Source organism: Hemicordylus capensis, chromosome 4, assembly GCF_027244095.1.
Source record: "Hemicordylus capensis ecotype Gifberg chromosome 4, rHemCap1.1.pri, whole genome shotgun sequence".
Classification (NCBI taxonomy): domain Eukaryota; kingdom Metazoa; phylum Chordata; class Lepidosauria; order Squamata; family Cordylidae; genus Hemicordylus; species Hemicordylus capensis.
This window is the reverse complement of record NC_069660.1, coordinates 184,311,790-184,382,381: the sequence shown is the minus strand read 5'-3', so window position 1 is coordinate 184,382,381 and position 70,592 is coordinate 184,311,790. Positions and strand designations below refer to the sequence as shown.

The 70,592-nt window shown below is 43.2% G+C and overlaps 2 protein-coding genes across 9 annotated transcripts; one reads left to right on the top strand and one right to left on the bottom strand.

Moving 5' to 3' along the window:
• The first annotated feature begins 31,693 nt into the window (after window positions 1-31,693).
• Window positions 31,694-45,434, top strand: SNRNP48 (small nuclear ribonucleoprotein U11/U12 subunit 48). 3 transcript variants are annotated; one of them, XM_053249161.1, is made up of 9 exons: window positions 31,694-32,035; window positions 33,977-34,090; window positions 35,771-35,831; window positions 36,921-36,986; window positions 38,894-39,082; window positions 39,680-39,801; window positions 40,744-40,865; window positions 43,581-43,739; window positions 45,246-45,434. In XM_053249161.1, exons 1-9 carry the CDS (start codon window positions 31,961-31,963, stop codon window positions 45,283-45,285), a joined length of 948 nt encoding a protein of 315 aa, XP_053105136.1. In that variant the 5' UTR covers window positions 31,694-31,960; the 3' UTR covers window positions 45,286-45,434. The 3 variants fall into 3 exon arrangements, with proteins under 3 accessions (XP_053105136.1, XP_053105137.1, XP_053105134.1); XM_053249162.1 differs by lacking the exon at window positions 31,694-32,035 and adding an exon at window positions 32,145-32,297; XM_053249159.1 differs by lacking the exon at window positions 31,694-32,035 and adding an exon at window positions 32,346-32,411.
• A 9,128-nt stretch (window positions 45,435-54,562) lies between these two features.
• On the bottom strand, window positions 54,563-65,403 carry ROPN1L (rhophilin associated tail protein 1 like). 6 transcript variants are annotated; one of them, XM_053250489.1, is made up of 6 exons: window positions 65,283-65,403; window positions 63,760-63,926; window positions 61,881-62,004; window positions 61,550-61,711; window positions 56,095-56,270; window positions 54,563-54,783 (listed from the first exon to the last, which is right to left on the bottom strand). In XM_053250489.1, exons 2-6 carry the CDS (start codon window positions 63,888-63,890, stop codon window positions 54,726-54,728), a joined length of 651 nt encoding a protein of 216 aa, XP_053106464.1. In that variant the 5' UTR covers window positions 63,891-63,926; window positions 65,283-65,403; the 3' UTR covers window positions 54,563-54,725. The 6 variants fall into 6 exon arrangements, with proteins under 6 accessions (XP_053106464.1, XP_053106462.1, XP_053106463.1 ...); XM_053250487.1 differs by lacking the exon at window positions 65,283-65,403 and adding an exon at window positions 64,565-64,719; XM_053250488.1 differs by lacking the exon at window positions 65,283-65,403 and adding an exon at window positions 64,490-64,588.
• Window positions 65,404-70,592: the final 5,189 nt, after the last annotated feature.

Sequence of the window (70,592 nt, the reverse complement as noted above, 5' to 3'; positions counted from 1 at the left end):
GGGGCTTCACGTCCTTTCACGGAGCAGGGTTGGGGTTAGTAATTGTAATAGATAGTAATAGATGTCAGAATGAACACTGACTTTGTCTGGGTACCAGTTTAAATAATAGCTTTAATAGGATTATTATATAGTTTTAAATTCCTATGATCTATTCCATTCATCCTGCATCTGAGTGGTCTATTGTCAGAAATCTCTATGCTTTGCTTATTGGATGTTTGTGTTGCCAGTGTGTCAAAGGGATGCATGGATTCCCCTTACTTAATTTTTGCTCTGCCCTGTGTTTCACTCCTAAATTCAAGTTTAACCAGAAGAACTTTTTTAAATTAAGTCCAGAATTGGAACATGCACAATTTACTGCATCTTTGAGTTCCTTTGTGTTCCTCATCCCCCCTACACACATTATTAATGTATCTTTTCACATTGACAAAACAATCAGCAGTCTTGATGAGATCATATGTTTGAGTCCATCAAGAATACTTTTGCCTAGCATGAATTGATTGCTCAGTTAGCCCCTGCTTACTGAGCAAAGAGGCAAAGAGGCACCTTTTTAAAGTGGTGATTTTTTATTTAGTAGGGGGAGAGCCCCTATCCATCCCCAGCAAAGCATCCCTCCAGTGGCTGTTGCTGGTATCTATCTTATTATTTCTTTTTTAGATTGTGAGCCCTTTGGGGACAGGGAACCTGCCTATATCTATATCTATATCTATATCTATATCTATATATTTAATCTGTAAGGCATACCCATGGCTAATCCCGTGTGTGGCAGCTCTCATGAGATTTCGCAAGCAGAAGCACCTGATTGGGCAGTGGGGATTCCATATGCAGATAGGGAGAAGGAGCCTGTGAGAGCAGAAACACAGTGGTGATTGGGCAGTGGGGATTCCATATGCAGATAGGAAGGAGGAGCCTGTGGCACTGTGGTGATTGGGCAGTGGGGATTCCATGTGCAGATAAGGAGGAGGAGCCTGTGATGGTTACGGTCAGTTGGAATGCAACTGTTACTGGTCAGAAGATGTTCTTGATTGTAGAGGAAAGGAATATATAAGGATAGCAGGCAGGGGTCTGCGAAGAGAGGAGTCGTGAGGGAGGAAAAAGCCCCTTCAGGAGAAGGAGGCTGCCGTTGTGTGAATTAGATGAGGGAACAAGATCTGTTAACTCAGGGAGGGAGGGAGGGAGAGAGAAAAATGAAGGGAGGGGGAAGAAGAGTGGGGGAAAGTGAGTGGAGAAGAGAGAAAAAGAGGGAGGGGAAGAGAGACAGAAGGAAGGGCGAGGGACAGGCCCGAGCCTGTCAGCAGCCTGAGGGGAATGAGCTGCCATGGCAGCACTGGCAGCAAGGAAGGGTCCAGTCAACCGCTGCTGCTGTTTGGAGCTACCAAGGCCATTGTCAGAGGGAGGGAGGCAGGCAAGGGATGGGCCCAGGCCTGTCAGTGGCCTGAGGGGGGGAAGCGGCCATGGCGGTGGCAGCAGCAAGGAAGGGTCCGGTCAACCGCTGCTGCTGCTGCTCCTGTGGGGAAGAGCAGGAGTGGCACTCAGGTGGCGAGGTCTTTGGGGATAGGGGTCTGCAGCTTGGCCAATAGGCCCTAGCAATGCTGCAGCTGCAACCAAGAGGGGTGAGGGGGATGGAGTAAAGGGATGGAGGAGTGACCAAGAGGGCTGAGGGAGATGGAAGCAACCGGATGGAGGAGGATCAGGAGTGCGGCTCAGGTGAGGGTGGAGAGATCTCTGAGGTGAGGGGGCTGTGTCAGGGGGTGAGGGGAGCAATCATATACTAGCGCACAGATGCTCTGCGCAGGTTAAGCTAGTATCTATGTAAACCTCTTTGGGGACTTTTGATGGAAAACGGTATATAAATATTCAACATATTCATATAAATATCCATCTTATTTCAAAGACCTAATGTGGAATGAGGAAATAAATACTAAGTTTATAAGCATATCAAAATACTCTATGGTAGATACATGGGAAGTTTAGATCAGTCCTTGTTTAGGACACATAACAATTTCTTTGGGGCAAATAGCTTACCAGGCCAATTGCTGAAGTACCACTATCCCATCACTGGGTGATCCTGGTTCAATCACTTAGTTCTTCTCAGCCTAAGCTACCTCAGAGGGTTGTTGTGGGGATAAACAACCATTTAGAGACCACTCTGGGCTCCTTGGAAGAAGAATAGGATATAAATGTAAAAACAAATAAATAAAAATATAGGTGCAAACTGTTGGTAAACTTTTTTGTGAGCTGGTAAATGTGTACTTATTCTTAAGACTGGTTTAGCTGTTGGCATAACTGGAAGCAGGTGGTGATGCTGCAAAGAGCCTTGGATCTCTGAGGTTGCAGTCCTACTAGAGAGAAAGTTCCACTGAAGTCTTTCTTTTTCAACAAGCTTCCTCTTGTTGCTTTTGCTACTGTTTCGCTCTTATTGGGATGATACTACAGCAATTTAATAAGTTAATTGTTTTATTGCATTTTTAAAAAATGTTTTTAACTTGTACATTGCTTTGAATAAGTGAAAAGAAAAACAGTCTAGAAACTGAATGAATGACTGAAATTGAACATAGTGAGACTCACTTCTGAGTAAGCATATAGGATTGCTCTGTATCAAAGGAGTCTGAGCATTGTACAAAACTACAGTTCCCATGGTTCTTTGCAGGAAGCTGTAATAGCCAATCAGTTTGTACTACATGTGTGTATTGATAAAGTTAGTAAGAGAATAGATGAAAAAGTGCCTCTGTGCTACTAACCAATGGAATGTTCTATCAGATGTATCTTTATTGCTTTAATTGCCGTTTTAATTATAACAGTTTATCTTAAAATAATATTAACATTGTATTCTCAGTAGTTATTTTGAAAGAATTCAGTGCATCCTAGTCTTCAGGATGTAGGTGGAATGGTCTGGACAGTTCTTCACATGTAGCTATTGGGACTTTTCTGTATGTCGCACCTTACTTTTCTGCAGCCACCATTGCTTCTGTTAATACCATCAGCTCCACCATGACTAGTTTGGTGGGTCTGAGGGGAGAAATTGTGTGTGGTTCTCCTCTTTACTCCACAACCAGATGAAGCTGTCAAGCTGGATAAAAGCATAAACTTTTAAAAGCATAAAATTGTATGCTTTTTATTGAAGCATCATTAAATAAATTTAAAAGTGTAATTATTCCTACATTCCGTGAAGATCCACATACCGTCTCACTGATACATTATTTGGAGCTCAAGATAAAAAGGTAAAATGACTATAACTGTAGCTTCCAGCTAATCTGTTATTACTAGTCTGAAGGTACCTGTAATGATGAGCCTTCCCCTCCCCTAAAGAGTGAACCGGAAGTGAACCCTGTCCTGACTGACAGGCAGTGACCTCTAAGGATCAGCCACTCAGCACATGGTGGATGGGACCTAGAGGGCCTTGTGGCAGGAAGAGAAGGGGTTCTTTGTTCTCATTTGGAGCCAGGCTCAGCTTGCAACAAGATGGGTAGCCATGGAGTTGGCTACTGGAAAGGACTGCAGATCCTTGGAAGACAGGATTGCAGGATACTTGAAGCTAATAAGGTGAGGTGTGAGTTTTCAAGGAAAAGGGGATTTAGTCTAGGGAACAGTTTGTTAGTCAGCTGCATCAGAAACTTATCTTTCTTTTTGTGTGCTCTGCTCATCCCTGCTATTGCTCTAAGTTTATTTATCTGTAACGTAAGAAACGTTAAGCCTGTGCCTAAGTCCATCCAGGGTACTGCAAAAGTCTCTGTAACCTAAAGGGGCTTTTAAATATTCCTATATCCCTGTTCCTTGCAACTGGGGTGCTTTTTGAAGTATTCTTGCGACTACTGAATGTTTCTCTTACCTATAACTAAAAGCTGAGAAAGCCTCAGATGGAAGCAGTCTGTAGTATTTTGAGTAAAGTTTTTCTCTTTTTGTTCTTTGGATTTTACCTGCCTCTGAGTGGATTTTTAACTCAGGAAAAGGGGTTTTACTCTGGTGCAACACATGTCTCAATTTTAATTGCTCAGCAACTATACCAAGTGTTCTCATCATGTGTAGGCTTGCATGTGGAGGTTTTTGTGTAATTTTCCAATAGTAAAGAGAAGGAGAATTCCCTGGAATTTCGCCCACACCAGGGGAGGATTAAACTCTGTTAAAAAGTGAGCATGGTGGCAGCAATTGATCTACTAAAGGAAAATTCTGAGTTTAAAGGAACAGCCTTTGTGGGTGAAAACAAGAGAGAGGATGATTCGGCATTTTTCTTCCCCTCACGTGAGCTTGTTTTGAGACAAAGGCTGGGTTAAATCCATTACAGTACCTGATGCAGAACCTAAGGAAGTTTCATCCTGGCAAGTATTTGGATATGAGAGTGCCTAGAGCCCTAAAAATGGTTCTTGAGTGTCTTTGAGGTACAGACAAATGTAATGATTACGTGGACTATTATGCAGTATTACTCATATCTGCCTGACCTCAGGGTGGATCAAAATTGATGATTTTAAAAATAAACAAAAATAAATAGATTTTTAAAATTTAAGTCAGATTTTTAATAATTAAATTGGGGTTTTAACTTATTTTTTAAAAGGTGTAAATAAAATACTAAATTTCTGATTTAAAAAATAGCATTGTTAAAGTTAAATCTCATCACCTACACTTAAAATCCTGTCTAACAAATTGCCAGTGCTGTGTGCCATCTGAAAATATGTTGTTGAAGGCTGTGAACCCACTGGGACATATTTTTGGGTGGTAAAGAGTATTTCTCGGGGAAGGGAGGTGGTTGAAATTCCCACACACCCCACGCAAATGCTGGTGCTGCGTTAGTCTATCCCACCAGTACCAGCAGATCTCGGTTAGCACCAGTACGTTATTAGTCAGAATGTCAACTGTTGTTTCCTAAAAATGAATTAATGGTTTTCTCTCACACACATCTATCTATCTATCATATTTTTATACTGCCTGATATGTAAATCTCTAGGTGGTGTACAAATCCCAACATTAAAATCACAGATTAAAATACATAAAACACAAAAACCAATATAAAACAAATTTTTAAAATTATTAAAATTCAAATTAAACACTTGCGAGAACAGGAAAGTCTTGAGGGCCTTCCTGAAAACAAACAGAGAAGGAGATGCTCTTAGTTCAGCAGGGAGCATATTTCCAAAGCCCTGGGGCAGCCACAGACGAAGCCTAGTCCTGAGTCATCACCAGACGACCTGGTGGCAACCGCAACTGGACTTCTCCAGAAGATAGCAAAAGGCGGGTGGGAGCATGACAGAGGAAGCACTCTCTTAAATAGCCTGGTCCCAAGCCGTTAAGGGCTTTATAGGTAATAGCGAGCACTTTGTATTTCACCCAGAAACATATCGGCAACCAGTGCAGATCTTTCAAAAATGGTCTTATATGGTCTCTCCAGGTTGTCCCAGAGGCCAATCTGACTGCCAAATTCTGTACCAATTGTAGTTTCCGGACTACATACAAAGGCAGCCACACGTAGAGCACATTACAGTAGTCAAGTCTGGAGGTTACCAGCATATGTACCACTGTTTTAAGGTCATTCACCTCTAGAAATGGACGTAGCTGACGAATCAACCAAAGCCGGCCACCGCTGTGGCCAATTCTACAACCCTTTTCGGCCCATTCAGGCCTCCGTAGCATAGCGTGGCAGCAATTTTGGCCACTGCCACTCATGTGCAAATGGCTTCTGCAAGGCCCAGGCTCATGCCCAGCCTCACAGAGGCCATTTGTGCATGCGCAGCAGCAGCCAAAATGGCTGCCACACTGCGCTACAGAGGCCCGAATGGGCTGAAAAGGGCTATAGAACCAGCCATGGCGGTGATTATTAAGGTCTGCAGGGGGAGGGGGAACCTCCGTGGACACCCACACACACACCGCCTTCAGCAACCCCCCAAAGGGGGTTTAAGGTAAATTTTAAAAAAAAAATTAATAAAAGGTCAGGTTTGAGGCAGGCCTGGCCTCGAACCAAACTGGGCCAGCCAATTCCATGCACACCCCTACCTTGCCCAACTGTGGAAGGTTAGAAACAGGTCTGTAATTAGCCAACTTTGAAGGATCCAGTACAGGTTTCTTCAAAAGGGTTGGGATAATAGCCTCCTTAAGACAAAGAGGCATCCTGCACTCCCTCAGAGAAGCATTTATAATATTTACCAGACCCTCTCTGATAATATAATTATCAGATGAGATAAGCCAAGTTGGGCAAGGGTCAAGAGAACAGGTTGTAGGGCGCACAGTCCAAAGCAGTTTGTCCACTTCCTCAGGAGTCACAAACTGGAAATGATCCAATCTAATCCCATTAGAGGTGTTGCTGGGCACCTCCCCAGTAGACTCTGCAGTCTGCAATAACCATGGAATCTAGCTCGGCCGGACGCAAAAAGGTCGTTAAAAATGTCACAGCGATTAACTGATTAAAGTTTAAATTCAAGGGGGAGGGGGTACATACTAGCCCCCTCACAACCCTAAACAACTCAGCTGGACATGAGTTTGCGGAAGCAATGAGGACAGAGAAGAACTGCTTTTTGCTACCCGCACTGCCAAAGCATCTATTATATTAATTCTCCTGGATGTGCCTTGGAATGTGCGTCCCAGAGCCCAGCTGATTGGCTGGGTGGCGGATGTGCCTGACTGGCTGAGGCATACCCAGGAGGATTGGTTGCTGCCACGGCAACCCAGCTGTGGAGGTCAGAGGTGGTGGGCCCAGGCGCAGAGGCAAGGCCCAGGAGGGGGGAAAGAAGGGGGGCAGAAGTGGCAGTGGGGAGGAGAGGTGGCTGGGCCCAGAAGCAGAGACTGGGGCAGAACGGGAGTGGGGCGAGAGGAAACCGCCGGCTCCAAAGAGCGCACAGATGCTCTGTGTGGGGTCGGCAAGTAGATCTTTAAATGTGTTGTGTTGTACCCGATCAAACTTGCACCAAGTCTTCCTTCACTTGCATTCTAGTCGTCTACCTCGCCGCTTCAGCTCCCATAATTCATCCGAATACCACAGGGCTGTCCTTAAAGCAGGTCAGAGAGGACACTTAGGAGTGATTGTGTCTACTGCTCTAGTGAGTTCATTATTCCATGTTTGCACCAGAGTGTCAAAAGAATCACTAGCAGAGCCAGGGGCGGAGCCACCATTGGGTGAAAGGGTTCAAAAAACCCAAGCCGCCAATGGCGAAAAGCTGCTGAGAGAGCTCCGCCCTGTGTGGCTCAGGCTCCATAGGAGCCCAGAGCGAACTCCCCCCTCCCATGCCCGGGCCGCCGAGAGCCAGGGCAAACTCTCTGCCAAGTATTTCAGGCAGCGCCGACTGCCTAATAGAACGTTTTCCCCTTCCTCTCCCTCTCTGGAGGGAGAGAAAGGGGAAAACGTCCTATTAGGCAGCCGACCCTGCCTGAAATGGTGCGCCAAGAGCTCGTTCGGGCTCTCGGCAGCCCAGGCCATGCCCCCTTGCACATGACAAAGTCACATGACAAGGGGGCGTGGCCTGGGCTGCCGAGAGCCCGAACGAGCTCTCGGCGCATCATTTCAGGCAGGGTCGGCTGCCTAATAGGACGTTTTCCCCTTTCTCTCCCTCCAGAGAGGGAGAGGAAGGGGAAAACGTTCTATTAGGCAGTCGGAGCTGCCTGAAATCCTTAGCAGAGAGTTTGCCCGGGCTCAGCGGCCCGGGCGTGGGAGGGGGGAGTTTGCTCTGGGCTCCTATGGAGCCCAAGCCACGCCCCATGCCCGTGACGTCACGCGCATGGGCATATCGGAAGGGGCCGCCGAGCGGGGCTGGACACAGGCCGCCGCTCGGCTGGCTCCACGCCTAAGCAGAGCCAACCCTAAACCCTTCCAAGGCTTCTTGGAATCCTATTGGATCCAATAACCTCCTCGGACAGACCAATCTAATAGGTTCTTCACCCCTGCAGAGGTGGGCCGAGGCTATAAGTTCTACCTTAACCAGATGGTGATCCATCCATGACAAAGCGGAGGTGACAGGAGTCCCCACCCACGGAACACCACCCTGATCAGAGCAAAAGAATCCTGTGGTTTTCTTTTGGTAGAATACAGGAGTGGTTTACTATTGTCTCCTCCCATGCAGTATGAGACGATGCCTTTCAGCATCTTCCTATATCACTGCTATGGGAAACACGATATAGGCGTTTCCCATAGTCTGGGAAACTGACTAGTGGAGATTTGAACTGGCAACCTTCTGCTTGTTAGTCAAGCATTTCCCCACTGCTCCATTTAAGGAGACAGTCTACCTAGTACTGTCCAGTAACTATGAGCTCTTGCTTCTGGAATTTCTGGGTTTTTAGTTTCTGTTTCAATCAGTCAGTCAGTCAGTCAGTTAATCAATGCCTTTATTACAGTCACAGACCAGCACAGTTTACAAACAGAAGCCCAACCAAAAAAAAAAAAACCCCACATAACCTACAGGGTTATGATATAGTAGTTAAGCACACAGTTAAGCATAAAGATCACTTAACAATGATTCTTAATGAACTCCTGGTGAATTTTACTGGCTATTAACAGAACCTAGCCACCTTATAAGATCTCAATTCATTCTGGTCAGTTAAAAGATAATCAAGATAAAAAGAATCTGTACAACCTGGATGGCAGCTAATAAAAGGGGTTCTATTTTTATGTCATATATCTCGGTAAAATTGACAATAAAGGAGCACATGAGCCGTTGTTTCAATATCTCCCGATCTGCAGAGACAAGTACGTTCTTTGTAGGGGATTTTTTGATAACTCCCTTCCAGGACTGCTGTTTGCTAGGCATTGCATTGTGCCTGTGTCAAAGCTCTGTGGTATTCTGGCACAGTTATCTAGTTTAGGTATCTGGCAGGGTTGAAACTCAGAACTTGGTTGCCCAAATGGACACCAACAGGAATAGAGCCCTGATCAATCTGATGTTCCAAATCATATATTCTTTGTCTGAGTTTGACCCTGGCATTAGGGGAGAAACCATAATGATGCAGCCTCTCCTCCAGTTCTCTTTTCTACCTGGAGTGATAGATATCCTTGAGCACAAGTGGAGCTAGACTTACAAGGTGGAAAACCAGCTTCAGCCAGAATTTGAAGATGTTAATCCATTCTCTGGCCTCTACTTTAAGCAGTCCTGCTTCCAGACCAAGGACAGCACTGGGCACACATTGGGGTACCTGGAAAACGTTCCTCAGGAACTTAGATTGCATGGCTTCCACCTTAGAGAAGTTAGAGTACATGCCAAGTTGAGCTCCATATAGGAGCTGTGCTCATACTTTAGCCAAAAAGAGTTTTATTGCAGAGGGGATAAATTGTGCACCCCTGGAGCAATGGAAAGATTGAATTGCTTATGCACTCCTGTGTGCATTCTGCCTCACATATTCTCTATGTGCACCCCTTCTGCCTGAAGACTGGAATATTACGCAAAGGTATTTGAAATACTTAACTTGTTCTAGCCTGTGCCTATTCAGTGACCAGTGTCATGCCTTCATTCGAGGACTCGGAAGAGGAGTGGGGGCAGTGAATTTACCTGAGCGCCCGCTCTGTGATCGGACACTTGGGATGGGCCAGTAGGAGGACCCAGCAGAGCAGAGTGATGAATCCCAGGAGGAACTCTCTCCATCGGTGTTATCTCCCAGGGCACACAGGCGCAAGAAGTGGTGTGACCAGGTCAGGGAGTTGAGACACAGCAGCCGCTTGCAGCATGCCTACGACTGATGAAGGGCAGCCAACTGGGCAGAGGGCCGATTGATTCCAGCTGGCAATCTGCTATAAATTCTGCAGCTTCACTCTGGACGGGCTGCTGGAGACAACTCGTCAACAGCCTCGATACCTCTTTGTGTGATGGCTGTGGTGTATGCCTTGGAACCTCGGACTCTGAACCCTTGGGATCATCTGACGCTGGACAGAGCCTCTTACCTGCCTGGAAGAAGTGTGGAACCAGAGACATCTCTTTGCCTGCTACTGCACCATAAATTACAGATGGCTCATTGAGTTTGGAGGTTTTACAACAACCTGTTCCAAATATTTGGTCTCTTTTCAAACACCAGAATCTTAGTTCTATTATAATTAATTTCTAAAAGTTGTTCTTCGCAATCGGTAGCAAGAGAGCGCAAAGCTCTTCTTAGACCTATTGGAGTTTGCGAGAGAATGACAGCATCATCTGCATATAGAAGTATAGTTAATTTTGCAAATTTTGGTGGATGATGGTCTAGATCAGGGATTCTCAACGTGTGGGTCCCTAGATGTAATTGGATTTCAACTCCCATAACCCCCAGCCCTTTGGTTGGGAATTGGTTGGCCTTTGGTTGGGAATTATGGGAGTTGAAGTCCAATTACATCTGGGGACCCACATGTTGAGAATCCCTGGTATAGATTATCTAAATGGAAGACAAGAGAGTTAATATAAAAGTTAAATAGAAGCAGAGCCAGGATACAGCCCTGTCTGATTCCCCTGAATGTTGGTATTTCCTTGGTGCAGTGTCCCTGAGCACTGCAACACACCCTTACACAACAGTTTTCATATAATTTGAACATCAAAAGAAGTAAACAGCAGTCTACTGATGATCTCAATAGCTTACACCACAGTTTCTCTCTAGGTATCAGGTCAAAAGCAGATCTAAAGTCAACAAATCCTGCATATAAAACAGAGTTGGATTTGTAAGTATATTTTTCTACTATATGTTGTAGTATTAAAGCAGGGTCCATAACAGAAGAACAGCCTGTGTAGGGAAGCCAGTTTGCTCCTCCACCAGGATATTTTCAGAGTCCATCCAGTCCAGTAAACGCTCATATACAGGGGCTCACTAAGATAATTTGGGTGCCCGGACCACCCAACCAAGAGGGGGCCCTCCAAGTGAAGCCTCCCAAAGCTCCACTTTTAAAAAAAATTATTACCAAGGGGTGGCTGCAGCGGGGGGGGGGGGAGAGAGTGGAGCAGTCCTTTTCCCCGCCAGTGGCAGTGGGGTGGGAGCAGGAGCGATGCTGCACCCATCTGTTCAGGCCAGTGTCTTTAAGCAACTGTCAGGCACACCTGTGCAGTTGAAAAATCATCGCAAGCCCATGACATCATGGGTTTGCGACAATCTCTTCACAGGCGCACCTCGCATTTGCTTAAAGACACTGGCCTGAATGGATGGGCCCAACATCGCTCCTGCTCCCACCCCACTGCCACTGGGGAAGGGAGGAGAAGGGAGAAGGACTTTTTACCCAGGCTTTTATATGATTGTCTCCTCTGCTACTTCTTGTATTTTGTACTGGTTTTATGCTTGTGTTTTAATTTTTTTTAATCAGATTTGTTTTTATATTTTAATGTGTCTTTTTTATAATCTTGTTTTTAAATTTTATTGTGAGCTGCCTTGGGATTTTCTTAATGAAAGGTGAGGTATAAATGTAACAATTAATTGATTGATTAATTAATTAATTTAATTAAAGGACTGCTCCGCTTCCCCCCCTCTACCGCAGCTACCTCTCGGCTTCAATAAGAGGTTTCTTTTTTTAAAAAAGTGGAGTTTTGGCGGGGCAGGTGCAGGGTGGCTGCTGGAGGCCCCTGGCTATTTGGAGGCTCCCTCGGACCCTGGAGGACCAGACCGGGTCCCCAAGGTCCGGGGTTTAGTGTGCCTCTGCTCATATAGGTGCTAGCATACATCTTACTCATATACTGAGAAGACTAATAGGTTAGTAATTTCCAGGTAGCTTCCTTTCATCCTTTTTATAGATTGGGATTATTATTGCTATTCCCCAGTCCATAGGGACACGTGCAGTCCTACCTATAAAAGAAAAGAGAGGCCAGGACCGGGAGTTTCTGTTTCTAAGAAGATTAAAGTCACATGCAGAAAGACCACGGTGTTGATATAGGATTGTTGGTTATGGTGGGGCTGGGCCAAGGCAGAGGAGTTAGTTAAGACAGAGAGATAATTTAGGAAAGAAGCCAGGGTTGAAGGAAACATTAAAACAAATTGAGAGTTTTAAGGATTGCCTAGACAACTCATGACTCAGGAAACTGTTGCAGTTGCAAATGTGAAACATTTCTGTAACATTTAAATTATTTAGTTTAACAAAATATGTGCTATTTTGTTTGTGTGTGTGTGATTTACTTCTTACCATTCCTAATGTTCTGCTGCTGCAGTTGCAGCTTGATACAGGTAATGAGTTGCCACAGCTTGTCTGGTGGCGATTCAGGGCTGGGTCTTTTCTATAGCCGCTCTGAGGTTTTCGAATGAACTCCCTGTTGATGCAAGAGCTTCCCCATCTCTAGCAGGTTTTAGAAGAGTACTCAAGACACATTTATTTCAATAAGCCTGTGATTAATTGTAAGTTGGTTTTGATTGTTGTCCTGCTGTTTTAAATTGTTTTTAAAGAATTATAACTGTTTTAATTTGATTTTAATTCTGGTTTTATTGTTTACTTTGTAAACCACCATGAGATATTGGTATGTGATGGTACAAAATGCAATAAATAAATGAATGGATGAATGAAAGAATGAGTAAAAGTATCCATTACATTAAAAACCAGAGATTATGTACTATTTCCTAAATTAGTAAAAATCAAGTTATCTAAAACATTACACAAAGTACACGCCTCCAGATGTTGTAAATGTGCTATTGAGTTTTAAATTAATATGTTTTAGTGATCAGATCTGCATCATTGTTTAATAAATCTGTGAAAAATGATCAGTGGGGAACCTGATTTAAATTAATGATTTGAATCAGGTTTTTCTCTTGGTAATTTAAATTGCCTTGATTTAAATCAATCCACCCTGCATGTCCTAACTCAGACAAATGATATTACTATAATCAAAGAATGATCACATTTAATAACATTAAATGTTATTAGAAGAGGCCCAGAAGACCTTCTTCGTTTCCATCAAGAAGCCAGCATGAGAGCATGAGTCCTGGGCCTCGTTTTTATCAAACAGAGGAGCTGTGGTTGGTCAGGCTGAGGGGATGTGTCTGGGAGAGCAGAAAAGTGGGGATGGAGTGGGGAAGCTATATCACAGGTAGCGGACAGAAGGAGGTATGGCAGTGGGAGATGGGCAGACCATTACAGGGCAAAATGGTCCCGGCAACTGAGGCCTGTTCCTTTTCCCAGCTCTTCTCCCAACCCTCTGACCCCAGGGAGCTCTGCGAACACTCCCTCGAGGATTAGGGTGCTGCTGCTGAATCCCAGGTCAGTCAACGCTAAAACAGTTCTCATTCACTATTTGATTGTGGATGAGCATGCTGACCTGGTATGTGTGACGGAGACCTGGTTGGATGAGCTGGGTGGGGTTGGTCTCTCTCTCAGCTCTGTCCTCCAGGTTTCCTGATCATACAGGAGCCCTGCCTGGAGGGTCAGGGAGGGGGCGTTGCAGTCATATATCGAGAGACCTTTCCCATTTCCAGGTGCCCGGTCAGGCAATCTCAGAATTTCGAGTGTTTGTCCTTGAGGGTGGGCCTCCAAGATAGGCTGGGGGTTCTACTGGTGTAGTACCCCGCTGCACTTCAGTCTCCCTATCTGAGCTGGGGGAGGTCTTGGGGGTGGCCTTCGATTCCTCCAAGCTTATTGTTTTGGGGGGTTTCAATGTCCACGCTGAGTCCCGCCCCCGCCCCCCAGTAGATGCAGCTCAGGATTTCTTGGCCTCCATGACAACCATGGGCCTGTCTCTGTTGGTATTGGGCCCTACCCACATGGCAGGACATACTCTGGATCTGGTTTTTGCTGACCAGATAATGATCTGAATAAATGATCTGGAGGTGGGGGACTTGGAGACAACTCCCTTGTCATGGACAGATCATCATCTGGTGGGGTTTAGTTTGACTGCTCCGTCTGCCCTCTGCAGGGGTGGTGGACCGATTAGAATGGTCCGCCCCCAGAGACTTATGGATCCGCTCGTATTCCAGATGGCCATCGGGGAGTTTCCAGTGTCCAGAGCTGGTGACCCTGTCGAGGCCCTGGTTGATCTCTGGAATGGAGAGATGGCCCAGGTGGTTGACATGGTTGCTCCTAAACACCCTCTCCGGCTTGGTGAAGCCTGTTCGGCTCCTTGGTTTTCCTCAGAGCTTAGGGCGATGAAGCAACTTGGGCGATGGCTGGAATGACACTGGAGGAAGAGTCATGACGAATCCGACCAAACACGGGCTAGAGCCCATTTTAGGGACTACTCCATGGAGGTGCGGGCAGTGAAGAAATGCTTTTTCTCTGCCTCCATTGCATCTGCTCAGTGCAGACCAGGGGAGCTGTTTTGTGTAGCAAAGACATTGCTGCACACATCCCCCCAGGTAATGGGGGAGGAATTATCTACAGCCTACTGTGATCAGTTTGCAGATAAAGTTGCTCACATCCATGCTGATTTGGACTCAAGAGTTTTGGCAGTTCCGGCAGACGTGCCTCTGGTACCATCTGGCCCTATTGTGTTGGAATCTTTTCAGTTGGTGCAGCCTGAGGATGTGGACAAGATCCTGGGCAGTGTGCAAACAACATTGTGTGCTCTTGACCTTTGCCCCTCATGGCTAATAAAGGCTGCCAGGGAGAGGACAGGTAGATGGTTGGAGGTGATTTTTAATGCCTCATTAAGGGAGGGCAAGATGCCATCGTGCCTCAAGGAGGCGGTGGTAAGACCATTATTTAAAAAAGCCCTCCCCTCCAACCCAGACAACTATATAGACCGGTCTCTAACCTGCCCTTTTGGGGCATGGTGATAGAGTGTGTGGTGGCGTCCCAGCTGCAGAGGGTCTTAGATGATACGGATTATCTGGACCCTTTTCAATCTGGCTTCCACCCTGGATATGGGACTGAGACTGCCTTGGTCGCTCTAGTGGATGACCTACACCAGGAACTAGACAGGGGGAGTACGTCCCTGTTGGTTCTGCTGGACCTCTCAGCGGCTTTTGATACCATCAACCATGGTATCCTTCTGGGCTGCCTCTCAAGTATGGGAATCGGAGGTACTGCGTTGCAGTGGTTCTGGTCCTTTCTTGTGGGGAGGGTCCAGGAGGTGGTGCTGGGGAACTACTGCTCGGCTCCATGGTCATTGGCCTGTGGGGTCCCGCAGGTTTTGGTCTTGTCCCCCATGCTGTTTAACATCTACATGAAACTGCTGGGAAAGTTCATCCGGGGACTTGGACTGAGTTGTCAGCAATATGTAGATGACACTCAGCTCTATCTCTCCTTGTCACCTGATCCTAGGGAGGCGGTGGATGTCCTGAATCGGGGGCTGGAGGCCGTGATGGGTTGGATGTGGGCTAATAAACTGAAATTGAATCTGGACAAGACGGAGGTAATGTTGGTCAATAGAAGGGTGAATCGGGATGAGGAGATTTTACCAGTTCTGGATGGGGTTGCACTGCCCTAGAAGGAGCAAGTATGCAGCTTGTGGGTATTACTGGACCCAGCTCTACTTTTGGAAGCTCAGGTGGAGGTGGTGGCTAGGGATGCCTTTGCACAGCTTCAGCTAATGCGCCAGCTGCATCCCTTTCTCGAGAAGGCAGATCTGGCCACAATTACCCATACCTTAGTCATGTCACGGCTGGATTATTGCAATGCGCTCTACATGGGGCTGCCCTTGAAGAATATCCGGAAACTGCAGCTAGTGCAAAATGCAGCATCTAGGGGTTTATCTGGAGCTGCCCGGTGGGAGCACATCACACCCATTTTGAAAGAGCTGCACTGGCTACCAGTTTGTTTCTGGGTCCAATTCAAGGTGCTGATTTTGACCTTTAAAGCCCTTAACGGTTTGGGCCCTGGATATCTGAGGGACCACCTGCTCCCAAGGGGTTGCTGCCCACTTGACAAGGTCATCTGAGGGGGCTCTGCTCCGGGTGCTGACTATGAGGAAGGCTCGGTTGTCATGCGTGCAGGATAAGGCCTTCTCTTGGAATGCTCTCCTGGTGGTTATTCGCTCCTCAGTCTGCATCACAGCTTTTAGAAAGCATGTTAAATTTTGGCTTTTTACCCAGGCTTCTATATGATTGTCTCTGCTGCTGCTCTTTGTATTTTGTATTGTTTTTATGTTTGTATTTTAAATTTTTTAATCAGATTTGTTATATATTTTTAGCTTAATATTTTAACTGTGTCATTTTTATAATCTTGTTTTTAAATTTTTCTGTAAATCGCTTTGGGATTGTTTTAATGAAAGGCAGTATATAAATTTAACAATAAAATAAATAAAATAAATAAATAAAACATGATTTGAAAAAAATCTTGATGACTATTGCATCTTTCAAGAATGCTTCCATGTCTTGACGGGCAGAGTTACTGGCAGAGTCTGCAAGCTACATATGAGCAGATGGTTAATTGGATCCATCATACTATCTGATGACGACGACGATGACGACGACGATGATGATACTTACATATTACCATCCTTGTGCATGACTCTTTACTTAAAGAGAAGACAAAGTCCTTGTCCAAAAATCTTCCAGTTGTTATGGCATGTGCTCAGGGAAAAACACACATGGTAGCTTAGTACTGTCACAGCCTCACCTCTATGGCACAAGTTGGATCAATACAAAAGGGAATGCAAAACAGCCGTAAAATAAACAATCAATCAAATTTATTGAAAGAGACTTTCAAAGCACACAATAATGAGAAAAGCACTAATGAAGAGAGTCAATCATTTATAGAGGGACTTAGCCATCGGAAAACCAGTATCCTTCAGGCAATGCAATGGAAATACATAGAAGCCATAGAATTCTGGAGAACAGCGCTCCTAGATAGGACAGTACACGCTAGCACAAACTGAAATGGTAGATACTCATAGGTCGCATTCAGACATAACAGCTAAGACATTCACCAAACTGCAGCCAAACTCCAGGTGCGGAAGAGGGTATCCCTTACGACACATTTCCACACACCTTCCCTGCTGCTCAGCCTCCAAGGCCAAACCTGGCCAGCTTCACAGCCTGACTGTAGGCAAAGCACACCTGCATCAGCAGCTCAGTAGCAATTGACCAAGATCTAAAAGGGTTGTGCTGAGTGTGATCATGCATTTTCGGAATGCTTCACCTGTCCTCAGCAGGGAAATGGCATTGAAAACCCTTTAAATGCCCTGCAATGCCAGCACTTCTTCTCCAAGCCATGGCACGGCTGCCACCCCCAAGTAGCCCTGTACCCCAAAAGCACCACACAAGCATGAATTCCCCAGAGGTTTGGGAGCCAGAGGGATGGGATGCCACTTTCATTGTGGGAGGGGAAGGGGAAATCTACATTTGCTAGAATGGGATATGCAGATAGGGGTGGGCAATGATCATAGGAACATAGGAAGCTGCCATATACTGAGTCAGACCATAGGTCCATCTCGGTCAGTACTGTCTACACAGACTGGCAGCAGCTTCTCCTAGGTTGCAGGCAGGAATCTCTCTCAGCCCTATCTTGGAGATGCCTCTACCATGTCCCCCCCCCCCAAGTCACCTCTTTTCCAAATTAAAAAGTGCCAGGTGCTGTAGCCTTGCCTCATAAGGAAGGTGTTCCAGGCCCCTGATCATCTTGGTTATGTTCGGGTTTTTATGATTATTTGCCTCTCCCTCTGGGGAAAGTACAAAGTACTGTAGCAGAGTGCCAAGAAAGGCTACCACTCGGAGTAGTTACCACTCTGTAACCACTCCAGTTACAAAGTGTGGAGTTTAGTTGCTGCAGCTACATAAGAAACATGCATGGAGATCACTGTAGAGAGTCTACATTACTTAACTAGTTTATTGGTGAAATATACCGCCTAATGGCACAGCAAGGGAGCAACCTGCCTAGAGAGCAGGAAGCTGTTGGTTCAAATCCCCGCTGCTGTGTATCCCAGAATATGGGAAACTCCTATATCGGGCAGCAGCGATATAGGAAGGTGGTGAAAGGCATCGATCATCTGATTCTGCGTGGGAGAAAGCAATGGTAAACCCCTCCTGTATTCTACCAAGAAAACCATATGGCTCTGTGGTTGCCAGGAGTCAACACTGACTTGACTACACAACCGTTCCATTTTTTAATGTATATTATTATGTATAGTGGTGAAATTGGAAAGACTTAATCCTATCTAATATCTACATAATGAATAGGTGAAGGAGAGAGAGATGTCTCCATCTTCTCTCTCTAGGAGGAAAGGAAGAGGACTAACTCGACTCAGGAAGTACCTGACGAGTCAAAGCAGGGGTTATAGAGTAGAGGCAAGCAGTGACAGGTAAGGAGACCCTCACTAACTACCTCTGCTTCCAATGCCCCTAATGGTCATTAGGTTAGTCAGTGCAAAAGGCCGATGTCAATGGAACTCCATCTCAACAGGTTGCCCTCTTCTGATCCTTTTCCAGTTCTACAATGTCCTTCTTAAGATATGGTGACCAAAACTGAATGCATTACACCCAATATGTAGTATCCACAGTAGTATCTTGTTCACATAACTGGACACCCATGTAAGACTTGCGTTTGGCTAAGCCCTTTTTTCTTTCTCCTTTTACAGATAATTCTAATGCTTGTTGGCTAGTGTTAATGATGTGATTACTTTATATAGCTTGTTTATTTGTCATTAGGAACATAGGAACATAGGAAACTGCCATGTACCAAGTCAGACCATTGGTCTATCTAGCTCAGTATTGTCTTCACAGACTGGCAGTGGCTTCTCCAAGGTTGCAGCCAGGAATCTCTCTCAGCCTATCTTGGAGAAGCCAGGGAGGGAACTTGAAACCTTCTGCTCTTCCCAGAGCGCCTTCATCCCCTGAGGGGAATATCTTGCAGTGCTCACACATCAAGTCTCCCATTCAGATACAACCAGGGCAGATCCTGCTTAGCTATGGGGATAAGTCATGTTTGCTACCACAAGATCAACTCTCCATTTTGCGGGCATCTTAAAAGGCATATTGTAACCAGCATCACAGGGGCATAACATGTTGGGTATGAGATGTGTCCCTCAGTTTAAGGTAAGTCCATGACAATGGCAAAGGCAGGAGCAGAAGCAGCAGTAAGTGAAGTGGTATTGAAAGAAGTGTTTTATTTATTTGTTCAGTTTTTATACCACCTTTCATAATGAATCTCGAGGTGATTTACAAAAGTTGAAATAAAATTCCACAAAAGTTACATTTAAAACCTTAAAATCAGTTAATCATAAACAGTCATAAAACACCAAATAATAATTTTTTTTAAAAAAAGAAAGCAAGAAATCTGGGAAATCTGGCAGCCTCTAAGGGATAAACAGCCACAGATGTCAAGGAGTGGACATTCACTGGGAGGGCATTCCAGAGTCTGGGAGCAACAACAGAGAAGACCCTGTCCCATGTGCAACAATTTAGCCTCTCAACTTCAGCATATGGAGCAAAGGCCCCTCTGGTGATCCTGTTGAGGGCAGAAACCCTTGGGAGCAGGTGGTCCTTCAGGTATCCAGGGCTCAAACCATTTTACTTTCCCCCTAATTCCTACAAAGGACCAGACCTAGAATGAATAACTTTATTACAGTCTTTGACCAGCCAAAAGGACCAAGAGTGCAAGTTCTTAAAACCTGTATACTATTCTTCACTGAGATGGCGCACCTGTTATGTATGCCCTTGCCCAATTTTACTATCAGGCAATGTTATACTTCCAATACAGATGGAGCTGTCTAAGTTCATTATCTGTGCAGGCAGAAGTAGGTTTTAAAAATAAACCCTAGAGTATAACCAAACCTTTGTCTCAATATGGTGAAACTGAGACTGTGCCCCAGAGAGCAGTCTTGGATGCACTCCACCACAGAACTTCAAGGAACATCCAATAATACCAAAAAGACTCAGCAGTATGGCAAAGTCTAACATTAATTAAAATCATCACTGTAGGGTATGTTTATTTCATGAGCATCCAACTGCTTCTGCAAACTGTTCTTACTTCCCTGTAAAATTGGCCTGAATAGTTAATAGAGAGAAATTCATATTGTCAACAAGAGGTGAAGCATAGGCAATTAAAAAAACACACACTATGTTTCATCAAAGTTAGAATGCAAAATATACTTGGCTTCAGTTAATCTGATAGCTGTTAACTTCCATAATTTCATCTTGAAAATGTTATTTTGAAAATATGGTTCATATACCTTATATTTGGGGATGTGAAATGTTCTTTGCAAATATTGAATTAATACATTAAAGCACAGTGCATAGAAAATATCTTCTTCACTGATGCTGTCCCCTCCCTTTCCTGCACTGGGACAGACAGATGAGCCCAGGCAAACCCCAACAATCCTTGGGAATGGGGTACTGCATATCCTGTAAGTTATGAAAATACCTCTGGTGCTGCTTTGCTTCTTGAAGAGAAATTTTGTAATTGCTCTGAACACTCGTGATCACAACACTTCCGAGCCGCTCTATATATGGTTTTGTGTAGCTTTATATTGTTATCATTATTAATGTCTTGTATCCTGATCCTGTGCACAGGACAAATCTAAGATCTAAAAAACTAAACATAAAAATTGAAATCTTACACACATTTACTTGGATGTCACACTGATTTAAGTGGAGCTCACTTCCAAGAAACCACACTTAGGATGAGAGCACACGCACGCAATCAGCAGTGCTGGTGCTGCTACCCTTTTTCATGCTTCTCATAAAACACTCTGTTGGGATTTGGTTTGTGTTCAAGGTAATGTTCTGGGGTATCCGAAAACCATTTGCAAGGCACAGAGCATATTAAAATATTCATGGCACCACACCTATTTAAACAGAACAGGCATGAAGGTTAAATTAAGTATCTACTCTCTCTCTCTCTCTCTCTCTCTGTCCTCTGGGTACTGAAACTTTATCTTTGTCAACATAACAAGTAGAGTCAGTGTTGCCCTAGTGAGAAGCTGTTGCTGTTTTACAGCAATAGGACCATTGCCTCAACCACGTGTCTCCTCTAAAAATCCCACCAACACTTTGCATGTTTCCTGGGGTGGGGGGGCTCTCTGCCTTGAACAGAACAGTCAGGAACAGTTTTGTACAAGTACCAAGTGGGTGTTTGTACAACATGAATGCACCTATGAGAGACTTAAAGATTATCTGTGCTCTCTTGCTTCCATCCTCCCTGCAGCAGTAAAAAATAGGACATTTTACACAGGTGATTATGATGATGGTGAAAGAGGCTGCTGCTGAAAGAAAGATGATAGATATAACTGGCCATATACTGTGTAAGGGCTGCCTGGTGTGAAATTAAAACTGTCCAGTTCTCAGTCAGAATGAGTACATGGTAGTGTCTGCTCTGTCAGGGCTGCAACTATGAACTCCAAGGCCTGCAAGTTTTTCACACAGGGCTTTTAGCTTGCATCTCCTCCAAAATGGATGGTGTCCGTGTTCACAGATTGGCCAGATCTGTCCCCCAAGTCCCTGTGAGCCATCGGGAGCATTTCACACACTATTCGGGTTTTTCATTGTGCGTTATAGCCCGATTTATACCCAAGGTAAAAAAATCCACTTTTTCTGTCGGTTTTGGGGGGCAACTTCAGACTCCCAATAAAGCCTTGCAGTAAACTCGTGGTAAAGCCTGCAGTGTGAAAAACGTTTGGATGTGACCATGGGACTTGGGCTTTTATGAGCAGGCAGGCACTGCTGTGTGATTCAGTATCAGGCCCTCATTGTTTGGTTCTAGTTAAAAGCTGTGGGTAAACTTATGAATTTGTCCAACAACCATAACAATGTACAATTTAAAAATAAATATTTGGACTCAAAGATGATGCTTTGTTTTGGCTTTTAGTTTTATTTTCTTTGAATTGATTTTAAAAAATAAATCCTTTTTGCTAACTAACTTTCTTAGGCAATTTGTGCTCTCACCATATACAGTAATATTCTTGTGGAACTACCATGAGTTACTAGGGATTGTACAGAACTTCCTGCTGGATGGTGTCATATTTCCAGTGAGTTCTCCAGCTCTTTTTCTCCTCTTGCTTCAGCATTTGGTACCTTCTCTGCATCTGGATTGTTGCCAGCAGAAGCCCTTCTGCAGATCACTGCTTTGCTTTGAGGAAACAAATCCCCTGTCAGGTGTGGGTGTCGCATTTCCAGACGTAGTTGAATCTGTCCATCCGCCAACTGCCTTCGCCTACATCTGCTACATCCCCAACTGGGAAATTACAAGGCTGAAAACATGTTGAAAGAGTGAGACATCCTTAATATATTTCATATTGGCTACTGTAATAAAATTAAATAAGAGCAGAAACAGCCTCATGAGTAATTAATCCAGAATGAACAAGTATATAATACTGGATTACTTCCCAAGCAGAAGGGTTAACATCATATTTAAACCACACTCATGCTACAAGTCGTTTTCAGTTTCTAGATACTTTATAAGGTATAAAATTAGTTTAAGTCTATATGGGTCAAATTATATTTAAAATACTTAAATATTGGACTTTATACATGCCTGAGTAAATGGCCCTCGACAGGGCCTTAATCTTCCAAATCGAAACATTTCTGTAGGCTATACCTTAATTGTGTATAGAATGTCTTGGCTTAAATGAGGCGCTAGAAAAGATGTCCTTCAGCTTTTCCAGTTATAGGATTCTGTTATTAGTTACTGTTTTTCAGCTCATTAATACCAAGCTTGGTTAATCAATTTCTCACCCCAATACTGATAATCAATTACTAATCTTTAATCAGTTAATATCGGAGTGATGGTGCCTTTTTTATCAAAATAATTAGCCAAATCAGTTCAGCTATTATTTGTGTCTTCCCTCTCCTAACACAAAAACTACTTTTAAAGAATTTTTTAAAATGAGACAGATCTTTCTGAATGATCTGACCCAGCATTGCTTCACATGCCTGGCTCACACAAATTCTGTTTCACAAACAATATTTTTCTTATTTGGAGATAATCTCTGTGCAGGGGGGGGGGGAATGTGTACATTATCACGTGTGAAGTCATTGCATGTATTGATTTTGCATCAGATACAAAGGCTCAGAATTTCTATTGGAGAATAATCATGTTTTGAAGTGTCCCATTAGTTAGCAAAGTGAATTTACTATTCCAGGGTGAAGTGCAGTTACACTTCTTAGACCCTATTAGATGTGTACCTCAGCAGGACCTTAAACTGAAATGGCCTTGTCTTTTAATTCAGCAATAGAGAATCACAGAGTGTATTCCCCTAGATACCAATGCCAGTTGCTTCTGCAATATTTTAACTAATAAGCATGAGGAAAGCAAGAAGTGGCAGACACTTCTTGCCTTCCAGCAGTATTTCATTGCCTTACTTCATTACCAACCCAAGAACAGCACCGGATGCGGATGCATTATTTTTATTGTGTAGGGCAGTTTCCTGTAATAGTTATATATACATTACTACTAACACTAACACTTCCATACTAATTTTCCTTCCTAGAGAGAGAACAATTGCAGATGTTTTTCAGTCCAATTTTGCTGTCTCTCTGTTTTTACTTTAACAAATCCATTTTTAATCTTTTAAATTAAACACTAAATACTGAAGAAGAGACTTCCTCTAGTGATTTAAAATACATTGAATACAAGCATCTCAAAATGATGCAATTTAATCTGGGCAATTCTATATGTGAGTTCATAATTCCTTTTATGAAATCTTTTATCTAAAACACAGTATGAGACAACTACGGTAGTATGAACGTGCAGAAGAAACATAACAGTCAGAATATATTATGTAGCTCCACCTGGTGCCAAGGCAATGTTATAGTTTAGTAAAGGGTTGCTGTTACTTAAAATCCCTCTAAAATGTATCAACAGAGGCTCAGTTTAGATACAACACTCAAGCATGGTTTGGTAATTGGAAGTGTCTCTGTAAGCTGCAGACTCTCTCCTCCTCTCTCAAGGGCAGGTTCCAATGGGCAGATGTCTCCAATGACTTTGCCTCCAAAACAGAATTTACAAGCACACTTCAAAATGTTGTTTTAAATTGTTATTTGGAGGGAAGGCGCTAACCACAGTCTGTCAATTTGGATGTCATGGTAAACTATGGTTACTGAAAGCCAGGAGGAAACCTATGTGCTAGGTGAGGGGCGTACAAGCCCACAAGGGCATTCCTGATTGCCAAACCATGGCATCTCATTACACTGGAACTGAACTAGAGCCTTTGCCCTCACTCGCCTTCAGACTTTAAGAGAATTTTGCTGAATGACATGTTGCCCTTTCTCTTGACAGTGTTCAGAATGGCCGAGGTGCATGGGGATGATCAAGTGAAGCATTTTCTTCTACAGTGCATGAGGGACTTACTTTTCAGGAACGTCAGTATTTAACTGTTTTCAGTGGTGTGATATAGATCAGATATGTACTCTGTAATTCTAATATATATTGATCTATTCTTTGTTACATTCTTTCTATAGTTATACTCAGTATTTAAGCCTGTTTTGTGGCTCTTACTCCTTGAGGCGATTCTCACGATCGGCAAAAAGTGGGCTAAGAGAGCTTAGCCCACTTTTTGCCAATTGTGTGCTGCAACGGGAGCTCCACGGCTCCCGGCAGCAAACCTTCCAAAGTACCCCTCCCCTTAGCCGAGGTTAACGGAGCGAGCGCTCCATTCACCTCATCTTTTTGATTGTGTATTGCTGTGGTGCGACTCCACACACGAGGAGACCCCCGTCGGGAGGCTGCAAGTAGCCTCCTGGGCTCAGGGGTCTCTCCAGCATGCCCCGCGCACTCACGCGGGGCATCCTGGAACTTCCAGGGGCCGCACAGCCCCCGATCCCTGCAGCCCCCACCGGCTCCATGATGGAACAGGCAGTTGTGTGGGCAGCCGATCTGGCCACTAAGGGCTGCAATTGTGATTGTCTGAGGGCAAACCTTCTTAAGGTAGATCTCACTGATCAGGAGACTTACCTCCGTAATTACTGGATAAAACAGAAAAACATGTATGAGAAAATTTCTGAATAAGCAGCAATAGGCATAGTAATCTGAGACCATGTTCTTATGAACACTGACCTGGCTTAAAAAAACCCTTCATTTGCTTTTACTCCATTTCTGTGATCACGAAAAATAAAGTTAATGTATTGGAAGAAAATGTACCTCCTGTTCCTTAAATTCTTTATTCAATAATAGTATTGATGGAGTAGGGCCTTTTCAAGGCACCTCTGATTTTGCTCTTTATTTATGTATTTATTTAACACATTTTTAAAGGAAATAATTTCATAGACAGTTATTCCCAGCATCTAAAAAGAGTAATGTCAAGGTGTGTGCTTGGAAAGGTGCTAACACAGCAATGTCTTCATGATGCATGTCACCTTATGGAGAAAATAAAGCAGTGTAAGTGATACATGCAACAGATAATATAGGTTATGTGTGGCTTTTTAAAAAAAAATCAATACATAGGTTGTTTTACATAGGGTTGTTTTTTTGTTTTTTGTTTTTTGGGGGTGTTTTTTTTAAAAAAACTTTCTTTTTGGTATTATGGCCCCCAAAGAGTAATTGGGAAGAAAATGGTAGTAGAAAGGGTTAGGAATGTGCACAAAACCAGTTTGCCTTGTTCAGTTCAAATCCAAACTGGATTTGAACCGGACTGGGCATATTCAATTCCACCACCACCCCAAAATGGGGGCATTGGTTTGGTTCAAATTTGAATCAGTCCAGGCCTGGTTTGGGGGTGCCAGGTGCAATTTAATTATGTGTGTTTTTTTAAAAGTTTGACTTACCACCCTGCTGCCTGTGGCCATGGGGTGGTGGTGTCTCTGACAGCTCTCCCTGCTGGCCTCTCCCCAAGTCTCCCTGGGCCAGTTCGGCCTACTTCAGCCCTGTTTGTGTGCTTGATGGCCATTTTTGGGGCTGCTGCAAATGTGCGCAGGCCATTTGCATGACTAGGTCATGAGCCAGGTCACACAAATGGTCCCGGCACATGTGTGGTGGCCCAAAAAAGTCTGCCAAATGCACAAAGAGGGCTGAAACTGCCCCAAAATGGGGGAGGCCAGTGGGGGGAAGGGGAGCCGCCAAGGCCACTGAAGCCCTCGGCAGCAGTAGGTCAAACTCTTTTTTAAAAACACAATTTAATGTTCTGGCACTCCCAAAATGGCCCAGGGGGTGGTGGTTCGGCTCGAGCTAAACTGGGCCCAGTTTGAGGTTGAGCCCTTGAACCAAACTGCCTCAAGATCAAGTCAGTTTGCACATCCCTAGAAGGGATTCCCCTGCACCTTAATTGGGTTACACATCCTTGTTATGGAGACACTAGTTGTACATTTAATAGTTGTGTTTTGGAGCTGCTGCTTGCATGTAGTACTAACTCAAATAGTATCTTTAGCTTCAGTATCTGTTGGTCTTTGGGTTAGCAGCAGACAGTGGTGCTCTGCGGATAGTCCAGGAGGCCTTAGCACTATTGTCATGGACAGATCACTATCGGGTGAAGATTGGACTGAGGGCGGACCCAATACATCTTTGCACTGATGCGGACCAGTTAGGATGGTCCATCCTCTGAGGTTTATGGGTCCTAATGGATTCCTGAAGGCTCTGGGGGATTATCCTGCTGAGAGAGTTAATGATCCTGTTGATGCCTTGGTATCCCTCTAGGATAAGGAGATGGGTCAGGCAATTGACTTGGTTGCACCTAGGCATCTTCTCCTGACCCAAGCCCAAGTGACTCCCTGGTATACAGGTGAGTTGCAGACAATGAAGCAGATGATTTGAGAGTCATTAGCAGAAAACTCAGAATGAATGCGACCAAACACAGGGTAGAGCCCATATTAGGGCCTATTCTATAGTGGTGGCGAAATCCTACTTTTTTCCACCATCACTTCTGCACAATGTCGTCTAGTAGAGCTTTTTTGAGTGGTCCAGGGCCTTCTATATGACGGCAGCAAATACTATCAAACCATACCCTTGACAGTCTGCTGTGATCAATTTGCATTACATTTTGCAGATAATGAGCCACCTAATGGTGCAGTGGGGGAATGACTTGATTAGCAAGGCAGAGGTTGCCAGTTCGAATCCCTGCTGGTATGCTTCCCAGACTATGGGAAACACCTATATCAGGCAGCAGCAATATAGAAAGATACTGAAAGGCATCATCTCATACTGCGCAGGAGATTACAGTGGTAAACCCCTCCTGTATTCTACCAAAGAAAACCACAGGGCTCAGTGGTCACCAGGAGTCGACACCAATTTGACGGCACACTTTACTTTTGCAGAAAAAAGCTGCTTGGAGCGGTACGGCCTACCACCTGTTCATTGGATCCTTGCCCAACATGGCTGATTTTGTCTTGCAGGGAGGTTATTGAAGCTGGCCTATGTCTCACTAAGGGAGGCCAGGATGCCATCATGTCTGAAGGATGCGGCGGTTAGACCTCTTCTTAAGAAGCCCACTTTGGATCCCTCAGTGATGGAGAATTATAGGCCAGTCTCCAACTTCCAATGGTTGATTGAAAGAGTGGTGGCTGACCAGCTCTAGCGTCCAAGCAGTCTGGGAGGAAACTGATGTCTAGACCCATTCCAAACTGGCTTTAGAATGGGTTATGGGGCTGAGATGGCCTTGGTCAGCCTGATAGATGACCTTCACCAGGGAATTGACAGAAGGAATGTGACTCTGCTAGTTCTTTTGGATCTCTCAGCGCCTTTCGATACCATTGACCATGGTATCCATCTGGATTGCCTGAGGGCTTTGGGACTGATAGGAGGGACTGTTTTACAGTGGTTCTACTCCTGTGTCAGGAGTGATGGCGCAAGACAGAGGTGCACATTTTTGGGTGTTGTTATCTGCAAGATGGGGTAGAACTTCCTGTTCTGGATGAGGTTACACTCCCCCAGAAAGAACAGGTTTGTAGCTTGGGAGTACTCTTGGACCTGGGTCTCACCCTGGTGCCTTAGGTTGAGGCTGTGGCCAGGAGTGCCTTTTACCAACAGCGACTTATTTGGCAACTCCACCCATTTCCCAAGGTGGAGAATAACCTGAAAACAGTGGTACAACTGCTGGCAACCTCTAGGTTGGACTACTGCAATGTGCTCTATGTAGGGCTGCCTTTGTATGTAGTTCGGAAACTTCAGTTAGTTCAAACTGCAGCAGCCAGATTAGTCTCCAGGGTATACCGGAGAGACCACATTATGCCTGTTCTCAAACAGTTGCACTGGTGACTGATATGTTTCCAAAGTGCTGGTTATTACCTTTAAAACCCTGAATGGTTTAGGCCCAGGTTACCTGAGGGAATGCCTTACTCTACAAAATCCCTTCCACTCACTGAGATCATCAGGAGGAGTCCATTTTCAGGTGCCACTGGTTCATCTGGTGGCAACCTGTTGTCGCCCCTAGGTTGTGGAATGCACTCCCCCGTGGATATACGAGGATAGTCTTCATTGGAGGCCTTCAGGAGAGCCAAAAACACCCATCTTTTTAGCCTGACTTTTAATGATTTTTAGTTTTAATGTTATCTTGTTTTAATTGTGATTTTAATTTGCTTTTAACTGGTTTTTGCTTTTAATTAATTGATTTATATATATATATATATATATATATATATATATATATATATATATATATATAAAAACCACCCTGAGCCACCTTTGGAAGGGCAGTATATAAATCAAATCAAATAAATAAATATAAAAAAATGAAATGGCCTGTATCTGTTCTGACTTGGAAGCTAAGGTTTTTGCAACACCAGAACTGGATGCTACCAATACACCATCTGGTCTTGTTATATTGGGTGGTTTTCAGACTGTGTTGCCTCAGACTGAGGCCTCCCGCATGCATGCTCAATCCTTGCTCTTCATAGTGGTTGGTGAAGGCTGTTAGGGAGGGACTGGGTCCATGGGTGGCAGGGATGGTGGATGCCTCTCTGAAGCAGGGGGTAGTGCTCCCTCAGCTGAAGGAGGCAGTCATTAGGCCCCCTCCTAAAAAAGCCTTCATTGGACTCAGATGATATAAATGACTTTCAACAGTTTCTAACCTCCCCTTCTTGGGCAAGATGCTGTAGAACATGGTGGCGTCTCAGCTCCAGGCAGCCCTGGATGAAACTGATTACTTAGATCCTTTCCAGTCTGGCTTAACTTGATTAATCTTTTATTTTACATTGTATCTATTTTATTAATGTTTTAAGCCACCTCGAGCTGTAGTGTACTGGAGGTGTGAGGTATACATATTTTAGATAGATAGATAGATAGATAGATAGATAGATAGATAGATAGATAGATAGATAGATGTGGATCTGTGAAAGATTCTGTGTCTTTATATGGTAAAAAGACAAATCACTGACAGTCTGCTTCCTTTTCATCTGGAAAGTAAATTGTTTCTACTTCAGGCAACATGATATAAAACAAGCTAAAGATCTGTGCGCAAACTCTGGTAGATTGAAGAAACCTCTGCTCAGTGGTTTGGAATCCCACCTGGGACTTACTTTCACTGTGCAAAGAAGGGTGGCTGTGGCTCTAGTCTATTAACGGAAGCAAGTATGTGAGATTCCTCCTGTCAGCTACATCTGTCATTCCCCACAGCATCTTTTAGTGTTAAATGGACTGTTCTTGCTAGTCATTTGAACATTAAAATGGAAAGTGAAAACCAGAAACCTATCTCAATTGTTCTCTAGACATGTTTCCCCCTCTCCTTTTCTCATCCTCAGTCCCCCTGGCCTTGACATACTCACTTTACAACTTCTATAGTAAAAGTAGGAAATTGCAGCTAGACAACTAGAGAAGGTCTGCAGTCCAATCCCTGTTGTAGGCATCACCCAGCCAAAACCCCACTGATTTCAGTTGAAGAGGTTTAAGCACATTCTTATTTCTACCACTGAAATAAATTGGAATTATAAGTGCTTAGCTTTGGCAGGATTGTGTCCTAGGATTACTCATAAGTAGGTTGCATTGATCTGAGTTGGGCATACTTCCAGCTGAAAATACTTAGGACTGCATCCTTAATAGGCTTCAGAGCAAATCTTGATACCTAAACGGCCATGCTCCAAGTGAGGCTGGTGCTAGGATTAAAAGTTCCAGATGGGCAGATGAAGATCAAAGAGACCAGATGCATAAGACATAGTCAAGGATGGGCTGATGTTCAAGAAGGACTGGATTGATGAAGGCAACTTCACACATCATGGTGACAAGTAAGATTCCACCAACCGCTGGCTCACTGCAAGTGAATGCTCCCACAGTAAGCCACATGTTCCACTCCCAGCGTGTCATCCGAACTTGCCAATGTCTGTTCCCCAGCCACTCTTCCCATCAGATTTGAAGTTGGTTACCAATGTTGGGTTCCTGGAGCGTGCTGTGAAGCCACTCTTAGACTAATTAACCAGGCTTTACTGCTATAGGTCTAGTCAGATTATAGAACGCGGTTATAGCAAACTGGTATAGGACCAGCTAGGCCCTGTCCAGTTTTTCAAGCCCCTATTGGTTCCTAAAGAGCAGCAGTAGCATGGGTGTTGCTGCCAGGCCATCAACTATATCTGCCTGGCAGCTGCCTTGGTGGCACAGGGAATAAGACACCTTCCCCCTATTTTGCCTGATTCAAGACTGGACCCCCTTCAAGCTTCCGCCAGCATTTTTTCGTATACAGTACTAACTTCACCAGCTTTCTATCTTATGATGCCAGTAAAGTGAAAATGCAATGAAAACTAGAATACATACTGATCAAAGCAGCAAAGAAGTGATGAGGTAAGACCCAAAACATACAACATATGATCTGCAGCCAGCTATTTCCATCTGGTCTTGTTTTAGGTGGTGCGCAGTTTAGAAAATCCCTGCCATCGTTGCAAAAACCAGGAGGGGAAGTCCAGCTCAAGCACATTTCCTGGAAGTGAACTGCAAATAGGAAAGTACACTTTTCTTCAGAGTGTACTAAACAGAATCTCCCTCTGATTAGTTACAACTCTGGAAAATAAGAATTTTGACTGGTGGCTGTAAAAGGAACGTTTGTCCTGCAAATCCAAAGGTCAGCCCTGATTTCAAGAGTTTTACCTATTAAACTGGACACAGAACGAAGTGAAAAGCTTTTAAAAAGGAAATGTGAGGAAAAACTAGAGTGTATACAACAAAGAATGGCAGTGAAAAGGTGCATGAGAATGCACACAGGAAAATAAGAGCCGAGAGCATGTGTGAATGATACACATAATTCTGATAGCAAGAACTACATGCAAAATTCAGAGGCTCTGAAAAAGAAGCTGCAGGGGCAAGTGTATGCCAAAGTCTTGTATGAATGCTTGTTCTATCATGAGAAGTTTTAAAATGAAGAAATGTAAAAAAAATATCAGGCAGCTATGCTTTCTGTGTGCACGCACATGTGTTTTACAGGATCTATCATGTGGCTTTTATTTAGCCAATTGTAATCTAACAAACAAAAAAGAGTCAATTTTAATAAACTGTCAGCGTATGCATAAAGTGATGCATACAAATTTATTGTAGTTTAGGAAGGGTGACTTTATCTCGCCTCAGAAGTCAGGAGAAAAGCTTTAAAATCTTCTCGCTGTACACAGGATGACTTTATGGGTTTTAGATTCTCAATGATAAAGTAAAACTGGGGGTGGCAGACAGAGGGAAAACTTGAGGGATAACATTTAATTTTATTAGAGGTGCTGGTTGGAAATACTTTGGGGGGGAGATATGGCGAGCGGAGGAGCTCAGTAAAACAGGGAGGGGCTGGGTGACTCTGCAGATGCTTTAGGACAGGATCTGCAGTCCTGTGGGAAACCTGCTTTTACCCGAGATATTTGATTGCTCTGCCACAAGCAAAACCATGAAGGGCCGGTTTCAAACCCCGGGAGCGAGACCGAAAAAACGACTCTGATCTGAGTCTGACATTACGCTTTCTTAAACGTTTTGCATGATGAGCGGTAAAAGATTAAGATTCATTCTGAAAGCGTATTGCCGCAGAAGCCGCATTCCGCCAACAGAGGGCGCCCTGGCCTTTCTCGACTCGTCGTCTCTCTCAGCTCGCACTCTCTTTGGCCCTACAGGAGGGAGAGCGGATATCGCGAGACTTCACGCCAGCTTATTGTAGCTGCCGCCTATTCAAAAACACCAACTTCTTCTATCGAGCTAAAGTTGTTTGAAGTCTCCGTGATCGTCCCCTAGTAGTTTTCGCTCTGTTACTGCACTGAGTCCGTGAAGGAAGGGATGAAGCTAGGACGTGGTGGTTTTGCCAGAAGCGAAGATGGCGTCGTTTCGCCCTGAAGCCCGACCGCTTCAGCTCGACCGGAAGTGAGGCCGCCGCGACTAAGCATGGCTGCCGGCACAGGGGGGCTCCCCGCGAGCCAGCGGCCTCCTCCCTCGGCCGCGGTGTGGTTTGGCAGCCCCGTAAGTCTTTCGCCGTCGAGGAGCCCCTCCTCGTCTGCCTCCTCAGAGCGTCCCTCCCGCTCGCCCCTCTTCTTCTGCAGGAGGCGGCGCGGCACTGACTGGGGTGAAAAACTAGGGGGGCGATGGGAGGCGTGGCTGCCTCTGCTGCTTCTCCTGCCTTCGGGCGGAGGGGGTTGAATTGCAGCCGCTGCCGCTTTTCTCGTCGCCTGCTGCCCTCCGCTGTCTCTTGTTCACCTGCCAACCTGTTCTCTTCTACACACCTGTAAGACATATATAGTTCTTATATATGTCTTATATTCCCGTTGGAACCACCCATTTCCGGATAATGGCTAAATGTCTTGTTTTCTTTGCTCCGAGTTCTATAACTTTTATTAAGGTATCGGCGTCCTAGCTGCCCTCTGCATCCCTCGCTCAGTCAGCATCTGTCTGGCCATTCCCCTTTGCACTCCGCTGGCCACTTCTTGTGCTGCTGTGTTGGGATGGGATAATCTTTCACGCCCATGCTGACAGCCTTACTGGAGCTCCTCTCTGAAACAAAGCTGTAGCCTTATTCACGTGTTATGTGCGGTGTTCCCTCTAACAGGGATTCCCAGATGATGTTGACTACAACTCCCATAATCCACAGATAAAGGTTTTTGCACCTTGGGATGCTGGGAGTTGTAGTCAACAACATCTTGGAATCCCTGTTAGAGGGAACTTTGGTTATGTTCGCTTGTACATGTTTACAGTACAGATTGCAAGTACAGTTTATTCACAAGTTAAATTGAAAGCAGGTGCAGCAATACACTTCCGGTCTGTACCATGCATTTGAGGGTTCACTTTTAAAATGAATGCAGGTATGGATATTCACATCAAAACCTGCAGCCATCTGAACACAGATGCAACGTAATTTCTGAATAGGGCTTATCTTAAGCCCTATTCAAACATCATGTGAGTATAAGTGTTTGTACACATGTCTGTACATGTTTTTTGTATGAATGGCTGTACGTGTGTTCATTTTAAAAGTGAACCTGGGAACAGCCCCCCTCAAATGCACAGTTCAAATAAGAAGTGTGCTACTGTATGTGCACTGAATACCTGTATGTGCGTATGATGTGTTTAGGAAACCAAAGAAACTCTATGTTTGCCCAGAAGACCTCATTCTAACTTAAAGTAACCGCAGCCCAGCTCAGGGACATCACTGCCTCTCATGATTAATGTCATTATCTCTCTCTCCAGCTAAATTGTATCTATGAAACTTGCTGAGACAGCTAAGCTTCCCACTGTAAGAAAACAGGATTTAACCAAATAAGGAGTAATACCAGATGAACAATGAATCATTCGCATGCATACTAGATACTTAGACCACCATTTTATTGCCATGTATACTATGTCTAGGGTGTCAGCATCATTTAGATTGTATAAATGTAAAATGCACCTGTAACCAAACTGTAATCTGTTTGAGAGCGTGAGTCTATTGATTACCTATTGCTGACTGCAGAGCAATAAACCTCAATTAATAATTCCCAATCCTTGTGTCTGACTGTGTATGAATGGCTGTACGTGTGTTCATTTTAAAACCTGGGAACAGCCCCCCTCAAATGCACAGTTCAAATAAGAAGTGTGCTACTATGTGCACTGAATACCTGTATGTGCGTACAGATCTGTATGCAAATTGTATGTGTGTCAGTAATAGCCCTGCGAACATGGCTTTAGATGCTGGGTAATCTGGTGAAAGGAACTAATGACTCCTTTCCCCTAATGTTTTGTTTCATCTAGGAGATTCCTTTCCTGTCTCAGGGCTGCTGTTTTGGAGCCAATGAGTGACTCCTTTTGTCTACAAGCTTTAATATCATACTGAAGAGAGAAAAGAGACTGTTTCTATCATCAAATCTGTCCACTATTCTGAAAGAGTGTTGCCACTGTGTTTTGAAATGAAAGTGCTTTGTGCTTTCTCCCCAGTGTGATAAAGTGACATGTCCATATGATGCTAACCATCAAATGCCTAAATCGTCCCTGGAAAAACATATTGTGTCCTGTAGGCTGAGGAAACTAGAGTACTCCAAAGATGAGGAGGTAATACTTTTGTATATTTTTGTTTTCCTTTTAGGTTATTTACATTGGGCAGGATTCAGCGTAAGTTAGTCATGACTAAGCCCCATTCAGAGAAATTGGACTTAAATTAGTTATGACTAATGTGGCTCTTTTATTTCAGTGATATGTAGTCTGGGTGCTGCTCATTGTGAGAATGGGAATGTTTTAACTTCTGCTGAAAACACAAGTAAAATTATATTTAGGTTATTTTTAAAAAAACAGGTTGAAGAAAATGAACTTTTAAATTCAAATCATTTCTTAAAATTCTATTTTAGTGTTCCTTAATAATGTAATTTAAAATTAAATCTGACGTTAATACACACCTGTTAGAGCCTGCACTTGTCTCTTAAAATAATTAATACTAATCAAAAACATTGAGTTAAAATGCTATATAAAAAGGAACTATGGGAGAAAATATTGTAGGCGTCTTACTTGACTGAGAAGCTGGCAAATGAGTGCGGGCAATAAGATCCAGGAGAGATGCCCTCCCTGCCAAAATCACCCAAGAAGCTCATTTGAGTGATCTTATACTCCTTATTTCATGCCCTCTGGCTACCTGAGCACTGCAGTTCTCAAATTATATTTGATTACTCTACCAGCCAAACAGCAGGAATACTCACTTTCCATCTCATTAAGAGAGACTATTTTGTTTAGTAACTACCAGCTTTCACTTTTAGAAAAGTTCTGGAAACTTGCAGCCTGATTCTATGCATATTTACTTGGAAGGAAGCTATACAGGGCTCATTAGAACTTCCCAAATAGGTGTGCAAAAGATTGCAGTCGTAGTCCTCAAGTAAAGAAGCTTGCTTTGCATCCTTTCATATGTACAGAGAGAACCAAAACAGAAATCTCTTTCAAATCAGATATAATTCTGCAATGCTAAATGCATATGGGTTGCATGACTTGGATTATGCTCCTGTGTATAAAGGCTCTATTTAGTTGTTAAACCAATACATTTTAATTGTTATAACAGCTAGTTAGTATGCAGCTTGTTCAGGAAATATATGCATTTCAGAATGGAAAATGTGTATTAAATTGGTCTTATTTGCTTTGTGAATTTTAAATCATGTTTTAAATTGTTATACATTTATTTATTTATTTATATTGTTAGATTTATATACCGTCTTTCGTTAAAAACAACCCCAAGGCGGTTTACAAAAGTTTACATAATAAAAATGAATTAAAAGTATTTAACTAAAAATATAAAACATTAAGTTACTCAAATTTACTCTGCTTCTAAATTATTAAGTCTAGTTTATCAACGTACAAAGTAAAAACTGAATTAGCCACATTGTTTTATGTCTTTGGAATTTCTGTACAGCTCATTGCAGATCTCCACAACAGCTTAAGCTTATGTAGTGGAGGAAGATGGAATACTCTGTCTGACCAGGGAGACCCGAGTTCAAATCCCAATTCAGCCATAATACTTGCTGGGTGACTCTGGGCCGGTCACTTTTCTCTCAGCCTAACCTACTTCATAGAGTTGTTGTGAGGAGAACTTTAAGTATGTAGTACACCCTTTTGGGCTCCTTGGAGGAAGAGCAGAATATAACTGTTAGATAGATAGATAGATAGATAGATAGATAGATAAAAAATAAAATAAAAATTAGTGATGCTGATCTTTACCAAATGACTTGATTTTTGATATATATTGTCTTTCAGGCTGAAATGTATGACTCTACCTTTTTCTATGAGAAGACAAAAATACCTACTGTTCTAATGGGTGAGTGTGAATGTATTAATGAATATAAAGTAGGACTGTGCGCGTTGGTAAAAGTCAGAGTCCTGTTTTGGAATTCGCAGCCCCCACCACAAGGAGTCTGGTGCCTTATGGGGCAGCTGTGCCAGGGTAGGAGGGGGTGGCGGGGGCTCCCAGCACTGGCACGGTGAGAGCTGGGTGGCTGCGGTGCTGCTGGGAAATGCACAGCAGGAGGGCGGAGAGTGCCAAAGAGAGAGCTGGGAACTTTCACGGGGCAGCTGGGAGACACAGAGATGCCTGGGCTCAGTTTTACCTGAGCTTCGAGGAGGAATTCTCTGAGAAAATCTTTCTCTCGGAATTTCTGATCTTGGAATGTTAATGGCTGTTCCAAAAGCATTGCTTGTCTGTATGGCTGCCATTACAAGTTGTTATTTGATTGATTTTGATTTGATTTGATTTGTATACCGCCTTTCCAAAATGGCTCAGGGCGGTTTACAAATAAAACATACCACTAAAACAGTAAAGAGCTAAAACAAATTAAAAAACAATATAACAATTAACAATTTAAAAACATTTTAAAACAACAATTAAACAATTACAGTGATTAAAAACCCCGAAATCAGGTTTTGAATTTTAAAATAAACCAGAAATTAAAACCTCCACAATTTAGGAAGCTGAGAAAGCTTGGGTGAAAAGATGGGTTTTCAGGTGTTTTTTGAAAATTGCCAGAGATGGGGAGGATCGTATCTCAGCAGGGAGTGCATTCCACAATCTTGGGGCAGCGACTGAGAAGGCCCGTCTCTGTGTAGCCACCAAACGAGTTGGTGGTAACTGGAGACGGACCTCCTCAGATGACCTCAATGGGCGGAGGGGCTCATAACAGAGAAGACACGCTCTTAGGTATCCAGGGCCTAAGCCATTTAGGGCTTTGTAAGTTATAACTAGCACTTTGTATTTTGTCCAAAAACCTATTGGCAGCCAGTGTAACTCCATCAGTAAAGGAGTAACATGGTCTCTCCAAGATGAATTTAAATCACCATTGTCTTTAAACTTCAAAGTGGGCTAAATACATTAAATACTTTTGACACCCTCCTTTTCTCTTTTTTGCTGCAGACAAGAATTTACAGTTCAGTATTATTAAGCAAGCAACTGCTAAAGAAAGTGAAAGTTATTGTCCAGGTAAGAGGAGATTGTCGGTTTAGCCAGGCTGTCACCAACAACATTCTCCTGGCACAGGAGCTGCACTCGGTGTGTGGAGATTTTGGAGCCCTAGTCATGGTTCCATCTAGTGCCATTGCTTTCTGAGCTGGAAAACGTTCTCATTCAGAGTGCTGACTTGTCCCTCTTATATATCCTCTCAGGACTTCCTTAAATGCTTACATGTTCGAGGTTTAGTCATTCCTTATGTAATACTTCCCTTTAATTTGCAGACAACCTAGTCTATAACCGTGGAGCCAAACCATTATTTTTGCTGACTAAGTTTATATAGCATTCCTTCATGGCTGTTTTGTGTTAATTCTCACCACAAACATGAAAGGTTTATTATCCCTATTTTATGAATGGAGAACTGAGGCTGGGATGTTGTGAATGACCGCTGCCAACCCAGTTGCAAATCATCTCATGTGCACTCTTGCAAACTTATAAGCTGCCTTACAGGGTAGGGGAGAAGTATGTGGGACCTTGGAGAAACATTTTTATTGGAAATCTAAGGTTAAATCCTTGCTTCATTATGGTGCTCCCTGGGCGATCTTGGGCAGTTTACTATCTTTCACCCTAACCTTCATAGGATGATTCTAAAGCTCAGATGCTACTCTGAGCACCTTTAAGAACAGGCAGGACACAAACTTACTAAAAATATATTAGTATTCCGCAGAGATGTAATGCTAAGCTATCATGGTAAATAAATCCTATTTATTTAGGATTTACAGAACAACTAGAGAACTGTCCGTTCTCACAGTACTTATCAGTCACTGATTCTCTCATGTTTGTTTTTGTGATACACTGTTGGTCATCCATTGAGGATTCTTCTGGAGGGGAACAACTTGCAGAGGGAGGGTTAGTGGTCATGGGAGGGGTTAATTTCCCATCCCTTTCTCTGATCCTGCTGTAAAACTGCCCCACTCACCTTTCTGTCAGCAACCATAAAATTGAGACCATGAGCCTGTTCACACAAGCAAGCAAAACTGGGCTAAAGGAGCCCAACCCGGTTTTGCTCACTCGTGTGAACCACCAGGATTGCACCCGATCCCAGTGGCTACACGGCAGCAAACATGCCTATGTAGCCTCCAGCTTAAATTAGGTTACGGGAGCGAGTTCTTCCTTATCATCATTTTTTGATCGTGTCTCTGGCAGACTCGGGGGAGGGGTGCCCCCAGTAATGCACCATGCACTCACGCGGTACGTTATTGGGGCTCCGGGGGGGGGTGTGCGCGCGCCATGAGCGCACCACAGGATTGCTGCTGCGATCCGCCTGCCCAGGGAAAGGTAAGCAATCATCTGCGGGGTCAGGCAAACCCACTCTCGCCGCAGACGAGAGACTGCTTGTGTGAAGTGCCTCAATATGTTTGTTGATATATAGAGATTTACATATCAGGCGGTATAAAAATATGATAAAATAAATAATATAGTTCTGGCCAGAGAGGGAGTGCACTGCAGGAAGTTGTTGGTTTGGTTACTGAGTCATTTCATTTCTCTCTCTCTCCTTAAAGTATGCATCTTAAATTGTGCCTCCTGTCCTCAGTCACTGCTGACCTGACTTGCAGGGAAATTCTTCCTGACTCCAAGTGTGGTAGTTGGTCAGATCCTGGGCAAAACGTGTCAACTAGCCAAGACATCTGAAGCCACCCCAGAATGGGTCTGCCTAGGTTGGTGAGGGTGGGATAGCAAATGTAGTTTGTGAAACAAACATTTTGCACCACTATGCCCTCCGCCCCTGCTGTCTTTTCCTCGGGATCTAGCACTATAGTAAGGTTTGAGCTTTTGTTAGTAGATTGGAAGGATGAATTTTTAAGAGCTCCTTATGTGTTTTTTGTGCCCCAGTTGTTTGTTTTGATTTTAACAATAGACTCAACTTGTTTTCACACTAGGTGTTTATTCGTCTATGCCTACTGAAGTCCCACAAAACCACAAGCGTTACATCTGTGATCTGACCCAAGCTGACCGCCTTGCTATCTATGATTACATCCTTGTGGAAACAAAGAAACAGAGGTCAAGATCCCAGCTGACTGAAAACGACAGTGATCTCTTCGTAGACTTGGCAGCAAAAGTCAACCAAGGTCTGGGGGGGGAATGTTACAACTGTAGTGTAAAATACATGATATATGAAAATCACAAAACATGTGAAGTGGAATTTGGCACTATCTGCTGAGGCATCATTATTTTATTTTGAATTGAGTTTTTTCTTCCTTCAGTTTTTCTTGTGCATGATGGCACTCTCTGATTAATGACAATATTAAGCCAGCACCACATCTGCATGTGTCTCAAGTCTCCTGGAGAATTTTGGGACTTGAGCACATGCTGCTCTGGGTTGGATTGCAACCAGTGGTCATTGCAATTCAGTACGCATCTAATCACTTTCAGCAAGTACAAGCTGCTTCCAGGTGACCAGGCTTAGTTAGCTTCAGTGTTGAGACAGAGACAGCAAATGTAGCAGCCCACAGCACTTTTCTATGTGTCCCTAGCAAATTAAACAGAGAGTAGATCCATAATCTGAAAAACTGTTACAATTGTGTAGTTGCGGTTGTAGCCATACATTGATCATAAGCAAAATTATTATACACCCAATTGCTTGTATGTTTATAACTGAAGTAAAAGCTGCTGTGTTCTAATGCTGTTTGTTTGTTTGTTTGTTTTTTGCTTCAACACCACCTTAGATGATGGTCAAAAAGGCCCAAAGTCCCATCTTGAAATTCTTGCAGAGATGAGGGATTATAAAAGACGGCGGCAGTCCTACAGAGCTAAGAACGTTCACATAACAAAAAAATCCTATACAGAGGTGAGAATTGGTTTATTTGGGAGAAGTTATTAATTTTTGCAGGACTCAGGGTTGCTTTATTTTAAAAAATTAGCATACAGTTGCTATTTAGATTGGCAAGAACATTTAAATGCTGCTTGCTTCTTCAGGAAGGATTGTAAATAATATTAAATATATTCTAGAAGAATGCTGGGATTTGCCAGTTTCCTTTTCATCTGGGGCAAGCAGCAGATGCCTTCAAAATAAGCACCTGAGTGGCAACATCTCCTCTCTATGAAGCAAGGATACAGCTATGTGCATGCAGTCGTCATAGTGGTGTGCATTAGAGACAACGTATAGTGTGCTCTGTTCTAACTTTAAAGTGTGTGTGGCTCTTTGATACTTGGAGACCACAGTCAACATCCAGACAAAGTCATTATCAAGCCCCGTTAATTTCAGTGGGACTTTAGTTACCAACTTATGCCATTGATTTCAGTGATGTTTAGTTATGACTCCTGGTCTGTGTATAAAAGTACACAACTGTTTTAGCTGTATTGGTTTTGGTCTAAGACCGTAATAAAGAGTGACTGACTGTTATGACTCACTATCTGGATGCTGCCTCATGAGTACTATAGCTGTGTAATGCAGCACAGCAGTTTGTGTAGCTCTTGCTCTGCTGCTAGTCCCAGGTAGGGCAACTGTAGTAGGATAGTGATTCCCCAAATGTTTGCAAGGATGGCTCAGCTGATGTTCTACTGTTAACATGTAGAGAATTGTACTCTTTCATCTTATTTTTCTGATTATCGTAGCCATTTTAATATGGAGTTTCCCCAAAGATAATTCTCATATAGCAGTGATACAGGCTAGGTTACCTTTCAGTACTTCTGTACGAAGGTATCCCATTCCTTCTTGATTTACTGTCCTGCAGGCTTCCCTGTCCAGCTGTTGTTTTGTCTAATTTCAATATCTGCCATGTTTGTCCAGGTGATCCGGGATGTAATCGGGGTGCACATGGAAGAACTTACCACTCATTGGCGGGAGGAGAACAGGAATGCAGAGGCGCAAGAAGATGAAAAATTCTCCTTTTCAGTGATGTCTTCAGGAAGGTAAGAATTAGCACCCCAACATCCTCCCTTTCTGCAGGAACATCAGTGTGTTATGAATAGACATAAACTTCCCACTTTTAGATGGTCTATGAACATGTCTTTATTTGACAGGCATTTTTGTCTGTTGCTGCTTTATTATGTGTAGTCTTATAATTGTTTAATGAAGAAAAAGTTGAATAAAAATGAACAGAAATAGTAACTGTTGAATAATAGCATTACTTTGCAAACTTTACCACTAGCATACTATGCTATTGGACAAATAGAAGTTTGGGTGATGTTGCTTTAGTTGGGTAAAGAAGCTGAATGAAGAGTGCACCTGGTTTAGTTATTGACACACAGAAGCTAAAGCAGAGGCAGAAATTCTAGAGAGCTCTTAAGAACTGTAGGCACAGGCAGCTCTCCCATGAGACCAAGAGAGGTGACAGCCTCAGGGAGCAAATGCAGGCACCCTGCCACAGCCATCACCCCACCTGCTGCGGTCCACTACTTCTGCCACCTCTCTTCTGGCCTCTTTTCCCCTCACCATGCCAGCCCTGCTTCATTAGCCTCACTCTTCCAGGAGACACACTACCCTCCAGCCTATGCCTCTGTTCACTGTTGCAGACAGCATGCATCTAGCTTTGCATGACCAGCTGTCTCTCATCACTACGACCACCCTTGCCCCTACAACAGCTCATTTAGTCTCTTACCAGCACTGCACTTGTCCGCTCTGTCGCCTCCATTTCGGGAAGAGATGAAGTGGGTGAGTTTGGGATCCAACTGAGAGAGGCAGGGAGAGCCAGGGTTGAAGCTAGCTCCTGGACATAAAGTTTGGGAAGGGGCACAAAGAATGCTACTGGTAATGGGACTGGGAGGCACAGGGGTTGCAAAGACCTAGATCAGCTTTATTGGGGAGAGAAAAGATCCAAAACTTGAAACGGGATTAGAGACCCATCTAGATCCCAGTTCCTGCAGAGCATAAAGACTGGAATTATGAGGATCCAGGTCCAGAAAAGCAGAAAGGGGTGGAATTAGCTACAAGGATCTAGGTACACTTTCAGGAGGGAGGGGGAGGCATCTTAGGGGCAGGAAAATACAAATTATTCCTTCTAGAAGAAATGCACATTCCGGTGTACACTACAGTAAAACAACTGCTCCACACTTGTAGGCCTATCTTGAGAATACACTGCTTTGCTTTCCTCCCACTGTGTTTCCTAAAGTTATCACAACTGCAGGGTCCAGGCCAGAGCTGCACAACTTCAGCCTTCCATTTGTTTTTGGACTACAGCTCCCATCATGGCAAGTAGTAAGGGATGATGGTAACCCAACATCTGCAGGAAGGCCAAAGTTGTGCAGCCCAAGTGTAGAGATCATCCACCTCTCCCCTAAAGAGTTAACCAGAAGTGAACCCTGTCCTGACTGACAGGCTGGTGAACTCCAGAGCTCAGCCAGTCAGCACACCAGGTGGATGGGATCTAGAGAGCCATTTAGAGGAAGAGAAGAGTTCTTTGTTAGAAGCAAGCTGGGAGTGCAGAGAGGAGGACATGTGGCCCTGAGAACTGGCTGCAGGAGAATGTCCCATCTGCAGGTCCTGGGAAGCCAGTAGGGCAGGCAGCTTGAATTCTCATCCAGGATTTGGTAAGTTCAAGACAAAGGAAGCCAGGATTTTGGCCTCAGGAAGTTTAGTATAGGGAAAGTTTGTTTAGTCAGATTTTGAGTTAGACTTTCTGTTTCTTTTGTGTGTGCTTTATATATCCCTGATACTGGTCTATTATTGTTTATCTTGCACATGGAAGATTTTTGTACTTTTTCAGTAGCAAAAGAGAGTTTTTCCTGGAAATTCCAACCCAAGCCCAGGGAAGTTCAAGCTTTGTAATAGAGGGGTGGGGAGGGGGTGGTAGCCATTTTTGAACCTACCAGAAATACAGAAGAGTTTTAGGAGTAGCCTTTGCCAGATAGCTCAGCAGGGATGATTCAGCATTTCTTTCCCTCACGTAAGCTTGCTCTGAGACAAAGGCTATAATCCGCTACACCAAGGCTATGCTTCTCCAGGCAGAGTGTTGGAATCTGCAACTAACTGTGGGCAGAAAAGAACTCAAGGCAAGGGAAAGAAGGCAGGAAGCTTGGCATTGAGAATAGCAGCGAAGGCAGAACACGGGCCAGTTCTGAAGACAAGATTGAGGTGTTTTGCAGCCCAAACAAGGAAGCTTGCAAAAACCAGCAAGTTAGAGCTCAAAGATGACCCCAGGGAAGCCAAGGAAGAAAATGCTCATGACCACTTTTCCATTTCAGGAGGAGACAAAGCAGACAATCTTGGTGCTGAAGAGGCAGCAGGAGAGAGCAAACAAGTTGGTGCTGGAGCAGCAGCTGCTGCTGCAGCAACAGCAATGAGAAGCAAATGGGCAGGTGAAGCTAGATACACACTGCCTGCTGTAGCAGACAGTGATGTGGGCTGGAGCATGCCCTAAAAGTGTGACGATGGCAAAGGGGAAGAGGGGTGCTGTCAGGTCCAGGAGGTGGAGAGGCATATGCACCTTAGCTGAAGCAGTAGTGGGCACTGAGCCATCTCTAGCTTGATGCAATTCAAAGGGAGACTGAAACACTTCAGGCTGTGGTGGTGAAATCCCTAGAGTGTGTGGCTTGTCTTGCTTGCTTGAGTTTTATGGAATGTGTACTCTGCAGTCTTATTTTAAAAATCTGCTTCCTTGTTGGATTAAAAGCACTCTCTCTCTCTAGACGGGAAGAACAGAGGTCTGCATCAGCTGACTCAAGACAATCTTGTGGAAGTTCAAAGGATGCTGATCATACTAGACACAGGAAGGATTCCAGCAGAAGTCCAGGCAAGCAAAAAAGAAGCCGGGAAAGAGACAAGGATTCCCGAAGGAAAAGAGATAGGTAAATTCTTTGGTTTTTGATCTTTGGTAAGTGATTATGGATTTTATGCCACGCTGTTCAATAATGGTAAGAAACTGTATAGAGGTTCAAGTGAAAATGTGAGGGAGTGGCTGGTCTAAAAATAACACAATTATGCTTCTTAAGACTTTGCTAAATAGTTGGTTCAGTATTAATCCAAAATAAAGCATTTCATTTTTTCTGAACTACTGCTGTTTTCTTTCATTCAGTTACTATGGTATCTAAGAGTTAGTATTGTATCTAATATCACTCCGGATGTTTGGGTCAAATTAGGCCTCAGTTAAAAACTTTCTGGAGGTATTTAAACTGTATACAATTTTTCTCATGCACTCTGCCTAGATTGGTAATTCCTTGACTTAAAATGTTTTGTCAATATAAAGTAGCTATTGTGTTAGATGAGTTTATTCCTCCCCCACTTCCCTCATTCACTTTAACTGGATCTTTTATTTATTTATTTTATATATATATATATATATATATATATATATATATATATATATATATATATATATATATATATATGGAGTCATCTCTGACCCCAAATGCATAGAAATGTTAAGAAATCCTTCTTGGACTAACCATAGTTTTAATAGCATTGCTTCCAACATGGCCTTGAGCATGTTGTTTGAATGCAAGATTTATATGAAGCTATAAAACCAGAATGACTGGTTTGATTTTGCAGTAATTGGTACTATAACTCAGTTGCAAGATTGGAGTTTAAATTTACAACTGAATGTTGTATATTTATGTTTAAGGACCTCTGATTCTTCAAAATTTTCAAAAGCCTTTCTTGCCACTTCCAGTGCTTTGGCACACTATACACCCTTTTTTACATAACATAATATGCATTACATTTACATTACATAATATGCTAAATCATTGTAAACCGCTTAGAGAGCTCTGGCTATAGAGCAGTATATAAATGTAAGTGCTATTGCTATAACAAACAAAACCATGTATTCCATACACAATGCAATAGTATGGAATGCTAAGGCAGTGTGTAGAATTGAACTAATTTTTATGAGCCTCTTCCAAACACACACACACACACACCCAAACAACCTTTTTGTAGGGAAGGACAGGAAGAATTTTATTAGTAATGTTACTTTGTAGAGCATCGTATATGTCTGAATGCCAAATTACATATTAGGTTGGAGATCTGCAATGTGATTTAAAACAAAAAACAGATAGGCGGCAGGGTTATTTCACAGCTCTCTTGCTAATCAATAATCTTCCCCCTCCCGCCCTGCTTACTGTTTGCCCTATAGTATGACAAGGATACAGTGCTTTCCCTCACAAGGCAAAGAGCAGCTGGGAAGGGGGTTGATTTGATTGGGGAAAATAGTGAGAAGTATTGAAACCCCTTTCTGCCCATGTGCTGCAATCCAATTAAAAAAAGACCTTCCATGAAATGAGGGATCTGAAGGAAAAGCAGATCAATCTGTCAGCATACAAGTCTTGCATAATGGTGTGACTAATTTATTTCAGAGATGAAGACAAGCATCATAGTCACAAAAGAAGAAAATAGAAATACAAGTACGTGGACAATATCAGGATCAGAAGTTGAGCTGTATCTGCTTCATTCCAGCAATATTACTTTGCAGCTGTGCCAACAATGACAACCAGGCTGGGCTATGGCAATTATTTTATCACTTAATAAATGTCATCTAAAACGTCTCCTCAGAGGGAAAATGGATGCAAGGGTCCTAGGTCAGATAGGCAGACCAGACTCGCTAAGCTGTTAACAGAATTAGCAGCAGCACAATTCCTTTCATTGCCCCACAAATACAATGTAGCAGTAAAGGAGAAGACGGCTCAATAGCTATGCACTGACTTGTATTGATCAATGGAAATGGGATGACTCAGGGTTAATTCCAGTTTGTGTTTCTGCACATTGTTCTCTGTGGATGGTGGCAACCTTACAAACTAATTAGTGATCTTACGTCAGAGTGAGTTAGCTTTAGCATCTGTCAAAGACAGAGACTTTCTGGCCTATTCTGCCTGTTTGTGGTGGTGGTTTGAATAAAGTTAGCAAAGGAAAGAGAGATCAGATAGTTCTGTGGGAAAGCTGTCCCTGGCAGGGCCCCTATTCTGTGCTGTGTAGTTCCACCTGCAGTTAATTCAGAAATGTTAAGAGAGACCCTCCATGAATCCCTGCCACTTGACCTGTAGCTCCAGCTATTTGAGTTTTTTAAAACACACATGCAAAGAACTGTAGTCTATTGGCTTAACTGTGCACAAACAAAAACACTGCAATATATAAATAGAAGGAAAGAAAATAATTAGAAAACCAAGCTAAATAAACTTTATAAAAAGACATTTCACTGGGCTGGAACAAACAGGCAATGTAAAATGTATGCGACTAAAACCAAATGCCTCACAGGAAAATAAAGTTAACAGCCACTGGTCATGAGAAAGATGGTAACTTTTATTTCATACTGACTGGCTTTCCATAGTAAATATACTAAGTATGACCACATCTTGTTCAGGAGATAACTGTGCTGTTTAGTTTTATATATGATGAAATGAACAACTACCATCTTACATTGTATGTAAGATGCATACAAGCCTATTAAGGGGAAAAGAAAAAGTAGTTTTGCTAAGAACTAATCTGCCTACTTTCCTTTCACTATCTCTACAACTGGACTAAATTTGGTCCAGATTGATTAGGCAGTTCACAAATTAGTCTACTTGAATTGGAGTGGATGACATCATCACAAATTATGCCACTGAGGTGTCCCTATGTGTCACTCACTGCAACTATACCAAATCTGTTTCAAATCAGACAGTCCACAAGTTAGCCCACTTGCACCTCAAACATTCACGTATCCACCATCTTGAATCAGAGTGGATGACATCATCACAAACAATGCCGTTGAGGTGTCCCTACTACTGTACCCAGTTTGGTTCATTTTGGTCCCGATATTGCAAAGTTGATAGGGGGATGCATGCGCGCACACAACGCTGGGTGATCTCATAAGCTTACTTTCCTTAAGGAAAGTAGTCTAAAAAGTGGAAAGACAAATAATTTGAAAACCTGTCCTAACCTACTCTAGTAGTCCAGAGAAGGTTCTGAGGGCACATAATACTGTTAAAGTTGAAAGCTAAGTTGGGACTCAATCTGATCACTGTCCTAAAATTAAAGAGCAAATGCCTGGCAAAACAGGTGGGTCTTAAGAAGGGCCTGAAAAGCAGCCAGGGAGGGGGCTGAATGAGGGGGGGGGGTGAGAGAAGAGTGTTCCAAAGAAGAGGGGCGGCCACAGAAAAGGTCTTCCAACAGGCCAAGGCACCACACACTACATACACCAGGGCCTGGGACACTGACCAGCTGAGAAGACCTTACAGGCCAGGATACAACTGACCAAGAGAGGCAATCCTGGAGATACACAGGTGCTAAGCCCATAAGGGTTTTGTAGGTCAGAACCAGCACTTTGAATTGGACCTGGAAGCAAACAGGCAACCAGTGCAATGACCGTAAAAGAGGTGTGACACTATCGAATCTATGGCCACCCATAAGGAGGCAGGCCGCTGCATTCTGGACTAGTTGAAGCTTCCGAATTGTTTTCAAAGGCAATCCTAGGTAGAGTGCATTACAGTAATCCAACCAAGAGATAACAAAGGCATGAGTCACTGTTGCCAGGGCCTGCCGGTCAAGAAAAGGCCATAACTGGTGAACCAACCGAAGCTGGGCAAAGGCACCCCTGGCCACAGCCTCCACCTGCTGTTCAAGCAAGAACTGCAAGTCCAGGAGGACCTCGGATCAAAACCATCTCTCTCAAGAGAAGCTAAACCCCATCAAGAGATAAGCTCACAAACGGCAATTGGCCAGATTGCAAACTGAACAAGAGCAACTTGGTCTTGGAGGGATTAAGCCTGACCTTGTTTGGGCCCATCTCGGTCCTAACAGCCTCTAGGCACTGAGCCAGCACATGGAGGGCATCACTTGTTTGGTCAGGGGTAGAGATATAAAGCTGAGTATCATCAGCATATTGATGAAAACTTACCCCAAATCAATGGCTGAGCAGGCCCAGTGGATTCATGTAGATGTTAAAGAGAATGGGAGCAAGGACCAAGCCCTGTAGAACTCCACAAGAAAGGGGCCAGGGCACACCCCTAATCAACACTGATTGAGATACATTGGAACCACTGAAGAACAGTGTCCCCAAGGCCCAGCCCACTTAAGCGCTCCAGAAGAATAGCATGATTGATGGTATCGAAGGCCGCTGAGAGATCAAGAAGAACCAAGAGAGGTGTGCTTCCCACATCAAGGTTATGACACAGATCATCCAACAGGGCGACCAATGCCGTTCAGTGCTGTGCTGTGGCCTAAAACCTGACTGGCAAGGATCCAGGAAATCCGTTTCCTCCAGGACCCTCATCAACTGAGCACACACCACCACCTCCAGAATCTTACCAAGAAAAGGAAGATTGGAGATCGGACAATAGGGATGTGCACGAACCGGTTTGGAGGCCATGTTGGAGGCCTCCAAACCGGTTCGGAAACGGACTGGTCCGGCGATCTGGCACCGAGGGGGGGTCTACCTTTAAGGGTGGGGGGTAGAACTTACCCCTCCCGCCGCTCTTCCCCCTCCGGCGCTGCGTTTAAAATTTAAGTTTTCAGGGCGGCAGCGTTCCTCCCTGCCGCCCCTGCCCCTGTCGTTGCCCAGAAGAAGGTGTACTAGAAGCACGCATGTGCGCGGCATGGCGTGCGTGTGACGTATGCGGTGCGCGCGCACACAGCGGTGACAGGCGCACGGGCATGCGTGCTTCTAGTACAGCTTCTTCCGGGCAGGGGCAGCAGGGAGGAACACTGCCGCCCCGAAAATTTCAACTTAAAACGCAGCGCCGGAGGGGGAAGAGCGGCGGGAGGGGTAAGTTCTACCCCCCCGCCCTTAAAGGTAGACCCCCCCCATGCCGGTCCGGACCATGCACATCCCTATCGGACAATAGTTATCCAGATTATCAGGGTCAAGAGAAGGCTTCTTCAGAAGAGGGTAGACCACCTCCTTAAGGGCTAATGGACCTTCTCGATGAGAGGAATTAACCATCTCCCAAAGCCAGCACAGAACATTCCCCTTCGCAGCCCTAATGAGCCAGGAGGGACAAGGGTACAGGCTAGAGGTTGCTGTGCCCACATTTGGCAAGAATCTTGTCCACATCATCAGCCTCAACAAACTCAAAGGTATCCGAGATAGTATCACAAGACCCAGCCTTGGGTAATTATGCTCTCAGTTTCATAAAATATAAACAGTCTGACTCTGACCATAAACAGAACATTTCAGCTCATAAGGAGTTGTGTATGAAACAAGACTAACTTGGAACTATTTGCATAGCAGCACCAAGTTGCTAAACAAGTCATTTAAGTTCCCCATACATACATTTTGCAAAAAGCCCCCCAAAATTCAAAATCATATCACAACAGATTCCTCTGTTCAAATCCGAGGAGCTCACTGACCAAGGTGCCAACACAATGGCTGTCAGAAAGGAACTGAGGAGAAAACGCTAGCCCACCCAAACTGGGGAAGTGCACCATGTGCAAGGGTGGGGCTAAGCGCTTCGAGGAGCTAGTCAATTCTGCCCGAATAGTCCTGCGCAGGTGCAGAACCCACTTTTATGAGTCCATTGGATCACGATCCAGATCCTGCGATTTCCAGCCAATTTGGTGGCATTCTGGGGCACAGTGTGGCTCAGGAGGAGCAGCAAAGCATGGAAGGGAGCTTCACCCCACATTTCCCCCAAATATTTGGCCAATTTTTGGCAAATTTTGATCATTTTCATGACAACCAGGAACCTAACCCCCATGAACCTATAGCCCCCAATGACTCAATAGTCAGGGTTTCCATACCCACGGTAGCAGCCAGGAACGGAACTCCCGAGAATATCGAGGCCCTCCTGTATTTCATTTCATCTGATATATTTTTTAAAATACTGACTGTCATACCATGCAAGGATACATCAGCTCATTAAAGTGGAATGCACTCAAGGTGCACAACTGTGCAAGTGGGCTTACTCTTCTGTAAAGTCATTTGGGCAATTGCACAGTTTGAATGCATGCAAAGTCACAGGACTGACATACCCTTGTGCAGTATGTCAGTTAGTACTCTCTTAACAGAGTCAGTTGCTACATGTGTGTGAGAGCCAGCCTTATGTCTTGTATAGCTTCAAATGGCTCATTACCTTGAGCTCTAGTCCTGACCATGGCTGAATGTCAAATTATTACATACTGTGTAGGGCTTAGTTCCCATGTGTAGCAATCGGCCCTCCCTTATGCTAAAGAGTGAACCAGAAGTGAACCCTGTCCTGACTGACTGCAGTAACCTTTGGGGATCAGCCACTCAGCACACGGTGCCCGGGACCTAGAGGGCCTGGTGGCAGGAAGTGAAGGCTGTCTTGGTTCTCAGAAGGAGCTAGGAGGGGGATGAGAGGACGGGTGGAAGGCTTAGTGAGGAGGAGCAATTGAGCTTTTGCTGCCTCATGGTCAAGAGCTAGCTTGAAGAAGTCTCTCATGGAAGGATATCTGCAGATCCTTGAGAGACAAGACAGCAAGAAGCTTGAAATCTCTCCTGGAGTTTGGGGTGAATATCAAAAGGGAAGGAAGCCAGGGCTTTTGAGCTTCTGAAGGGTCTAGCGAGGGAAGTTTGTTAATTAGCTTATGTTAGATTTCTTTCTTTTTGTGATATGCAAATCCTTACAAATGGTTTATTGTGTCTTTGTTTGTAATGTAACAAACTAAGAGAAACTGAGCCCTCTGTTCTTTATTTTCAACTAGGGCGTTGCAAAAGTCTCTGTAGACTCTCAAAGATGCTTTTTGTATGTTCTTACATTTGTGTTTCTTGCAACTGAAGAACCATGATTTTTAAAGTGTGCCGCCCCAATATTATCTGAGGGTACTTTTTGAAGTATTCTTGCAAGTACTGAGTGTTTCTGTTACCTGTAACTCAAAGCTGAGAGAGCCTCAGACTGAAGCAGTCTGTAGTATTTTGAATAAGGTTTTTCTCTTTTTTTCTTTGTATTTTACCTGCCTCTGAGCGGATTTCTAACTCAGGGAAAAGGGGTTTTTACTCTGGTGCAAACACATCTCAAGTGTGAAGCACCTTTAGTATTAATTGACAGCTTTACATCTAAATGGGAAATAGCTCTGAAAACGCAATTGCATCAACTGGGCACGTCCCAAGAAAATCTTAGAGGGAGGGGTTTAGATCAGGCAATATGTTTTGTTAGGCAACGACTATTGGACATAGATCTGCAGGAGGAGTGTGCTCGACTACCAAGAGGAATCTATATAGGCTCTCAAAACTTCAGCCACAAACCAGCTGGATATCTAGATCATATGTTTTTACCTACGTTTAGGAGAGCATTGACCCTTGTTCATTTGAATGCCCTTCCCTCTGCACTCCTAGACGGGAAATATAAACAAGTTCCATACACATTGTGTCGTTGCCCTTGTGGCTCAGGGGATATAGAGTCAGTTGTTCATGTTATTCTGTATTGTCAATTTTATAGGGATGCTCGTATTAAGTTTATTGCTCCTCTCTTAAAGAATCATCCTGGCCATATGAATCAATTTTACTTGGATTTTTTGCTGTCAAATTTTAAATCTGTTACTTCTATAAATGTGGCCAAGTTTTGTTTTGTTGCATCCAAACTTCACAGAGCTTGTATTAGCAATTTGAATATTTTGTAAATTATAAATGTATTATTTTAAATGTTAAGCTGGTCTAAGGACCATAATAAATTTACTACTACTCCTCCTCAAGTGTGAATGCTCAGCAACTCACTCTACCAAGTGTGTTCATCACATGTAGGCTGCACGTGGAAGGGAAGAAGTTTCCCTTCCACATGCAGGGAAATGTGGAAAGGATTTCCCTGGTTTCTGGACTTTTTCCTTAGAAAAGGGGAGGAGGGTCTCCCTGGACATTCACCCAAATCTGGGGGGGTGGGGAGGGGACCCTGTAATAATTAGGGTGTGGTGGCAGCAAATCAGCTACTGAGGAAGCAGTTTAAGTTTTAAAAAGGAACAGCCTTTGTTGAGCAAACATGGAGGGAATGATTCAGCATTTCTCTCCCCCCCCCCCCCCGCAATGGGCTTGCTCTGAGACAAAGGCTGGGCTTAAATCTGGTACACCATGAAAATGAGTTATGCAACCAGGCAGAAGACGAAAGTCCTATTGTATTAGTGTAATGACGTTGTTTGCAATATGAGAACCTGAAGTTGGTTATACTCCATTGTAACTTGCTGTAGGGGGGAAACATAACTCTAGGAGGGTGGAGTTAAAAAAATTGCTTGGATGTACCATCTCATCCAGGTCTCTGCAGGAAGAAAATTCTCACCTCAGCATTATTTCAAAAAGATACCCCTTAATACTTTCAATCAGATGCTTTGAAATGAACAGAGGAAAGCAGCAAGAATCAGAATTTAAATGTTTTCTAATGAGAGCAGCTCTCAAGAAAAGAGAGGGAGCTACAGCAATGTATATCCTTGAGTCTACCACATTGAAAGAGGAAAATAAAATGTAAACATTTGGTTCCATAAAAGTTGTGTACAAGAATTGTTGCAGCTCAAGCTTCCATCAGTCAGACCAGAATACACTTGATAACTCGCTCTAGACTATTTAACAGCAGCTTGAATACTAAGTCAAAGCCCAACTCGGTCTTGGGAGGCAGATTTAGCCTGCAATCTTATACACACAATGAATAAACCAAACTGAATGCCATGGGGCTGACTTATGAGTAAGCATGCATAGGATTGCACTGCCCTTTTTGACTAAAAGCCTTTAGGTTCATGTAGAACTGAATAATAGAAATCTGGCTGAACTAAGTGCAGCCTTATAACCACAGATGAGAGGCAGCAGCAGGAACAGAATGTAAGTACATACTGCTTTGTTCTTGGAGCAGTCTCCTGGATAAATCTTTGAGTCTTTCCTGGAGTCTTTCCTGGAAAAGTAAAAGACTCCAGGAGTTCTTTGCTCTTGTCCCAAAAGTTTTGTCTCAAATAATTGTTACTTCCATAATTAAAAGCTTGAACAACAGTTTCCCAAAAAATAGGCATGGCACATTTTTGGAATATGATATTTGGGTATTTGTACCCAAAAAAAGAAAGGGGGGGAAGTGGGGAGCTTGTTAGATGTAAGGAACTGAACCATTTTGAGAGGTAAAATAAGAACAGCATGTTTGAAATGTTCTTAAGCAGGGGGGCGGGAATCAAATGAGTAATCAAGTCATCTGGGAACCAATCCATAAACGTATGCACCCAGCAGGATAGTCTGCATGGTCAAGTGTTACAGTACTAAACTGGGGGTGGCGGGTCTGGATTTGGTCATGATCACACACACACACACACACACACACACACACACACACACACACGGGATGATCAACACTGTCAAAGCGAACAATGTTGGTAATGTGTTTAGTGTTGGATTGGTCATAATCTGGCAGTTGGACAGTATGGCCCAGAGTTCTGGCTATAACCTGCAGCCACAAGACTCATTCATGAAAAGAGAAAAACGCATTTTCACATTTGCTTCCCAACCTCAGTGTGTGGCAGCTGTGAAAAAGGCTAATTCCATGCTAGGAATCATTAGGAAGGGGATTGAAAATAAGAATGCTAATGTTATAATGCCCTTGTACAAATCTATGGTGCATCCACATCTGGAGTACTGTGTACAGTTTTGGTCACTTAAGAAGGATATTGTAGAACTAGAAAAGGTGCTAAAAGAGGGCAACCAAGATGATCAAGGGCCTGGAACACCTTTCTAATGAGGCTAGGCTACAGCCAAGGGCTCTTTACCTTGGAGAAGAGCCGACGAAGGGGAGACAGGATTGAGGTGTATAAATTATGTATGAGTGGACAGAGATAAATTTTTTGCCCTCTCTCACCACACTAGAACCAGGGGTCATCCCATGAAACTAAAGGTCAGGAAACGTAGGATTGACAAGAGGAAGTACTTTTTCACACAGCGCATAATTAACCTATTGAATTCTTTGCCATGGGATATGGTGTTGGCCACTAGCTTGGATGGCTTTAAAAGGGGCTTAGACAAATTCATGGAGGACAGGTCTATCAATGGCTACTAGTCTGGTGGCTGTGGGCCACCTCCAGCCTCAGAGGTATGATGCCTCTCACTACCACAGCAGGAGAGAATAATGCCCAATCTCTCGACCACTATGTAATATGCAGGATGTGGTATGCAGAGTATACCATGCACCCATTTTTCTTCTCCTGATGTCCCCATCCCAACCTCATGGAGCATGCTAATATCTCCCCCCACCCATCTCTCTACCCTCCCAACAATCATCCCACCCCTCTCCCCACCTCCTTCTCCCCTTGCCTTGCAGTGGCATGGGGTAGGTCAAGAGCAGAAGGAATCTCACTGAAATGCATTAGCAGACTGGCCATGAGTAATACATTCATCTCACCACATGGGTACATTTGGTCATGACATCCAAACAATTAAAGGTCTCTACCAGCTGATGAATCTATTGAATAATTAATAAATCACCTTTGCTGATCCATCGCCTGGGGCAACCACTTTACTGTATCCATTAGAGGGTTGGCCATGAGTAATATATACATCTCACTGGATGGCTAAACTTGGCCATGGCATCTAAACAATTCAAGAGGTTCACTAGATCAGGGATTCTCAACCTTGGGTCCCCAGATGTTACTGGACTTCAGCTCCCATAATCCCCAGCCCCAATGGCCTTTGGTTGGAGATTATGGGAGTTGAAGTATCTACCCACACACCTCTCTGAGAAACTAGCCACCAGATTCCCACAAAGTAACAAGTTCTGACTGTAAGAAACCAGTTATTAAGGCTTTACTGCCTGAATTCTTATAAGCATTTCATGAACATAAAAGCACACTGTACATCATTACATAAACATCTATTTTGTGTTGTATAATACTATACATTTCAGTATTAAGTTCTGTTATGCATTAAATGTGTCAATCTTGTCCAGCTTGTCTTATACCTTTTTTGCTATGCTGAAGTCTGCAATTCCAACCATATATTCCTTACGTGACCTAAATTATAAGAACATATATTACTTTTAGTTATTAATGATCAAAATAGCATTATTTCAGTTTATCTGCCATTAATTAGTTTATTTGACATTAATTAGTACCTTCTTTCCCACATGATTGGAGTTCTTGTGTGAAAGCACTTGCATGGGAGGTGGGAGCTGTTTCCCTCAATATTTTCAAAGATATTTATAGCAATTTTTCTATCCTACTAAGTAGACCCAAAAATCTCTGTGGATTTTGGCTGAAATTATCTGTTTAAGGCAGATACAGCAATGGGCTAGATACCAAAGACTAAGACTTCAATCCTAAAACCTTTGAAGCTGAAGTTGGTAAAATGTTTGTATCATGTGCTTCAACTGTTAACAAGGTAGCTGATATAGGTTATAAAGGGGTAAGTTGTCTGGAAAATAATGGATTCCAGCTCATGAAATGTGTATATGTGGGGTGGGTGGTACAGCATAACTACACCCCTTCCCATTATACATTATTATTATTATTATTACATTTATATCCCGCTCTTCCTCCAAGGAGCCCAGAGCGGTGTACTACATACTTGAGTTTCTCTTTCACAACATCCCTGTGAAGTAGGTTAGGCTGAGAGAGAAGTGACTGGCCCAGAGTCACCCAGCTAGCTTCATGGCTGAATGGGGATTTGAACTCGGGTCTCCCCGGTCCTAGTCCAGCACTCTAACCACTACACCACGCTGGCTCTCTAGTCATACATCCAGTTATACATGGACTGGATATCTCAGCATTGCACTTGAATAAAGAATTAAATGACTATTCTGCATTGTTATGGTGCAGATACTGTATAACATTTCCCTCAACCATGGTTAAGAGCACAGGAGGAAGCTCCTGCTCTTCCACATTAATGTTCCCCTTACTTCATTTTTCAGCATCAACTATGGTGTAGCATAACACTTGCACTAATGCTAACTATGGCTGCTTTGAACTGGAGCTTGTAATTATGGTTCAAATCTGATTTGCAAACCCTGATTAATAATAATAATAATAATAATGATGATGATGATAAAGTAGTACACTGAAATAAAGTGTAAGAAGCAACTACATGGGAAACTGTTGAGGGAATTCAGCCTGCTTTTGAGGATTGTAAAAGGAATCTTTCAAATCAGATGTAAAAGCAAGGCATTATTCATTTGTTTGTGAAAATTATAACTTCATGAGAACAAGTAAACTTGAAAAAGAGATATTGTTCTATTAAAATGTTCTATTTAAAAATCCCTTTCAAGTATGTATGATCCCATGGCAGAGTTGGATTATATTGTAACCATACATCCAATTAATACTTACACTTGTTCCTTAAGAGCTTTAAGATAAGATTCCACTGCTTCCTCTGTTATTTCTTCATCTAAGCCAGCCAGGTAGGTGTAGAGAAATGCAAATGTATCATATGGAATACGAGCTGCTGCACCTTGAGGATCATTTGTTAGAATTTCACAGGCATGTTTCATAGAACTGAGTAAGGACTAAGATGGAGCCAAAAAATGCAAAATAAATTAAAAAATAAAAATCATAGATTAGCATCTAATTTTAGCTATTAACAGTTTACAGTATATTACAACACAAGACAGATTATGATATTCCCTGTTAGAACAGCTAATGCTATACTTATTTATTTAGATTTATAGCCTGCCCCAATCTGAATGGATCCATATTAGCCAGGTAAGTACATCTGAATCACCAGGACAACAACTAAGCATGAAAAAGCATTACAGACATCTTATTTATTTATCAAATTTGTATACCACCCTGAACTTTCATCTCTGGGCAGTTTATAAAACAAGTTTAAACACAATTTAAAACCACAGACAAATTTAAAAGGTTGGGTGAAAAGATAAGTCTTTAGGTACTTTTTAAAACTACAGATGGAGGTAGCTGTTGTTCTGGGGCATTCTGGGAAAAACAATGTGAATATTTGTGTGTGACATACAGTTGCATGTGTTTGCTTATGTTGTGCTATATGTGTGTTTGCACATGTTTGATCTGACATGCTACTTATTTTCATATTTCTGTGGTGCCTAGAGATGCACATATCAGGCAGTATAGAAATATGAAAAATAAATAATGTTTGCATGCAATATGTTGCTACGTTTGTGATAAGCTGTTGCATGTGTTTGTGTGATATTCAGCTGCATGAGTTGCTGTGTATGTGATATGTGTGTATTTTTGCATGTGACATGCTAGTTTGAGTGATGTGCTACTTACTGTGGGTTCATGATGTGCTGATGAGTGTGTGAGTGTGAAGCGTTGCTGTGTGTGCCTTGAGATGCTTCTTTGTGGGTCTGCATGTGAAGCATTGCTGCATGTATTTACGTTTGACTTGCAGTCTCTGGCTTGGCTCACGTCTAACAGTCTGCTCTGCATCCTTTTGAGATCTCTACCAGATTCACTTGATTTGCAGCTGTAAATGTGGACCTATATTACAGGGTTTTCACAAGGCCCTTTGTCTCTGCTTTAACACCCACTCCCCTTAGGGCAATATGGGGATGCCAACAATGGACTAGACTGCATGCCCAGTACATTTTTTGAACCACTGAATGAATTATGAAGTTAATAAAATAAGAATAATATGGGGATGAGGATAAAAATGCCTAGCTTACAGGGTTGATACAAATATTACTGAGCCAATATGTGCAATGCTTTCAACATCTTAAAATGCAGTATACTGTAAATGCTAAGTATTATACAGCCAGAGAGAAGCTAAATGTTGCCAATCTTTCCCACTGCCACCCCCTAGGGTTCAGATAATTCAGTGAATTTCCTTTCCAAAAAACAAGGGAATTCTAGGATCAAATCACCTTCCATTTAACAGAAATTTTAAGGTACAGTACTTACAAATTCATTAATGCACTAAGAAGCCTAGAAATTGTATGCTGAGGCACATGCTTTAACTTTCATACCATGTAAGCAATACACAGATTTTACAATCTCACATTCCGTACTTACAATTTCTCCATATTTACTCTTGATCTTTCAGCCATGATCCTTTCCCCGTGTAGGCTGAAGCAACACTAAGCTCAAAACAGTACGGAAGCAGTGACCCCATACCTAACTGCACACTCTCTGCTTTTCCTTTATACCCTCATTTGGGTTAGAAATAATGGCATGCATTTGTAGTAATGGAGGATATATGGCAAGTGGACAGCACTGAAGAAAAAAAGGCATAAGACTGGGGCGCACAGTGATTGGGGTTAACGTATGTGTCATCATGACTTCATGAGGTAATACACAGGCACCACTTTCCATCTTCTATATGATGTCCAATGGAGATGCTGTGTGGATTACTGCCCCCTCAGGTAAGGACTTGCCTAACTACTGAACAAAAACATAAAAAGTGGGCAACCTTTGGTAACAGGTGAATATTTATTCTCCACAGAAATGAATGATACTGATATAGGCCACCATTAAATTGGATCTGCTTGAAAAATTTGACCAGCCAAACAAATGGGGTCGGGGAGGTGAAGAAGGAAGAGACAGCTAGGTGAAGAAGTCAGCATCTCCATCTGTTGCTGCAAGTTACACGGAAAAGTGCCCCTCACTCCTCACACAGAACCACCAACTGCCCTTGAGTGGGAGGAGGAAGAGAAATAATCTCTTGTTTGACTGTAAACTGTAAACATGTTTTTACTGATGTTGTAAATTGACTTAGGGCCTATGAATGAAAGGCAGTATACTTAGCCTTTCAGCCATTTTCTTCCCTTAGCCAGTTTGGGAAGAGAAACTCTGGCTGCATTCCAGACAAAAGGTCATTCTGGCCAGGCCTTAGGTGCCTGTCAAGTCATTTGCAAATGACTGCAAGGGACTGAAGGAGATGCCATTCTTTGATTGCATGATTAGAGCACAAGCAGAGAGAGATACAGAACAGACCCAATTAAAGTTGAAAAGAGACAACAGGAAAGGAATTCAAGCCCTCTATAGAGGGCTTTTGATAAGCTCACTAACGTTTTTACCCGCTTTCCTCCTTCCTGTTATCAAAGTTAAGTAAGTATATGCCAGAATGCATGATGTGCCCTCCTCCAAAAAACCTATTCAGGTGATGATTACTTCAGCAATCACCCTTTTCATAAAGGTTCCTTTTTCTACAGGAGTACACTCACTGGGATCCACCCAACATAACTTAATCAATAACCAATATTCATGCCTTATCAGGAACAGAAACCCTTGAGTTAGACAATTTCTGAAGGAGATCATCTACCAGTCTCCTCTAGCCTTCAGTTAAAGCCTCCAGGTATGTTTTTGCTTATAAAAACTCCCCTCAAATGTGGGATCACACTTTTCCTCTTGCAACTGCCATCACGCTTTTGCAATCCTGCACTCTGCCTGGGGCACCCTTGCATTTACTCCTGACCTTTGGACTCTGCATGCCACGTTGCACAGGTGTACCCAAGGAGGTTGCTTTTATGCTTGAGTTCCCTGGAGATAAGGATTCCCCCAGATAGATTCAGGTAGCTATAAAACATGCCTTTGCTCTCTCTTTTTTCACCCCAAGCCTCTATCCCCCTTTCTAGTACAGCAATTTGGTAACATGCCTAACCAACTACTTTTTCATTTCCTATACCCCCTATTAGCCCTCAATAAAACAACTCTTTGCTTCTCAAAGTCACATCTTCATCTATCTATCTAATTCTCTAAGGCGCACCAATGACTAATCCCATGCATGGCAGCTCTCGCGAGATTTCCTGGCAGGGCAGAACAGAACAGCACAGCAGAGAGAGCCTCTCCCCGAGCCAGCCTGCCAAGGAGGGAGGGAGGTCGAGGAAGAGGCACCACTGCAAGCCGGCAGGAAAGTGCACATTGGCTCCAACTGCCCGCCTCCTCGTGAGGAGGACAGCCGAGCAGGCGGCAGCACAGGTGGCAAAACCGGGGCTGAAGGGATGGGAGCGAGAACGAATTGGCTGAAGGGATGCCAGCGGGGGAGAGGGGAATGAACTGGCCGAAGGGATGGGGATAAAATGAAGGCGGGGCAGGGAGCCGGATCGGTTGCGGGGCGGCGGGGGACAGGAAGTACTAGGGGCATAGATGCTCTGTGCCAGATGAGCTAGTTCTCTTTATTCCCCTTCCAGTGCATCAATGCCATGCCACAAAGTCACAGGACTTGAGTATTTTCTTGCTGTACACCCATTTGATGATAATTTCCTCTACTTTAAGCAATGCATAGATACTGACGGTGGCAGTCAACACATGTCCAGCAGACCCTGGTAACATCCTTCACTTGTAAATAAACATAGGATTGGCCTTTGTAACAGGTTAGGCTGGTTCAGACATAATGCAGACCCATGACCTATTTCAGCTAGTTGTGATCAAGTTTGTATGTCTGAATTCATGTCAGTTAACAAACCATAATTTACTCTGGGCTGACAAACCACAATCTGAATGCATGGTATGGAGTTGGTTTGCAAAGCACAGTCAGTAGTAGCAGGGATTTAGTATCATATCTGAATTCAAAAATAAATGATAAACCATTTGTGTAGCTATTACTCCAAATCAGAGGCTGCTGCATCATGGCAGCAGAAGCCGCTGTAGCCATGATGCAGACCTCTTGACTGCAGGAAGCTGAATCTTGAGCAGATGGGAAAAACTGTAAACAAGCAGGTCTAAATTATAGTTTGCCCATTGTATATCTAGAAGTTCAACCCATGGTTTGGGTTCTTAATTATGGTTAGCAAAAACATGGATTTGCATTATAACTGAATTCAGCTGTTGGCTTTGTTTCACACTGATTAAATTGTTATGGCAGTGTCATGACTATGTCCCATAGAAATTAATAGACATTAAGTTAGTCATAACTAAATTGTCTCATTTATTTCAGTTGCACTTATTCATGACTAATTTAATCTGGATTCTGTCATTAGAATTTACAAGCAGAGCACAGTAAATCTGCAAATCTGATGTTCTGATAAGCTTGATCACTAACAATGTTTTTACTTTTAGTTAAATATGCACAAAATAGCACTCTGTAGTCTTAAGATAAGCTTTATAAGAGGTTGGCTGTCAGAATTAGAGATTTAGAATTTACAACCATATGAGACCAAGTTGTCAACAAAGATGCACAACACTGTGGTCTGAAGAAGGAAACTATTCCAAGAGGCTGGTTGCCAGAAATAAGAGGTCAGAATTTAAAAGCTTATATCTTCTTGAACATAGCACTAACCCCAGCTTCATTGTTTTTCCAACGTACTTACAGAAGACAGACCAAGATAAAGTGTGGGTGTATGGAGGTTACGTTGTGAGGGCAATATGTGAAGTTACAGAATTTGTTAACTGCTTATTATAAAGGCACTTAATTATTATAAAAGTTAAGACAGATGTCTTCACTTAAAATGTCCACCTTTTGAACTGCATGCTGTTGAAAACGGTTAATTTTATTCCTCACTCTCTATCTGGCTAAAATTAAAACAGACACAAATATTAACAAGGGCACACATGTTGCATAGTCATGTACTGCCATAAAGGAGTTGCATCCCTGTGCAAAAAGGCTGTCCCAAGCTCAGCTGGCTTCTTGTCAAGCAGCAGGATGAGCACAGAACAAGGGTAGAAGCACTTTTTGCTGATCCCCCCTGACTCCATTAGTGCTCTTTGCTGTCCAGAAAAATGTCCCTCACTGTGCAGGGATGTAGCTCCTTTATGGCAGCGGATGGCTATGCAACATGAGCCACCAATATTTAGCATTCATGCCATCTGATATTCAGTTTCAATGTGTGACAACTGAATTCTGTGTAGCACAGACTTTGACAAGTCTACATACCCCACCAAGAGCACTACATGCAAGTGCAAAAAATTTCATCCACTCCACTCCATCTGCAAAGGAATCCAGTCGAAGAAGGTTGTGCAGCTGTTGCACTGGTAAGCACAAGTTCTTCCACTTTCTTTGGAGTTCTGGTATATCCACAATTTTCTTTTCAGATAGCTTAAAAAAATGTTGATTATTAGTGAAACACAGGAAAGCAGCAGATTAGCTCATCTCTTTAAAAACATTCATTTTATTTGGCTGAACAATTTTTAAAAATCCATATAGAGAAGTTTCAACGGTTTTTGAAAAATTCTAAAGACATTGCACAGGAATACCAAAGACATACCTGTTTATGCAAAATTTTAAGGAGCCCTGGTGTCAGACCAGTATCATTTTTCTGTGTGGCTACTGGTATTTCAACTCGTTCCTTCACAGGAAGAGGCTCTCCTCTTGAGAGTGCATAGAAATAGCTATAGTAGCACAAATACAAACATATTATTGTGGTTAAAAACAGGTAAGAGAGATGAAGCTTTTCAAAATCAGTACATGAATGTAAGGCACAAACTACGGTACATGTTACACACAAATGTGCACAAAAGTAGCACGACTCTTTCAGTGAGGAAAAGCTCTTCCCCAAGGGGCTGATTGGGCACAGAGAGGTAATAGTGGGGACATGTGCTTCTTTTCCCACCCAAAATTATCCCTAAATAGTCCCCCCCCCCCCCGGATTTTAAATGCAGGGAAATAGATGTTTAAAAGCCCATAAGGTGGGAAGCCTCGAGAAGGAAAGCAGGGAAACTGTTAATTAGAGCTGAGCACTCACCCCCATTATTTTTCTGCTCTCAATCAATCAACCCCCTAGGGAGGGTCAGTTCCTCACTTAAGAGACTGTTGAGCTACAATTATATGCAAATTCACATAAATGCTTTGGAATGTCACTGTAGTCAGCTCATTGTGTAGACTCATACACTTTTGCTGTCCATTTCTTTAAAGGCAAATTTTATTATTATTTTGTTTATAAGTGAGTAAGGTTCATGACATAGTTACAAACACATATGCAAATATCCAATTTCCTTAGTAGGCTAAGGCCAAAGGCTGCATGCAATGCACCTAAAAATATGCAGCATCTTTAAAGAGGAGGAAGATTTCGAGACCTGCATCATATTTCCTATTTTGCCATGATTTCTTATTTGACCTACAGAAACCACTCCCTCTCAGACAATGGATGGTACACATACACATAATGTCAAAGAGATGCTTGAGCTTTTCAGTTGTATGTAATTGAAAGTGACAGAGAAAATCTTCCAGAAGTTTTAATTCCTAGAATATTACCAGGAAAATCTACACAGTTAGAACCGAATTTGGATAAAAATATATAGAAAAGTACTATACTGTATGTGTGTGTGTGTGTGTGTGTGTGTGTGTGTGTGTGTGTGTGTATATATATATATAACATGAACATCAAAAAATGGCAGTGGGCATGATCCAGCTAAAGTTTGGCACTGCAATCTAGTTATTTTTAATTTGAGAGATTTAGATGCTTAACTTTCCCATTAAAAAATAAATGGGACTTAAAGATGCCTAACTTTGGCAGGATTGTGCATTATGTTTTAATATGTTGATTGGATATTATTATCATGTGTATAGTTTCTGTAATGCTAAGGAAATACTGCAATGAAAATAGTTAATATAATAAGCTTTTAAAGGCAGGGAAAGTCATTCCCGGACGTGCTGCGAACGTGGCATTGTCCAGATTTTGCTCGTAAACAGGGCCACGCAGCCCCGTTTATGACTTAAACCAGCGCCATGTTCGCAACATGGCCAGGAGTGACTCTCCCTGCTTTTAAATGGCAGGGAGAGCCACTCTGGCCACTATGCGAACACAGCGCTGGTCAGACTTAGTTCACAAATGGGGCTGCACAGCCCTGTTTGTGAGCTAAGCTACACCCCGTGTCTGAGATGCGGGGGGGGCGTGGCTTAACTACATGCCCTGTGTCTGATGTCAGACACTTACATCAGGCACAGGGTGTGGAGCTAGGGGACCACGGTGGCGGGCTGAACTCGGGCCGCCAATTGTCTCCCTCCACCCCTGTTAAAAAGGACTTAATTTACATTAACTGGCCCTAACTATGTACACTAATAATGATCTGTTAAGGATGCAGGCTAAACAAGAGAGATTCTTACGATTTCTGGGATAGGGCCGCTGGCTCTGGCTTTCTACTCACCCATAGGACCACTGGAGTACATCACGTGGTTGGGTCCGAATAGCAGCCTTGGTAAATTGTTTCATAATATCTGGCAGTTCAGGGGGAACATGGATCTGTTGTGCACAGAACATAACATCTGGAACAGGCATGATTCTTCTAGGTCCAAAAGCTAAAACCTAAAAGAACTAAAAGAAACATTATTTCTAAATTAAAATACTTTATTACATTTGCATACAAATCATTTGAAATTAGACAAGCTTTCATGTACCTTGAATATCTACAAAATTTTGAGTAAGATTTGTCTCTCACTTTTCCTCCAGGGAGCTCAAGACAATAGACATGTGTTTATCTCATTTTTAGCCTCACAATAACCCTGGTGAGTTAGGCAGAGAGAGTGATTTTCCCCAAGGCAAACCCATAAGCTCCACAGACAAGTGTGGGTCCAAACACAGCATCTTATCCACGACATCGCATTTGCCTGTGCATTATACAAAGCTGAGGAGGTATTGTTCAATAGCTGTCCAGAAAAGTCAGGGCTGATATGTTACATTTGCAAAAAATAAAAATACACACATTTGGTGGGTTGTTGTGAGGCTAAAACAGGACAGGGGGTAGTATATAGCTGCACACCTTGGAGAAAGAGTGGGATAAATATATTAATCATCTACCATGGCCCACCACTACCGATCCACCCCACCCCCGGTTGCAATAACCTCGCCCACTTCCTCAAGCACCGGTTATTGTGTACCAACAACAAGTCGTTGTTAAAAGGGGAAACGCAGGAGAGTCCTGCAGGCGGAGGCATTTCCTCGCCTTGCCTCACCCCTTTGCGCCGTCTTGCAAGGAGTGACCCGATAAAGTCACAAGTGCCCAAGACCGATAACAACGACGGCTGAGTTTCTATGACAACGCGCGTGTGCCACACTGTCTCATAGCAACCGCGAGAGCCATAGAGATAGGGAAGAAAGACTAAAGCGACATGCAGTCTGATTCACTGGATAGCCGTTCTTGGTCATTACTGGGATCTCTTAACGTAGACTTATAAGTGGTAGACTGACATATATCCACTTTTCAACTTTAGTAGACCTTTTCTCTCTCGGGATAGAAGTGAGAGCGGCCCATTTACATACATGAATGAGGAAATGCAGAATACTGTTGGTTAGGCAGCAGGTATTCCCCGCAAAAACAAAATATAATCTTAAGCAAATGAATTCCTGCTTTTCCCAACTCAGCTCTTTAAAGCAATTGATCTTTGCTACTGGGGTGTTTTGTGTGGAGGATTTTGGGCTGGGAATCCAAATCAGTCTAACTAGTATCACCTCTAACCGGCAATATCATACTTGCCAACATTTCAGAATGAGAAATTGGGACAATACACAAAACATGTTTACTCCCCTGCCCCATAGGCATTAATGCACACAGTTTTTTTAAACACACCTGCCTGCCTGCCACCCCACCCCCCACAGGCATTCTGTGCATAGCTAGTAGATGGCAACAAGCCAAAGCAACCACCGGATTTCAGAAGCTAAGAAGGGTCAGACCTGATTTTTACTTGGATGGGAGACTGTGGTGATTGGCTAGTAGACGCTGTCAGTCAAGAGGAAGTTTAAATTAGGAACTTAATTCCTAAGAGAGTGAATAGAATGGTGCAAACAGGTGGCTGTAAAATTCAGTTGGAGTTAACTGACAGGTTCAGATAGGGATGGTTAGGGCTAGCGATAGGATCTCTGCTTAGGATCTCTAGGGCAGGACCAAGGGTGGAATTGGGAGGTTGGTGAGTAGGTTTTACACACCACGCATGACCTCTGAAGAGCAAGCTTGGCTATCAAATGTAAATGCTGGGAGCATACGGTTGATTACACAGGATATCTAGCCAGGAGGGTTGTATCCCAGTAAAGGTGTTGAAAATCTAAAGAAGCTTGTTTCTAAACAGTCACCTTAGTAACTTGAAATTAAAGCCTTTGTTGATGTATTGACACAATCTTATATAAGAACCTGAGACTGAATACAAGTCTGAAATATAAGAGGTGGTGTATAGACTTGCCAGTTCCAAGGTTGTTACTTTGTCTCCGGAAAGCATTCCGCGTTTGACCCTACATTATAGTGAATAAGAAACCACTAAAACGATTTGTACAAGAATAAAGTTATTTTCTTTGGTTTGGAATTTTAGAACTGTTTCAACTGTGTCTACTTACTTCTCACAATGTTACCACTCTTAGTGTACCAAACTTAGTGTTATAAACCCAAATGAGGATTTACCTGTAATTTGGTGGTGGCAGCATAATAAAGGGTTTAAAAACAAATCAAAGGATCATAAACATATTGTTTATTTTGACAGTTATATATTCAAAACACTAATCTCCCAGTCCCCACTTCGGGTCCTGACAGAGACCATCTGAGAATTTCAGGTGCTGCTGACTTGTAGATTCCTGCACTGGCCATGGGGCTGGACATGATGATCTCTGTGCTCCCTTCCAAACCATGAAATTATATTATTCTATCTCTAAAGGGGTAGACCCGAGTTCAAATCCCCATTGAGCCATGAAACTAGCTGGGTGACTCTGGGCCAGTCACTTCTCTCTCAGCCTAACCTACTTCACAGGGTTGTTGTGAAAGAGAAACTCAAGTATGTAGTATACTGCTCTGGGCTCCTTGGAGGAAGAGCGGGATATAAATGTAATAATAATAATAAACAAGACATCTAAAGAATGGGACCGAAGCAGTAACTGTAAGTATAGTCATTTTATAAGCCCAAACAAAAAATACATCCAAATAATGAGTGACAGCTAATTAGGGCTTGAGCACAGCTTGTCACTGACCAGTCCAACTTAAGAAAGAGCTTATTCCTTTGCCTGTAAGTTGTTATATGCAATAAATTTTGCTCTCTGGATTAGGTCAGTGGTTGGCAACCAATCAGTACAGCTGCAGTTCTTGACAATATTAATTTTAGATGTCTTCCCTGAAGTAGATAAGATCAATCCAGATCAACATTTACAACAGTAGCACAAGCAACGATGACTTCAAAGCACCGTTGCTTAAAAAAGGGAGTAACTCTGACACCAGTTCTTGCATGTCCGCTGCAGAGATGCTAAAGAATACAGATCCAAGATTTCAAATAACCAATACAGATTGTTCTTGGGACAAGTGACAGTGTTATAAGCTGCTCCCCTAACAAGGACAGGTGGGCTCAAGAAGAACAGGCCAGGAGTTAAGGCCTGATGCCAAAAAGTCTGTGCTTTTCCAGTGCCAGGTATAGTCAGTCTCTAACTCCACCCGATACAATGTTTGAAACCAGATCCAGAGTAGTCCCATGACTGTCATGATGAGCGAAATGTGGAAGCAGTTGAACCTGCAGAAAGCAGGACTTAGACTTAAAAACAGCAACAACAGGGGCAGCTTGATGTGTTTGACAGTGATGAAATAGATACTAGCGAAGAAGTGGGATCAAGTGACAAGACTACAACTCACCCACCCAGACATTATAATTTAACTGGTGACACTGAATCCTTTAATTTATACACACACACACACACGTATGTACACACACATATATACACATACACATACACAAACACCAGCTGAAAATGATAAGGATTAAGGTCAGGCATTGTGATGATAAACTTTCAGAAGGTATATATAATGTGTAACATACCAGGCCCAGCAGAAAAGCCCAAACCAGTACAATTTACTTTGTCAAGCATTTAAAACATGCTAATGTGCAGATATTGCCAGCACAAATACCTCTACATGGCTTGGTTAGATGGGCTTTAAAATAAACGGCCAGATGACAATATTGTTTTTTGAGCAGAGCTTGTCACTGACCAGTCCAACTTAAGAAAGAGCTCTTTTCCTTGTCTGCAAGTTTTTATGTAGCAGATTTTGCATTCTGGATAAGGCCAGTGGTTGGCGACCAATCATTACAGCTGCAGTTCTTGAAAAGATTGATTTTAGATGTCATCACTGCACAGAGTCTTTTTTATACCCGTTTATTCTGCATACACTCTGGTTGAAGCATGCCCTTCTGCTGACTTTCCAAAGAAGCTTTGAACCTCATCTGTATTCTTCTTAAGCAGGCTAAAAATGCCTCCACAGAAAGCATTACAGTGTGAAATGAGTAACAGATACTTTGCAAACTGAGAGAGGGATTGAAACCATGCTTGTCCAGTTGGTGGATCTTGTCCTTTGGATAGATGATGCCAAAACTAATCAATCCTGACTTCCTCTGGAACCATGGCAGGTAACTCTGTGAAACACTGGTACTGCATTAACTCCATACATATAGCATGTTATCTCTTCTGTGGTAATACATTAGGGAATTCTTCCAAAAGGGTCTCTAACAGTTAATAACTCAGATTTTATCCCTCTATAGGATCCAGCACAACTGCTGCCTTCAGTACTGGGTCATTAAATGGGATTTTTCTTCTTCTTCATATACAGCACCGTGTTCTGATAAAATTTCCTAGCCTTGGCAAGGAACCTGGCAGTTTCAGGTGATCCATCAAAGTCCTTCTTTTTGATCAGAGGTGATGCAGCAAAACCTATAAGCAAGTGTTGGTCTGATCTCTGAAAATCTTTTGTGGTGGTATCAAGAGCCAATACATCATTTTTGTGCTCAAGTATGACCACTGGTTTAATGAGATATCCTAGAAAGTCTACATATAATTTCATAATGGCAGGATGTAGCTTGCAGATCATTGGTTCCCCACATTGAAGCAATGCATTGAAATTCTCAAAGTGAGGTGTAATGGCATGCAGAAACAGAATGTACAGTTTACAGATTGGACTCTTTAATATACTTGTTAGTCTACTTTCTCAGGTTCCTCTTGTTTTGTAGTGTTTGGATGGAGTGGGCTCATTATCATCACTGAAACTGTCACTCACAGCAAATGGCAAATGAAGTTGCAGTACAACCCCCCTGGAAAAGTAGGTTTGCCTTCATTGCCTTGACTGTCACTGGGTTGTGGATTGGACCAAGCGCTCATCAGTGCTTTAGAGCAGGGATTCTCAACTTTGGGTTCCCAGATGTTATTGGACTTCAACTCCCATAATCCCCAACTAAAGGCCACTAGGGCTGGGGATTATGGGAGTTGAAGTCCAATAACAGCTGGAGACCCAACGTTGAGAATCTCTGCTTTAGAGGACTTTAAGCTTGACTTTCTGCATTTGTCACTATATGCAGTTTTACATCATGAACCTCTGTAAAGAACTGACCTAGCCAACTCATGTGAGAGGAGTTATTGCTGAGTCACCCCTCCCTGTTACCTGGCAAGCTGACTGGGTTTAAACGTTATTAAAAAGAAAAGAAGAATCTCTGGTAGATTGTCTTGCTACCACCAAGTGCTCCTTGGTTAACAGAGTTCCTCGGATGGTAATAGGAACGCTACTCTATAGGGATTATATTGAAAATATGTACTGGAGAAATTGCTCTGAAAAGCAGCCTGTGCTCTGAAATCAGACCCTGTTCTGTAGAGATTATAATATAAACTGGATAGATTTATTTTATTGTTCAATTTTTATGCTGTCTATCATAAAGCATCCCAGATGATTTACAAACATGTAAATACAATAAAATTACATTGAAATAACATATAAAACTTTAAAATCAGTTAAATAATAAAAACCATAACACCAAAAAACAACTACCATTAAAAAGACAACAGAAACAGGAGAGTTGAGACACCTGGCAGCCCGTAAGGGGTAAAAGCCTATAAATAGCTCTGAAAAGCTAAGTCTCCCCTCTCTCAAATGAAATCTGTCCCTGTTCTGTAGGGATTATAATATAAACTGGAGAAATAGCTCTGAAAAACAAAGGCTGTGCTCTCTCAAATGAAATCAGACCCTATTCTGCAGGGAATATAACTTGGATAAATTGCTCTGAAAAGCAAAGTCAGCACTCCCTCAGAACAAATCAGACTCTTCCACGGAGATTATATAAACTGATGATTAAATGTTTTGAAAAGCAGTCAGCTCTCTCAGAATCAGACCCGTCTCTCTGCAAATTTGTGCACTCTTAAACACCGCACCTCATGGCCAGATGCTTATATATCCAGCCACCCACTCCCCCATCCTTGGAACCAGGGGAGGATCCCCTAGGAGGATGCGGGGCCTCCCTGCCTTGGCCACTGCTGATCCCACACAGCACACATGGCGGCCAGGCTGGCTGCTGCACCACTGGGAGCCGAGGCAGGGGCTTGGGCAGCCTCGCTGAGAGGAGCAGGCTGCTCGCTGCTTACTGGCCACCAGCGCTCCCTCTCCAGACACACACATGGTGGCAGCAAGGCCGCAGCAGCACCGCCACCACATGGCCTGAGGCGATCACACCAGGCGATCACACCCTGAGGACAGGACTGCTTAGAACTTTGATGGAGGAGACTTGATGGTCTGCCTGTACTGGGAGAGGCTCCTCCTCCCTCCTCAGGCCGTGGACCTCGTTGCAACTCTCGCAAGGATCCAAAGTCTTGCAAGAATCCAAACCCCTGCGAGACTTCTGACAAGATCCATGGCTACCTGCATCCCAAAGTCTGCAACAGCAGCCGTGAAGCGGTCCAGAGACTGGGGTGGGGTGGGGGGGACCATTGGGAACTGTGATTCTGCAATGCATGATTCCGAGCCTGGAAACGTGGTGGGAATTTGTAGCTGTCCCATGTAAATCAGGACAGTTGGCAGATATGCAATATTGAGAGTTACACTGCAAGGCTGCTGTAAACCTGACTTGTAACCTATACAATAATAAACGCTAGACTATACGACAGGGTTGTGGTATGCTGCTCAACTCAATCTTGTGGTCGAGCTTGTAATATAGGGATTATGTGCTGTATTTGCATTGGCAAGCAAGTAGCAATAATGGGGGT

Bases quoted from the DNA above. Each gene is read 5' to 3' on its own strand.
- SNRNP48 (XM_053249161.1), top strand. From the start codon at position 31,961: ATGGCTGCCGGCACAGGGGGGCTCCCCGCGAGCCAGCGGCCTCCTCCC. The intron at 32,036-33,976 runs GTAAGTCTTTCG...CTTTCTCCCCAG, and splicing joins CGGTGTGGTTTGGCAGCCCC to TGTGATAAAGTGACATGTCC. The intron at 35,832-36,920 runs GTGAGTGTGAAT...TTTTTGCTGCAG, and splicing joins AATACCTACTGTTCTAATGG to ACAAGAATTTACAGTTCAGT.
- ROPN1L (XM_053250489.1), bottom strand. From the start codon at position 63,890: ATGCCTGTTCCAGATGTTATGTTCTGTGCACAACAGATCCATGTTCCC. The intron at 56,271-61,549 runs GTATGTAGACTT...GCTCCATCTTAG, and splicing joins CATGTAGTGCTCTTGGTGGG to TCCTTACTCAGTTCTATGAA. The intron at 54,784-56,094 runs GTAAGTATTAAT...CTTATAATTTAG, and splicing joins AAAGCTCTTAAGGAACAAGT to GTCACGTAAGGAATATATGG.